Below are 59,724 nucleotides of genomic sequence, written 5' to 3'. Positions count from 1 at the left end.
GTTGATGAAGTAAAACATTAAATATATTGTCTTTGTACTGTTTTCAATTCAATATTTGTCAAAAAGGATTAGAAAGAACTAAGAAGCAAGGACAAGACTCCTACTTTCATTGTCTCTCCTGATGATACTTTTCAGTATCTGCCTGAGTAATTTTGATGAACACTGTGTGTATGAGACCTGTGGGCAAGATGATGAGTGGTTCTCTGGTGGTTTCCATAAATACTGAGCAACTTAAACAGTGACCTTTATACTAAATGCCTGCACATCAGCTATGTGCATTTCCAGAGGGATACACATTATCTTTTCATAACTATTTTCTCTTCACTAATGTTCTGACCGTTTTTCTTATAGAAAAGATGCAGAAAACGTCCTTAACTCAATATACCACCTTTTAACCAATTAAGCGCCTGCAACCATGTGGCCTCGGTTTGAATCCTGCGGGATGTCCCCTTCCTGTTTCTCCATTATTACATTTTCTCTTGTTAGATGAAAGATATGTCATACTAAAAAGACAGTGAATTCTCTCTTTTGTTGCGTCTGTGAACCATTTTAAACCAGAGAACATCTGCTGTCACTCTATCATACAGTGATAAACGGTTTCTAAATGTCTTGAGAGTTACATAATGCGTTGTCTGATGTCGTTTAGAGAATAAAGAATCATTACCTCTTGAACTTTTTGTCTTTATTTGAAGTTTTCAGCAGAAGAGAGGTGACATTATGAATTCAGGGCTGGAACATGTGACAAACATCCAAGCTGGGACAGTAACTTTATGCCAAACACATCCGTAACACACATTTGTGTAATGGTGGTGGTGCCAACGTCATGGTGAGGTTAATCTTATTTACACTGACATCAACTGAATTCATATGCCACTTGGACAGGGAGTCTTCCTCAATAGCGCTCTGGTGGCCGTAGGCGTCAAGCAATCAATGGAGACCAAAAAAAAAAAAGAATAGCCAAATCTCATGAGCAGCCTCACCGGAGCGTCGCCACGGTCAAGTACCACCGGAAGGAGCTGCGTATACGTGTGTGCATGGGCGTGCTTTGTGTTGCAGCACATTTGTGATCCACACACAGCTGAGTGCAGCCGGAAGCTGTGTGCTCGGGTGCCTGGTGTGGGAGTTGGGTTATTGAAACGAGAAAACCCTGCAGCCTGAAAGACTCAGAGATCAGCTATTCTCGCCTGAGCGGTGATGTGTCAGAATGTAAGAGGCGTCAGTGATCAAAAAATGAGCGCCGCCCACAACTTCAGGGCCTGGCCGTAGTGTACGTCGAACGGTGTGTTTATATAATTTGATGTTTATGCAATGAAAAGGACTGGACTGTGCTGAGGTGGATGGCAGCGGTGCAGTGGTAGTTGAGGGGGTGGGTATGGTGTGCACCCACCTTGCTTTAATTACCATATTTCAGAGGAAATTAGACTGTTGGAGGCAGCATAGTATATATATTTAGAGTATATTCTAAACATTTAGAGAAAGAGATGGGGTGTGTTTTTATACTCTGACAAAGCAGAAAAAGTGCTGACAGTCTGAATTTTGCTTTGTTTTAACCCTGTCGGTGCCTAAAAAGGACCCACACAGGGCCGACAGCACGCAAGCAGAGCAGGATTCACTGTTAGTTTTCCTGTTGTTCTCGAAAACCTTATTTTGATAATCTTCTTGTTTTCACTTTAATTTAAGGATTACTTTGTGTTATGGGTTGAGTAACTTGTTCAACCCCGTGGGTTTGCAAAATCATTTCAAAATCATTGTCATCAAGACTGTTTTTCCTAATTCCTGAAAAAAAAGTTAATGTAACCACATGCAATTAATGCAGTCCCTGTAAATAAATAAAATCCTGTAAATTACCACCTTGCCCTTCCTGCCTGCTGGGTTGGATAGTGTACTCACTACGGCTGAGAGTCAATAACTATGTTTATACATTTACTCAAAGCCAGGTACACTTTAATGGCTTACAAATATACGGTTATGACCAGGTATAATTACCTGTGACCAACAGTCTGGTATGAATTACCTAATGCAGTTTGAGAGTGTGTTCACCTCTGACAACACTTGATTAATCCTGCCTTAAACTGCATTACCACACGCCAATAACACAACTTTAACACAAACACACACAAAAAAGCTGCACTAATCAATATATTTGATTTTAATAACTTCCCAAATGCCTGCGTAATAAGAAAGGGCCCACTGGAAGTTTGTAGCACCCGAGAGCTTTGATAAGCTCACTAAGTGCCACTTGCCCTGAGGCAGATAAAGGCCAGCCAAAGTCAGCGACTGTGAACCAAGTGGAGCATTTAGCAACTAAAAAGTAATGTTTTTCTCAGGAGTTGGTGGAAACCAAAATGATCATTCATTATATTATCTAAATAAATAAAAATAGTCAGGTGAGCACAAATATGACTTTAAATGATTGCAAATTTGCAAAGATAAAGATATAAGAGGTCATAGGACACGTGTGATGTGTTTTCAAGTGGCCAGATACATTAATGCAGCTTTAAGCCAACATGTTCACTGTCAAGAATGACCTATATCAGGCCTAATTTAAAGATGCGTCCAAACACTGCAATTGGATTTCCGCACAGCGCTGAAATAAATGGCAACATAAGGCAGGGAGGGAAAAACACTAATGGTCAGTAATGTGTTACAGTAAATAACCTTAATATGCAAAAACAATGATACAATATGCAATCCTATGTCTCAACGCCATTCTTTATAACACCATCATCTGTCCAACAATAAAATCTTTTTTTCCTATCAGATGTGTTGAAATCCTGAATTCTACCAGCAACTCAGTGCTTCATGACATCATTTACAGCATAAAACTTTACAAACACAAACTAAACCAGCTCAGAGGCTTACACTCTTACAAACTCTTCATTTTTAAGTCACTGAGACCAACTTAGAGGCACACACAATCACATTCCGGGGGGAAACCTTACACCTTCCCTGTCCCAGCTCTCCAACAAAAACACTCGCCGCTTCTGGCTGTAGCTGAAAAGAAAGAACTCGACGAGCGACGAGCCAGCCAATCAGAATCTCCGGAGATTTCGATTTTTCGACTCCTCCACCTCGATTGGTGCGCGGCGCCCCCTGAGGCACCCGCCCCCGTACAGCGATTGGCCAGTTTTCCCGGCTCTATGGAAGTCATTTGAATACGCCTCGCTTTGAGGCTCATCACAGCGCCGCTGGTTCAAATTGACTCAACTATCAGGAGCGGAGTACAATGGAGGAGAGCACAGTGCAGACACACTGCTGAAAGACTTAGCCGATGTCAGCGTTTCACACCGTGCAGCTTTAACCGGATCGGAGATTACGCATAGTTTGGGATAGTCTCACTTCTTTTCTTTTTTTTCCGATTGTTTCGGCCAGTGGAAGAGATTGCATTCGGGCACCGATCTGCATCACATAAGAAGTAAGTTGTTCAGGGTGTGGGTGATGGGGTTATTTATAGGCACAGTAAACTATATTCTTTTGGAAATAAGCTATTTTTCTGGTAACGTCAAGTAGAGACGTTTAATAGCATGGCGATAACATATTTTACCTCACATGATTAACGTTAAAACTATCTCTGTGTGGTTTCATCTAATTGCATATAGGTATTGAACATGCATAATTTTCCTAAAAAAAAACTTTATACAAAAAAAAGCATAATTCAAAAGCTTTTTTAAGTCTGCTGATATTTGAAAGATAAAAAAAACACTGTCCTCCCTGGTGTCTGCGTTCCTCCTCCTCCCTTACATTTGTTGTTGTTATTGTTCACCACCCATGTGAGTTTATAATTAGGCCGGCTGTCAGACACAAACAAACCTTACTCACCAGCACCTGTGATGGGACTGTGGTCACACAGCATGGCGTTTTCACAGTCAGCTTCTACTTTTACTGTGTTATGACTCAGTTAGAAGCCCATAATGTGGACCAGGCATGGTGGGCTGGTTTGTGTATGCGCGTGTGTGTGTGAGAGAGAGAATAACAGATTGTGTATGTGTCTGTAGGGAAAAGAAAAAAGAGGGAGAGAAAGTGTGTGTACTTCTGGCCAAACAGACTTAAAACAGCTTTAGTCCCCCCACACCTCTCTATATAGACCAATGGGCTCTTAACTCACTCAAATGAACGCCTCAATTCTCCCTGACTTTGCAAGCTTATGTGACAGGCTCCTTAAATAAAACTCAAATTAAACAGTTTAATAATTAACACCGAGGCAGTCTGGGGAGCACAGGAAAGATTCTGGGTTTCAGCTGGTCTAAAAACAATCAAGTACGGTTGTTTTCCAACTTTAAATCTTAATATAAGATGTCCCTCTTGTGCTGTGAGGCAGCGGTTTGTGGGATCTGTAGGCTTGTAGACAGCGAAAATGTGTCTGTGTGTGAGAGAGCTTAGGTTTATTATATCCCAGCAGCAGAGATAATGGGTCTTTATCCTTTCTGACTCTAGGTTAATACTGTACTAGCCTACCAGATCATACAAGAGATAGGTGTGTGAGCGTGCGCTCGCGTGGCTCATGCACATATGACCCTGTGGGCGTGTGCGTAGAGCCTACACACAAAGACGTGAATGCTCGAATGCAGTGTGTGTGTGGGAATAAAAGATGAAAAACAGGACCAGCAGTGGGTGAATTGTACTCCACGTATCTCTCCAGCCAATCTGAGCGTGGTGTCTGTATCCGGCTCTGTTTGCCTGTCTATCAGATTTCGTTGCAGGTGCAGCCTTTTAAACCGGTCAGCGGGGCCCAGCGTCTGGTGTTTTGACAGCGGCTGCAGGCCTCGTCTGACCCCGCACGCTTACTCGAGCGTGAGCTGGGCGGTTTGTTTGAGATCTGCACTGCTTCCTACTCTTAGCTGGGTTCGTTCGGTCAGGTGATGTGACGTTGGAAGCCTAGCAGCTATGGAGTCTCAGGCCTCAAACTTGAGACCTGTGGTCCAGATTATGGGTGTTGGATTGGACAGCCAGCTAGAACAATAGCATTCTGACTAATACTTGCATTCAGCAACCATTTCATCTTAAAATGTCAGAAGAAGCACATTTGAGGAGTTGGAACTGAGTAATGTTTGGTTTGATTTTTGCTTGGATTGAGATTTATTTTCTGTCAGATTTGTTGGCTTGTTGGCTTCTGTTGGACCCCAGAACGCAACGTATCCCACGATAGAATGAGAGACACATTCAGGGACTTTCCCGTACACAACATTTTAAGGCTCCGTGATCAAATTCTATTACACTCCCCAAAACCTGTCAATTTCTGTAATAATGAAAAAGGGTGTTGCACCTCTGCCAACTATAATGTCAACAAGCATTATCAGTGCGAGGTGGTGTCAGGTGAAAAGTAACATAGCAGGACAGTGACACACTAGCTAATTAGAAGTATGAAGGTGTGGTGAGTTAGTCAGGTCTGTTAGTATTTGAAGGTTTCAACAGGCCACTTCGGAGGATCTTCATAAATTAAAACCAGACTGTCCTCGCTCCATTAATTGCGGCATCATATATTCATCTTAGTCAGCCTAAATGGCATTCTGAAGTGAAGTATAATCACTTCTCCTCTCACAGGAAGTAACAAATCAAAGTTTGGGAGTGAAGTCTTCTGAACAGCAGTGAGCAAAGCTCTCCATCCAGAGAAAAATGAACTGACTAACATGAGATCTCTGCCCTCCCTGTCTTTGTTTTTCTCCACTGAGCTGCTCTTCCAGGGTTTCTGTGTATGGTAATGTGCTGTTTGAAGGGTTGACTCCTGTATGTGTCTTAGTGTGCAGCTCTGACAAAACTGCAAGTAAGTGATGCGAGCACGTCCTGTGCTTTAAACCCACTTTATTGTCACAAATAAGGCTGACTGTGAAGGATTTCTCTCGCACTCCTGACCTGCTGCAACTTATTAGTGTCGAAGTACACGAGGTGCAAAGTATAACAAAGATAGCACTGCATTACGTTGGCCTTTTACTACTCTGATAAATCGTTTTACAGGTCCTGTTATCAGGTGTTTTGCTCTCACACCATGCGGTCACGTTGTGTTAACCTACTTGCTGAACCTTACACAAGTTAGTCCATTAAAAGCGCCTTGGCGTCCCTATTGTTAACAAAGATTTTGGAGCTCAATTGGAATTGCTTTTTAGTAAACCGGTCTGCATGCACAGAATATCCCAAAATTAGCCAGTAATTTAGACGACTTCGTAGTGCTTCGCATCTACGTGAGATAAATTCACTGCAACAAGACTTGAAAGATGCTATAATGTTGATTTTTTTCTGGTTACTACTCCTGTTTAATTTGATTAGATGTCTGAAAAAGCAGGAGCCTTGCAAACAGATCTTCTCTTGTTCCTCTCAGCTCCTGCTGTGGTGGAGCATCAGGGGGTTTCAGCACGAACTATTATTGGGTTAGTGCGTACGTAGATGCTGACTGGGGTCACCTGGCTTTGAATAATGACAATTAAGACTAGCCACGTTAGCTTTAGAGTGCCTAGACGTGACAGTGCATGATTATACTGTTATGTTATGTTTTACAATGTGCTGAGCTTGTATTCCCCCTCATAATAAATGAGAGCTGACCTTCAGGCCCTTGAGCCACGTGCGATTATATCTGCTTATGTCAATATATGAGTTTCGATATGCTCCTTTGCCGAAGCCATCAAGACGCGTTCCTGTACCTTTATTGCACATGGCAAATAACAGTGGCGGCTTTATGGCGCATTGCCTCACATTAGATGATGCCTGTCAAGGTGTAATAAGAGTTCACACCTTATAGAAGAATGAGAAAGTCTGCATTACTGGTTTGACTGATGTGAAAATGATCCCAGCCTCGGTTTGCAGAAAGGCAGGGCGTCGCACGGCCCGACGGTGGCAAGCAGAGTGTGTGAAAGCTGCTGTGTGTGTCTGATCTGCTGTGATCTGCTCTGATCTCTTCCTGGGGGTCTTTGTGTGGCTGTTAATGCCATGACAGGATAGATAATACCTCTATTGTTGAAGACCTCCCCCTCGTTCTCCCCCACCCATTATAACAGGCCCTAGCGTAGCAGGGTGTACCTTTTCAAAACCACATTATGTGATTTAGAAAAAAAATAGTCTGCCTATGGTTGAAAAATTGAGGTTTTCAGCTCTGGAACCAACTTGAGTGAAGTTAGTCTTAAACCAGCTGTGCTTCTGTTAATCTGCAGGGATCCAAGAAGGAAGCGGATCCAACTGCAAAACAAATGGATGACATTAACACTTCCCACTATTCAATTTATTCTCATCAGGTCCAAAAATCCCCGAAAAATGTCTTCAAACATTTGTAAAACACCAAAACTAAAGTGAGACAAAAGGCTGCATTCATGTACAGTAGGATATTTGACGGCTGTCACATTCACTGACACAGTCAAATCTCGTTGTCTCTTTGAAGCAGTTTGTTCAGATTTCACTGGTTCTATCAAACATTCAATTACTTTTAACCTTTTGATGAACTGGGTTATGACATTCAGGCACCGCACACAGTCTGTGCCATTTGTCAGCACAGAAGACATTGTCTGTTGTGCCACATTACAAAACTGATGCCAGATAAAAGGAAAACCAAAAGCACACATGAAACAGTATTCTTGTGGTTTTGTTGGTACGGCATTCGAACGAATCTTTACATTTCTGCCTTTTCCTGTATTTTCATCCCCACATCAAACCCCTTCGTGAGGCTGCGATTTTTCAAAGTTTACAAACAAGAGAATTTAAACAATGCTCTCAATATGAAATTATGCTTCCAACGCCATCATTAAGTCGTCCGTAGAGAGTCCAACCTATGATTTAGAGCGAGCAAAATTTCAGTGCTGTGGCACGGCAGCCGCAAACGAGCCAAAGGGTCAACTTTTCAGGAAGTCAGTCTGGAAAAAACGAGATCGGTTTTAAAATTTTGAGACGTGTTTTCCATTTGAGTGAGGTCACCGTTCAATACAAACACGAGCTTGGAGAAAAAAAAAAAACGGCATCCAAACTTGACCACCAGAGCTGCGCTGTTCCAGATTACATATAGTAACTTTAGGAAGGTAAAGCCACTGTAATCTTTTAACCCAGTTAGAAGGAAAACAGCAGGCAGAGATCACAGAGTTCAGAAGACGGGCTGGCACTGGACCGGCTTACACTGGCATGACGCCAGGCGCTGTGGTATACGAGAGTGTATGTGTGTGTGTGTGTGTGTGTGTGTGTGTGTATGCTCGAACCATCATTTGTTTATGTGTGACATGTGTGTGTGTTTGGATTACACCGGCATGGGGCTAGGCGCCATGGTGGACAAGGGTGTGTGTATGTGTGTGTAAGATGTTGGCTCAGGCAGACACTCCTCTGTCGGCGCTGTGACGGACAAACAAAAGTCTGCTGGATTCCTGCGGGGTTTTGCTTTCTGGCACAGTTTATGTGCATGTGTATACGTCGCTGTGTGGGGTACGTGTGTGTGTGTGTGTGTGTGTGGCTTGATTTACCCTGGCATGTGGTTCCTAGACAGACAACAGTAGCAGGATAAAGATGGCTCCAGAGTTAAAGCGCGCCTTGGTGGTGATCTGGGATCAGCTTACCTACCTCAGATCCAATTATCTACACCATTACGGCAAAAAAAATCATTGCTGTTTTCAGATCCATCCATCTGTTGGCCTATTTTTTTTCCTTATGCAGCCATGACGCCAAAAAGTTAGCTAACGCAAGAGACAAAGCAGGCAGCCGGAAAGAACTGGGTTTTAAGTCGATTTGTAATTTTTTTTTACCAACAAACAACCTTTAGAAAGTGGATTTCACAATCTTTCAGCAGTTCAAAGTCAAAACAGTAAACAGAGGAGGGGTAAAATTATGTGATTAAGTATAATTACTTTCACAGACACGTCTAAGTCTCCGCTTTGCATGATAGAGTTGCTCAAACAGATATTTTCACAACATGTGAACGCAACAAAAACACTCCCTGGGAGCGATGGAGGGGGTTGTGTCGTAGTATAACAGCAGGAAAAATACAGCAGACGTGTGCTGACTGTTGCAGCTCAATCAGCAGAGTCATTTATTATCACGTGCCGGTCCCTGCTTCTTCACTGTGTGGATTGCTGCTTTTAAATGAAATGAATAAATGTGGGATTTAGACTGACAAAAACAAAAAAAAAGCGAGGAAGGAATTGATTCATTCAGGGCACAGTCATACGTCGTCATTCACACCTTATGAAGGGTTGTACTATGAGACAATATGAGTCTACACTTGCTTGGTTGTGATACTTTTCTGTTTTTGTTAGGTCAGTGGTTCTGAGAGGGGTTGCAAGATAAATCTGAGGTGTCATGAGATGATTATCGGGATAGAAACGAATTAAAAAGATATTATGCCTTACAACACAAAGTATATTTGTTGCACAATATAATTATAGTATATAGTAGTATAATAGTTTATTCTTCAGGCTACCAAAAGTTATATACATTATATACTAACCTATAATCACTCATAAGCTAGTGTATACTGTACTGTATTAAACTATGCGAGGGGTCACAAGTATTACAGCCCACTCCTAACCTCCTCCTCCTGTCTCTTCTACAGGTCATCATGCCCCCCACAACCCCGTATGCCGGAAAGTTCAACTCTTACAGCAACAACAACAGCCACCCACAGCCTCACAGTCCGTACCGCAGCGGCACCGCGCCGAAGCCCGCGAAGGAGAACGTCTACAACGGCGCCTACTCTTCCTCGGAAAACCCGTACGACATACCGCAGCCGCACAGCTCGTACCGCAGCTCCTCCGTCTCCTCTGCCACCGCCAAGGAGCACCACTACAAGAGCAGCTGCGCGGTGTCGGAGAACCCGTACTCCCCGCCGCCGCCCCACAGCCCGCGTCAGCACAGCACCTCCTGCCCTGGACGCGCGTACCGTCACACCAGCAGCAGCAGCGGCAGCGAGCAGTCGTGTCGCAACAACTCGGCGAAAGGCCGACTTTACGGACACGCCATCACCGCTAGCTATGGGGAGATGTGTTACCATGACAACAGTTTGGTTTCAGCATCCCTCGAGGCGCTGATCCAGCACCTGGTTCCCACGGTCGACTACTACCCCGATGTGAGGAACCGCCTCTGAATGTTTTGTTGTAGTGGTGGTCAGCAGACTGCCCGTGTCGTCCTTTCTCGCCCTCTGATGTTTTGTTTCCTCATCAACAGAGGTCGTACGTGTTCACCTTCCTGCTGAGTTCACGCCTCTTCCTCCACCCGTACGAGCTCATGACCAGGGTTTGTCACCTGTGTGTGGAGCAGCAGCGGTCTGGAGACGCCCTGCTGGATAAGGTGGGCGGATTACACACACACACAGATCCACACACTTGTGTACACATACACGCAGGTCTAATTATTGCTCTCCATTTCACTCTCACCCACCCACACACACACACAAAAACCTCTACAAAAATTCTTTTTTGGGAGAAAATATTTATCGACTATTTCATAAGCAAAGAAATTCCAGACAAGACAGAGAGCGTTCAAGTCGACACGAGGGAAATAAAAATGAAGGGAGCACATTTCATGGGAACAATAAAGCAAACAAATGAACAAATAACAGCAGCATATTTCCTCAGAAAGACAGACCACGGTGGCGACTCTTGTGCTCTTTGTAATGTCTACTTCGGTGACACTCGGCGTCATGTCTTTTAGATCCGTTTCCGCGAGGTGGCACCAAAGCTGGTGCAGCTGCTGACCGAGTGGACGGAGACGTTTCCGTATGACTTCCGGGACGAGAGGATGATGCGTTGCCTCAAGGACATGACGCACCATGTGGCCAGAGGCGATGAGGTTGGTGTCAGCTCTACTCTGTTCGTACATTTTAAAACTGTTTTGAACAAAGGACACGTGAGCGATAGAATGATTTCTGTTGGCCTCCGACATCTAGCACACCGCCTTGCCGGACTCATGATGAGTAACACATCTTGGGCCGCTGGAATGATAAAGGAGGCAAAACTAGCCCAAAGCTAACAGCAGTTAGCACGCCCACGTCCTAGCCAAACATGGCTGCCTTAGCTCGGCCGGGACTGTAAGCAGTCGAAGTCAGCCCGACTCAGCTAGCTACCAGGCTAACCTCGCAACCATCATTTAACTTTTTTTTAGCCGTGCTAGTGGCACAGTGTTTCATCATGGTCATAATGCTAATTTGTGTACTCTATTAACATGTACTTTGGTTAATGACCAAATCCCTGGAAAACGAATGACATTCCCATTAGCAAATGATAGCATGCTAACACTGTAAACATTACACTCATGCTCGTGTTAGCATTTAGCTCTAAGCAGCCTCGCAGGGCTGCTAGCACGGCTGCAGACTTGTTTATGGCTTCAGTCGGGGCAAATGTGAATGTGAGTCTGTAGTTAGAGCTGATAAATGAAGGAAACCTGCAGGAAATTTGTTGTGATTCCTCGGGTCAAGTGAGAGTTTCATGTTCCTGTTTTGTCACGTGTGGTGACTTGCGTCGTGTGTGTGTGTCACGCCTCCAGTACTCTTGGCGAGCCATGCAGCAGATGACCCAGCGGCTGATCAAGCGTCTGTCTGCCCTCGGCCAGTACGAGGAGGCCGTGGCTGCGCTCAACGCCGTGGCGATGGAGCGTCCCGCGTCCCTGAAGAGCAAACAGGCCTCGGGTCAGCGAAGCGACGTGATGAGCGTGTGTGACGACCCGTTCATCCTCGCCCAGCAGCTCACGCACATCGAATTGGTAGGAAGTTAGTAGGGCTAAGATTTGGGACAAGTCTCCCGTGTAACCCTCTGTTGTCATTTTTATGCCTTGACACGTGATAACTACTTTACAGGCCTTTTTCACACATCTAAATATTGCAAAAGTATTATTTGGTGGTGTAAAACAGTGTTCAAGATCAGTCTTAATAAAAATATTAAACTGCTATGTTGCCTTCCTTTCTTTCTGTGTTCTGTGTGTGTTGAGTTTTTGTTTTACGACTGTTGTTTCTTGGTTTTATTGTCTCGCCATAAACCCACTTTGTGTGGTCCGTTTTGCGGCAGCGGCGATGATACAGAAAGTTTATGAATTATTGTCTTTGAGTCATGTGCTGTTTTTTCTGGCAGTCCTAGTTTTAAGAGCACATCTTGACAGTGTGTTTTCTTTTTGTTTTTGTAGTGACCTTGTATTCTAGTTACAGCTCTCTCTTTGTCCTGCAGCATCTCCTCTCTCACTTCTTGATCGTCTTCGTCTTATATATCACCGTCATCGTTGCCCTGACAGATTTCTCTCCCTGTTCTCTGCCTTTCAGGACAGGCTGAGTTTTATCGGTCCTGAGGAGTTCATCCAGACTTTCGCCATGAAGGATCCTCTGGAGAACCATAAGGTACAACTGAGTTTGAATGAATGCCATGTACAAGCTCTCTCTCACCGCTTGCAACACTCCCCTTTGCGTTATTCTGATCGCAACCCTGTGAGGTAGTTAGTCATTAAACATTATCATAAACTCTCAACTAGATAACGTGTTTTTAGCTTGCTGTTTCCTTCCAGTATTTTATGTTGCTGATTAAAAGGATTTGTAAATGATTAAAGCAGTCTTTCTACTACATGATTCAGTGATCCGATGAGATGAACTAATTCCATTCAGAAGTGGCAGATTGATGGATCTAACAGCTACCGCTTGCGGCACAGATTTTTTTCTGTGTGAAGACCGTTTAAGAATACATCATTTATAATTATCAGCATCAAAGGAATGACACAGAAAAGCCTCAGATTGTAGTCATTTTTAACTCATTCCTTATTATTTTGATTTCAAGTGCCTTCATTTTGGATCTGCTTTGAGTGCAATTTGCGGTCTGCTTCAGTTCAAGTTAATTTGCTTTAGAAACCACATGAAAAATCCAACTGGGAGATTTTGTGCCGCTCTTTTTTTTTTTTTTTTTTTTTTGGATTTGGTTTTTGAAAATGCATCAAACACAGTATGAAAGAGCCATTCTGCATATGTCTAAGTGTATCTGAAGGGCTCTTTCCCTCCTAAGTGGCCCTGTGAGTCAGCTGAAGGGTCGTTTTCAATCAGCGCCGCTGAGAACAAGCTTTCAGCCGCTGTTTGTGACCGCGCTGCGTCTCGGCCCTCACCGGTGCTACGCCACTTATATAAGATCCACTTTGTGTAAAAGAGCGGTTGAGTCAGCGTAAGGGGTCCTGAAGTGTAGAGGGGAAGTTTGGAGTGGAGTGGGCTGCCGGTGTTGTGTAAGCATTTAATAGAACCATGAATCTCTGGGATTACATCATCACAGCCAAGTCAAGGTTATTTATACAGCACTTTTACAACGTTTATTTATATCAAAAAAAGTGCCCCGGCAAACAGGTTCACCACTGCGTGTCTCACAGTAAACCAAAAGCAGATGTAAATGAGATGGAAATAACAACAGACACGTCACAGGCGCCACTGTGCAGGTCCACAGGTTGTGTGGGTGTGAAAGCTGTCAAGATCCATTTGCAAGGGAAATTACAGAGTAGCTATAGTCTATTTCCTTATATTTCTTTTTTTAAATCAAATTAATTATTGAATCTTCCCTATAATTCAAATTATGTTGATTGCAATGTGTCCAAAATGCCCTTAAAGATAATCATAAGAGGCCTTAACTAAAGGTCCCTTAGATTAGATAAGACTTTATTGATCTCACAATGGAGAAATTCACTGTTACAGAAGCTCTTCAGAACACACAAGGGGCAGGTGGGGGGTTGCAAACAGCAAATGGAGGTGCAAATAAGAACAATCGGAAGAACAAGAACAAGGTGCAAATAAGAACAAACGGAGCAAAAAAATGACAACTGTAGCAAAAAATGACAACTGTAGAACAATAAAGGTGCAAAGAAAGGTGCAAATAAGAACAAACTGAGCAATGAATTACAACTCTAAAAGTTTAAAGTGTAATCTGTCCTATTTATTACACATACATTTGTGTATTCAGACATTTAAAAAAAAAAGGACTAATGTTGAATGCAAATCTTGGCGTTGCCCCCAAGTCCTACTTCCCATATTCCCTTGATTCTGTATTTCTTTTCCGAGTGGTCCACTTTATGCTAAAACTATGAAATAGTGAGAGAAACATGATCCAGAAATACTTATAAAACACTAAAAATAGCATCTTTTCACTCTGTGGACTTGCATGTGTGTTGATCACGTCATCTCCCTCCGTTTGTTTGTTAGGGTTTCTTCCGGAAGCGTAAAACCAGTAACCTGGAGGCCTACGTCAGCTGGTTCAACAGACTGAGTTACCTGGTGGCCACTGAGATCTGCATGGTATGTTTAAAGGGACAGTTCAGAAGTGTTTAAGTGTTTTACACACATCAGAGCTCTTGTTGTACATTGGCAGTTTCCAGTTTTAGGTCTATCCAGCCATTTATATATGACAGACTGTCAAAATTTTCTCAAACGTCTCCTGCAGCTTCAACAATATTTGGTTTCTACTTGCATGCTCATTATGCTCTGAAAACATGCATTTCTCAGAAATAATTAATGTGAATGATTCTTTGATTCACTTCCTGTTGCATTCTCTCATTACAGCCAGTGAAGAAGAAACACCGAGCACGGATCATAGAGTTCTTCATTGATGTGGCTCAGGAGTGTTTCAACATTGGCAACTTCAACTCCCTCATGGCCATCATCAGTGAGTGTTGGACAGAAAAACATACAGAAACTGGCTTTTCATCAACAGACAATTAAAAGCCACCCACATGCTGCTTGAGTGACGGGTGATTTCTGGGGAATGAAGTGCAGAATCACCACGGTGCTTAAACCTGTGTCAGCACACACTGGAAAAAGTAGAAATCCTGCAGAAGCTCACGCAGATCACCCACTGCTGAAGGCGCTTGATATTTCTGAAATGATTTTAATGGCTTGCACTTAAATCAGTAATTAACATTCTTCTTAAGTTCAGAAACCACTTTGCGACTGCTTGTTTTTGAAATAAGGGACACAGTTAAAATGTAGTTTTCACTGTTTCTTTGTCCAATAGGCAATAATCAAGTTCAATAAAATCAACAATCAGTGCCAGCTGGAGTTTAGGCTAACGCTAAGCAGTTCAAGGAAGCTCAAACTGAGTTAGTGGAGGCTTGAAGCTGTCCAGCCTGCTCATTTTCTTCACACTTCCTCTGTACTTTCAGCTGGAATGAACATGAGTCCTGTTGCCAGGCTGAAGAAAACCTGGAGTAAAGTCAACACTGACAAGTTTGAAATCCTGGAGGTGAGAAAACCTGCACACATTGCTGATTCGTGTATTGATGTGCACCAGTGGATTGAAGAGTTTATGTTGCGATGTGCATGCATGTCTTCGGGTTTGATCAATATCTGCTCTGTCTGACCTCACTCAGCACCAGATGGACCCATCCAGTAACTTCAGCAACTACCGCACTGCGCTGCGTGGCGCCACCCAGAGGTCTGAGACTGCACACAGCAGCCAGGAGAAGGTAAGAGAGCCCACTCTTGTGGAAAAAAACCCCCAAATGTCCCAAATGCAAAATGTCAATACAGTCGCCTCTTTCCTCCAGATTGTGATCCCTTTCTTCAGTCTCCTCATTAAAGACATCTACTTCCTGAATGAAGGCTGTGCCAGCAGGCTGTCCAACGGACACATCAACTTTGAGGTCAGTCCACAAGTGAAGAGAATGAATCAGACTGGGGTCTTTGCCTTTGACTGGATTGTTGTTTTGAATACTAAAAGCTGTGTTGTAAACTCATTTGAACACTGTAAGAACTGATCATTTCCTGTGAGATTATGTAACACTACACACTGATGGTCCAGGCTTCCACGTGTGATGTAATTACTCCGCCTTGTGGCTGACACGAGCATTACAGCGTGAAGACCTCCTGAGAGCCATACGCATTTAGTTAAACTGATGTCATAAAGTCTGTTGTTACTGTGTCTCAACAGAAACTGTGGGAGCTTGCAAAGCAGGTGAGCGAGTTCCTGGTTTGGCGTCAGGTGATTTGTCCGTTTGACAGAGACCGCCGCATCCTCCAGTACCTCGTCACCACACCGGTCTTCAGTGAAGACGGTCAGTATGCGATCTTCCATGCTTTTATTCAAGTGTATATAAATCACACAGCTTAGGAGAAAATTACAAATGATGTTCTCTGTACGATATTGTTTATTGTTTCAACTTTTTCACATGTGGCTGTGGGAGAGCAAATTAAACCCAGGCTTTGTATTGTTTTAACGCTGCAGAGCTACATCTGGCCTCTTATGAGAGTGAAGGACCTGAGAACAACATGGAGAAAGACAGCCGTCGGTCTCTCAGGTGAGCGTCCACACCTGAAACAATCAAACCACCTCAGCCGTATCGTATGATAAATCAATCAACACGACAACGCTCATTATCTGCGTTCTGTTTTGCAGATCTTCCCTCCTACATCGAGAGAATCGATCCTAAGAAAATGACAATCCCCCCCGCTCTACACACTGTAAATGAACCAGGTGTTTTACAGGTTCCTCAGTATTATCCTACGGACGCATTTTTAAATCCCCTTGGCCAAATGTTAGGTCTTAGACGAACACTGATGTGCAGGGCAACAAACACAGCTGGGCCTATATTCTCACGGATCAACAGAGGAATATATTACGATATTTGGGCTTTGAGCTCTCAAGGAGCATAAATGAATCATAAATCAGATATTGTACCAATCCTTGATGAAATCCATTCAGTGCCAAAGCACCTCAATGCTGCAGTTATCTCTACAACCCTCTGCCTTGCTAGCATTCGTGGACCCAAGAAGAGCTCAGATCACTGATCTGTGTCGTCATCTTCAACATCAGCTCTGTCCAAAAGGCACTTAGAGGATTTCAGACTGCAGAACGTGTATGGATTTTGGTTATATCTCCAGTGGACCTCCATCGTGGCGGCGCTGGCCTCATGCTATGGAAGCACGAAGGGCTCTGAATGAAACGGATATGAACCCGACTGGTCACATCGCAACATTAGCACTGCTTCTCTGCTGGACTCTATCAAAAAGCACAGAGAGAGAGAGGAGAGATCCGCTTTGAAAGGAAGAGTTGATTATCATTGATTTGTATTATAAATAGTGGGCTAACAACTGCTTTTAGAAGTGGCGTGGTCTGCGTTGTTGTCTTGTTGAGTGCATGATTTTAATGAGAACACCTTGGCAGCAGCTGCACCATGTCCACTCCTATTTCACAGCCATTCGAGCCTTTTATCTAATTTAAACACATAATGCAAGTCAATGCATCTGCTACATATCTCCAAAGCTGCTCTACTCATACTGTTTTCAGCAATCATGCTATTTGGTTCTCAACGTTTTGTGAGGTGTGCACTTTGACTGCGTATTGGTGATGCAAAATTGTGCTAATCATGCAAGTTAAATCAAATGCACTTCAGTGGGTTCTCGTGTATTGTATCATAGGACTTGTGACTCCTATTTTAAGGCGTCTTTCTATACAGTATTACATTGTATTTTGTATCAGAAGGTTAAAAAAATGTTTTTTTCTTTATGTACTTTCTCTGAAGTTTCACCGTGAGCTTGTTGCTGGTTGGCTGGCTCTGCGCTGGTAAGCTATCTTGTTAATACAACACCAGTTTGTGTATGACAAAGAAGTGTTTAGAGTGTGAATGAAGCACAAACTGATGTGTGTGTGCGTGTGCAGCATAGATGCAAACAGGATCGCGATCCTCCTCTTCATCTCCTCTGATGTTGTGAGCGTGATGTGGTCCTTTGAAGTCTGCCTGTGAGTGAACATGATGCTATTTTTATCTTTTAAAGAAGCTCATTTTGTGGTTCATTTTATAAGTGTTTTCTCATGTATGCTTTTTTTCCCAATCTTTTTTGTGTATCATTTGTGTTACCGGTCAGGGTACTTTTACTGAAGGTCTTTGTGAAAAGAGAATTATATTTTTTCTTTCAAATAAACACAATAAGTGAATAATACGTCCTTTGGTTTGGGTGATGTTTCTCAAAATGCAAAAACAACACCAGAATATAAGTAAAAGACATTTATTTACAATACACATTGAATCCTAAGGTTTATCTCTTGAGTGTACACGTCAGTCATCTTTGGCCAAAAAACTGGAATAAAGTGAAAAGTGTTGATCCTCATGTTTGAACATCAGTGACTCTGAACTCTGGTGAAGTTAATGCAGCGGCCCTGGAGACAAAAGACAAACATATGATATGTAAAACAACACAAGTGATGCATGTTATGTGTTCAGTCTGAATCTCTCTATCTGAATTAGCATAGATGCAACCCATCATGGTCCATTACCTATAAAGCGACAGCCTTTAAAACAAGCAAAATGTGGCATCTTCTACATGTGAAGGAGCCTGTTGTAGTTTAAGCATCACACCAACGTTGGGCCAATTTCTCATTGTGAAAGAAGACGCTGCCAAAATGAGTCTTTCCTTAAACTTTTTGGACCCTGTGAGGCCATCGAGAATATTTCAACACTTGACCACAGTCTGGAGATGCTGCGTCCTCCAAAGTTGCCTCAGAATCTGCTCGACATATATCTCCAAAATGTTGGCTTTTAATTACAGCTCGGCTCAGCTCGATCACACAGACGGACGAAATAAGAAGATAAATCATCAAAATCAGGTCAGTAAATATTGTATGAAGTACATAATGCGAAATCACTGGAGGGCCTGCAGCTTGTTTGATGACGCACTTAACAAGTGTTGGTATTTAGACTGTTATTTATAACAAGTGAGTTGACGCAGTGAGCTGTTACTTGTCTGTTGGGTAGATACTTAGGGGGGGAAATCGGGCTGTATTATTTTCCGTTATTATCTAATCAAGATCAAATCATGTGGGGGGATCCATTTTCTAGTCAAATAAATTTTTCCTTGATGGCTGCAGACAGTCTAAATGGAAGTCATGACAATCAAAGTATTCTTAATTGATTAGCAGCAGCGTTTACTTGTTTTTCGGGGAAATACTGCAGGTGTTTCTTACCTTGTCCTGAGATGTCGGTCTCATGATTGCCACTCTGTCGTACTGTCTCCTCAGTAAGGCCAGCAGGGCATCAAAACGCCCCTGAGGGTCGAATCAGGTCAATTCAAACGGAAACAGAAGATTAAATGAGTGTGTGTGTGTGTGTGTGTGTGTGTGTGTGTGTGCGAAGGAACAGCAGTGGAAAGTTAAGAATCAGATATTTAAGCCTTAACACAGCGAATATCTACCAGCTCAGTGCAGCCTCGCACATTGTGTACAGCAATGGTTAATGAGGCTGTTGTCTCACCTTGATTGGAGTGTACCATTTGGACTGTGACGGGGGGCTGTAGACCGGTGGGGGTCGTGGTGGGGGTCGGGGTATGATGGGTTCCTCCACCTCCTCAGGCATAGTGATGACAGCATCTTTGGTTTTCTCTAGCCGTGACCCTTCCTCTGTGGACCCCTTCTGCCCCCAGCGCACCTACGGACCATAGGTGAACGGCTGCATTTATATACCAATGAGCATGTTCATCAACACTTAGTCATTAAAGTGTTGAAGTTGAATACTTCAAAGTGAGAAAACTATGGATTTTGTATGTGATTATTGCGTCTGTATTCTGTTTACCTCCATGCGTTTGATTCCTCCAGGACCTCTGCCTCCGTAGTACGAAGCATCCACTGTAGGCCACCTGTGTTTGGGTGAAGGAGCTTCCTCTGGATCCTTGAAAACGACACAAGTTAACTTTTCCTTTTTAAATGATAACACAAATTTCATACTGTTACTATCCAGAATGGAAATAATGGATCATTTCAACACTTCTATTAAGTGTTTTAGTAGCAATAAAAATATTTTCATTAAAACGAGAGTAAGGTTGAAGGGGGCATGTTTACACGCGTGTCTGTGTGATTGACAGGTGGTGCAGCCAATCAGACACAGCCGTGGTTAGTTAGATACTTATTGTGCCGTGCACACGCAAGCGCCTAGCTCAAACAGATTTATAAGACACTGTAAATACAGTAAAACATTCATCAGACCAGAACTTCACCTCATACATGTAACATTGCTTCGCAAACAAACAAAGAACGTTGTTTTCCTGAAGCTCTACAAATCAAATCAGCCACAAAAAAGATTTCCTTCCTAAAAAACACAACCCAGCTTTTTTAATAATTATCCAACCTCAGAAATGCAGGACATTTTACTAAAAACCCAGATGATGATTCTCATGAAGGTGTTCTTTGTAGCTGGAGTTTTGACCTCTTCAGACTTTCTTCCCTTTCGTCGTGCATCTGCAATAGTCAGTGCAGTCAGTGCAAAAATGGCAACATCTGGTAAAACCCAAATGTCCGCCTTGAACTGGCCCTTCAGGAACCCACTGGTGAGGTAAGAGAAATATATTTGTCAGCAGTCTGTGGTCTACTCACAATGACAGGAGGTGGAGGCGGCGGGCGAGAGGGGGGTGGGTCTCTGATCACCTGTAAGAAACAACATGACTAAGTAAGAAACACTTAACATTGTCTATGGATGAAATAAATAAGAGCGTTACTAAAGGAACGCTGGCCGACCTGCAAAACTAACACTTAAGTTGCTTCCGTAAATAACAATAGCGCTGAATTATGACTCACGCTTCCGCACGCACATTCGCAGACTTGAAACTCACCACAGTGCAGCAGAGAGGCCAGAACCACCAGAGTAAAACCAGAGCCAGTAACAGCAACAGGGCCAGCAGCAACCAGAGCACCCAGGTCCCATCTGACTGCAATAAACACGCACTCATCACCTACACGCCTTATACCATACACCTGCAGATGTGTGCTTATGTCTGTTATCATTACACTAGCAAATACCACTGAGCCGTACGTGTACTGACTCTGATTTTAAAGCTCTCCTCTTCAGCTATAACAGGAGGTATGATGGGTAAATGTTGACTGCTTTGCTGTTTAAGACTAACATGTAGAATAGCCTGTATCCATATTGTAGTGATGCTGTTGTAACTACTGGCAACCTATCGTGACAGCATCATATCACGAGTTAGTATTTATTCCTGACTCTAGTATGAGTGGGGTAAATCCACAGATCTCCGTCGGGCCTCTCTTTCATGGTGCTGCGTGACTGCTACTCACACACGTCGTGGCGTAGATGGTGATGGGACTGGAGATGTAGGACTGCCCGTTGTTGAGGCTGACCAGCACTTCCATTGACCTGCAGTCATTAGACAGAATCGCTGAAAACGACATCAGAAGAAGAGAAGGAGAGAGTTCCTGCGCACCGATGAACAGCGGTGTGAAGTTCACTGAACCTGGTGAACTGTCAGTCAACAGCACTGCTTTATAGCTGTGTGTCTCGGCAACCTTGTCAATTTCCCCGTCAACCTTCCAGCATCATTAGTGCCAAGAACATTGACTCATAAAAGGAAGCCATTGCCATTCATACTCTTATCGTTTTGGAGGCAGGTTTCCTCGTTTGCCATCAGAGTTCACAGTCAAATATTGCTTGCTTCCAACATTTGAGGGCTGAGATTGTTTCAGCTCTGTCCCTGAGAAACTACACGAGCTGTGCACGAGTGTTTCAGCGAGGAGGGAGTGTTACAGAGTGGGCGAGACATGATGGAAAGTGAGAGGTGACTCGGGACAGATAGAGGGAGGGAGACACAGACGCTGTTTGAAGTGGGTGCAGCTAAATCAGCGTTGGCTCGCTCTCTAAATGCCACAGAGATATTCTGGTCGGACTGGCTTCGGTTCATCCGACACGTCGAGCCGATCGCAGATATTTCTACTGTAAACACTGCTCTGGTCTCTCTCCCCCGGTGCACAAACAACACATTTCTGGGCCGGGCCTGTATTTGCACAGGCCCGGCGTTGTGATTCCACACAGCGAGACGCGCTGACAGATTTAAACTGATAAAATGGGAATGTGCAAGTATCATTTTACTTCGAGAAAAGGCAGAATTCCTTTTACATCATTGCAAAGGAGGCTTTTAAGATCAGCTTAATCAGCTTTGTGAAATGCTGCCACACCTTAGTGCTGTCCTGATGTGACACCACCGCTTGGCCGATGATGCACTTTATTTGTGAGCCTGCGTTGAGCCGGTGCTGTCAGAGAAATGCCAATGTAGTGATGTTATAAAATGATGTCATGCTGAATTGCTTTCCAGAACTTTTTTTTCCCCCTCCTTTATAAAAATTCAGGTTTCTTTTTTCGATTTATGGTTAACACAGGCTCAGGATTAGCTTGACATAGAGCGCAGAGCATCACAGCCTTTGGTGCTAATATCTATTAATCTCAAGGGTTTTGTTCCACAACAAAGAAACTAGAACAAGGACAAAAAAAAAAAACATGTGACTATGTGACCACACATAATGAGAGCCTCAGTCACTATTTTCAGTGTTCAAACACCAGTGTGGTTTCTCAGCTGTAGATTAAGAAATTCTTGTGGCTGCTGTTTACTTTGTGGGTAACTCTAACTATACATCATTAACTTTAAATAACAATGGCCAGAATGCTGTAATGTGACTATGCAAAAATATAATTCTAATGACATTTTTTATTACAGTTCAAGGGGTTTTTTTTTGCCTTTAAGAAGAGACCTTTTTGTTTTTTTACTTGCAGATAGTTTACAGTTTCACACAGGGTTACAAACAGTCTGTGTGTGTGCTTCACTTACTGTCCGACCTCGTGCAGAACAGGAGCTGGACACAGCAGATGGCCGTCCGCGACCACTGTCGGCTTCTGGTCTGAGAGGAAACAGACAAACTCTGAGGCCCTGCTTCTGCCTACAAAGGCTTTCTTGCAAAAGCATTACAACAAATCAACTGCAATTACTGCCCTGCGGTTGTATGTCTCCACCAACCAATCAAGTTGCAGTTTGCATCCACGTCTGTGAATGAAAGTTAGCACTATATTGACTGATTGATGATATATGATTCTTATATGATTCTAGTGAATAATTTCCTGTGAGAAACATGTTGCCTTCACTTAGAGACAATTTTTCAAGAGGAGCACAGAGGACTGATAGAGAGCTTTATCACATGGTGCAACAACAATCACCTGAAGCTCAATATCAGCTAAACCAATGAGCTTGTGGTGATCTATAATACTTAAAATATGGATGTTGCTGCAAAGAAGCTACAAATTGATTGTGACTTGCTAAAAGAAATGATACATATGTTGCTCTAACTTTTAACAGCAGGTCCTGGATGAGCGTACAGTCAGCGTCACTGCATCAGCACAGAAGAAAATTTGTCAACATCAAAGTCAGATGAAAATTCAAAGCAACAGCAAAAGAAAGAATGACAGGAATTCCAGCAGAGCAGATACAAACAAGCCGGCAAGAAGAAGAAGCCAAAGATGAAACACAGTTATGTGTTATCCCTTCATGTCCTCTCAGTGACACCCCTCCCCCCCTCCCTTCGATCTGTTAATAGATTAATGAGAGAGTGATGCACAGATCTCCTCCCTCTGCTCAGCCTCATAATGTCTCCTCTGTTCTTCCAGCTGAAGTCAATAAAAAGCAGCCACTGTTTGTTTCCGGACGTCATGACTGTGACTTTCCACCGCAGCACAGAGATCTGCACACAGGATCGCACTTCACTTCATACATGATGCTATCCTGCAGCCCCACGTGGGCGCGCGCTTTAGGCACAATTGACAAGTAAACTTTTAACATTGCCTCATTCCACATAGGTGCAACTCGGCCTGTTGCGCGTCAGCTGACATGTCATGAGCGTGTTGTGTTGTGGACTGACCGTATGTGTTTTGATTGACAGTGAGGGAGCAGAGGATGTTGTCTGTCCTCCTGGATCCGCTGAAGCCCCTGCCCCTCAGCACCACATTGAAAGACTCTGCGGAGCATCAGTCGCATCATTACAGAACCGTGACATTGTGCTTGGATTGCAGCAAGCAGAAACAGCAACCATCAAACAGAAAATGTGGCAACTGAGCATGAGGTTTCATCCTCTGGGGATCCTGAACTGCTCTACAAAATGTCACGGCAATGCAACCAGCAACGTAACTTACCGTTCACGCAAACACTTGATGGCTCTATTGTGAATACGTCTGCGCATGACTGCTTCAGGATCTGTGTGGAGAAACATATAACAGCTCAGGCCGTACGTCTGTGCGCACACGGCGTAACGCCGCTCTCACACTGTGTGCCACTGTTTCTGTTTCTGTGACCTCACCGAGCTGACGATGTCCTTGAGGGCGTGAAACCCGGACAGCACCGGGAAGACCTGTTCCGTGCCGTCTGCTATTTCAGCGAGCTGTGACGAAAGTGAAAAGATTTATCAGTTTTACTCCCCTTTGGAGCCATTTCATCTCTCATGCAAGAAGAACTTTAGATTTCTGTGTTCACACTTCTTGCCGACTCTCTAGGAGGTCTTCCGCTTGTTTCGGGTCATTGCCTCAGCAGCGTTTTGGGAGGAAAAGTCGGTTTACAGGAGATGAAAGCTCTGGACAGCTGGCTGAAGCTTTCATCTCCCGCTTTAATGGTAACAGAGCAGGAAGCTGGCCTGGCATTATCTAATTAGGGAGTGATGTAATTATTTCCTCCGTCGGACTGAGAAATGCACTCAGTCAGTAACCGGCCAAAAGAACCCGTTGACTCTCCCGGTCATGATTTATACAGTTTTGAAGCCATGCAGTTATGCTTATTCATACTTATTATGCAGCTCAACACTGTCACTATAATGTGATTAGGGATGCTGTAACAGCAAACTAAACAACACTAATGCATGAATGATTCAGGGCAGGGGGTTGAGCTGCAATAGCTGCCACTTTAAATGAAATATTGTATTATTATATATCTCAGCAAATGTAATTACAGTTTTTGTGCTGCACTGTTAATTTTATTAAGAATAACTTATGACCTGGTGTTGACGGTGGAAAAAATCACATATCACAGCGTCATTACACACTGCAGACCAGTGGCTGCTTTCCACCTCTGTATTTCTTACAGCCAGCACAGTCAGCAGAAGACATTTGGGTTCATTCTTATTTGCATGAAAAACAACTCTGAGGACACATTAGGTTTCATCCTCACTGAGTTCACTGTTTTTATTACCAACACAATGCTCCTTTTCAATAACCCGATACCTGCGCAGGAAGGAGTCAAAGACTCTCAGAGGAAATGGTAACTCAAAACAAAATGCATTCCCTTGTTTTACATAAACCAAACGCAGCATAAACTACAAACTGTGAATCCCTGCCAGCTGCTCGCTGTTCTGTCCTGGGAGGTTCCAGTTGAGCTCAAACAGACTAACCAAGCAGGTCAAGGTGAGTTAATGAATCTGGGCCAAAAACAGCAGCCTATTGAAGCTCTGACCACAAGCTAACACACACTGAAACACACACACAGAAAGGCAAATAAAACCTCAGTGTTTTTACAACCAACAGAATCAGTAACAGAGAGGTGTTCTTTCTCACAGGCCAACATGTGAAAGTCAAGACAGCAGAGCAAAAAAAAAGAAAATCCTCCTACCTGTTTGTGGTCAAAGTCCATGACCCCGACACAGTACACTCTGGCTCCGAACCCTCTGGCTTTGTCCGCCTGGGAGGCACAACACACAGTCCTGAGTCAAGACCTGCTTTGACTGATGTACAACAAACTCATGTCGATGTTATCAGATAATAAGTCACCCATAAAAGATCATATGATCTCGTTACAGTCAGTACAATTTATCGGACATCCTACAAAACACACTATCAGGTTTTAGACTGATGAATGTTTTTGCTTCTTCCGAGTGGCAACTGGTACAATTCATGTCGCATGATACAAATATGAGCGTGCAGACCCTTGAAACTGTTACATGAGTTGCTTTATTTGTCCCCTAAGGGAAGCTGGCTGTGCAGCAGTGAAAGAAGAGATAAAAAAACAACAACAAATGCACATGCACACATCCTAAAAATACAAAAAAAGGAGGGAACAGAGCTCATCAACAACAAACCCACAAACCAAATAAAACAGCGGAACGTGAAATTTACAAACTTATTTTAAGTCTCTTCAAGTTCTTTTTGTGCTGCGCTGCTTGAAAACTTCTGCTATATCAAGGAAAATGATCCTCCTGAGCATTATTCTTCATCCAACCATGTCAGCAATATCATTTTTGCCGCTTGCATAAGATTAATCCTCAGTAAAGTGTGTGTGAGTGTGTGTTTGATACCTCCTGCACACTCAGTTCATAAGGGTACACCTCCAGTTTGCCGTCAGTCAGAACGATAATGATGCTGGATGATGGTGAAGTTTGCGTTTTCATCTGCGCTGACACCTGAGGAGTAAGTCAGTTGAGGGTCTTCAGCCCAAACTGTACAACTCAGCACAGCTCACACACGTACACACACGTGGAACTTGACATTTGTGTCAACGTATTATCTATTTTATTAGTTTAATATAAGAATAAGCCAGTGTACAGTATAAGAGAATGGACCAATATATATATAGTGATTTTAGGTTAACAGACTCTACTCTGACAATTAGAAATCATCATTATTCTAACAATCAAGTGGCCATCTGTGTACAGAACATGGTTCCTGGCAGGCAGTAACGCTGTTAGATGAGCGTACCTACCGCTTTCATGCCTTCATGCATGTATGTCTCACCAGCAGGTCTGATTTGGCTCAGCTTCTTCAGACCCTCGTCTATCTTAGACCTGCGCAGCCAGATCACAAAACACGGGCGCCACAGTGTAAATACAGACTGATAAGAGCCCTGTGGGATCTGGTTATTGGTGTTGTGATGTTGCTTATCAGTAGTAGAAGGTACCTGTCTCCAGTTAGTGGCAGTATTACGACTGCTTTGGCTGAAAAGACAATGTAGGAAACCTTCATCCTGGGACTGAAACACACAAACACACAACACACACAGAAAGCTTGTGAATCTACAAATCTACACAAGTCATAAATCAGAAACTGTTTTTTATCTTTTACAAGGTGGCTTTGAAACTTAAATTCTATTCTGTTTGACTTCAATATATATAATATAAAATATATATGACACTAACATATACCATAACTTTCACTCAGTCACACCCTCTGAGCTGCACACCGCGAGGAACTGAGCCCCTCACCCCCGTCAGTGCTCCACCATCCAGGCTGTGAAGGAGGACAGGACTGTCTGTTGTGGTCAGCACCACCTTCAACAGCTGGTTTGATGTTTTGCTCTCATATTTAGCAACCCACTATTAAAACCTAAAGATATCACACACACACACTCACACACACCGTCTGCACCATTACCCAGAGGGGTTCTGGAGCAGTTGGTGGCCTCGTATGATGTCCGCTGCCCAAAATAGACATGGCCTACTTTTCTACTCACTACTACTGTTTGTACTGCAATTTAAAATACCTATAACAGCTCCTCACTCTTTAAATAGCCTTGTTTTTCATTAGTTTAGTTTCTGCTAGTTTAATTTTAATATGCTTAGTTGTCTGTTAAGCACTTTTTCACTTTGTTTTGAACTCTGCTATATAAAGCTGTACATTATTCCACACTTTCTGAGGTTAAGAGAGGAACAATCATCAAAAAACTGAAAAGCACACGACAGAAACTTTGTACTAACCTGACAAACCTGCTGGTGAGCTGCTCCACAAATCCATAGATCTCATCCCAGTGTCCCGACACGCTGCCTGACCTGCAAAAACAGGCAGCACCACAGGGATAAATCACACTCATCCAAACATGAAATACCAGATACAACCGAACACCAACACGGATTTTAACACCAGGACAACACAACCAGATAAAAACAAGGGAAGGTCCATCAGTCACTTAAACCAAACTTCATTTGAATAACGTGCATTTTCTGCATGCGTTTTGAGGCTGCACTGACTGCGGTTCACTGGGAAGTAATACAATAATAAATAAAATAATACAAATATAATAAATCAATAAATGCGAACAAAAATACAAGTTCAAATGGTAGAAATGCCTTTAATATTTATGAAGAAATCCAGGACTTGATCAGCTTCCTGAAACATCCATGGGGCTCACTTGTTCAGGTCCATCCCAACAGAAAAACATCATGCATGCATAACAACAGAACAAACATAGTTGCATAGAATAAAGATACTTCATGTGTTCTTGTTGAAAAGCCTGTTCAGGACTTGGTTTGTTCACCCTGAGAGGAACACCCTTAACACTGATGATCAGACAGGAAAGATTCACATAAACTCTGCAGAGACGCAGCAGAGGGACGCGGAGAACTGAACACAGCCTTACATGGAGAGGACAGAGTCAAGACTGTGCCTGCACTTACAATAAATATATTGAATGAGTATACTCTGCCCCTGCTGGCTGCTTCACTCCCTCAAACACACACACTCATGCAGACATTGCCTCACCTGTCTAACACAAAATAAACATCAAACGCTCCATCACAAGACGCGTCGTCACCCTCGTGCAGCGACGAGCTCACGCAAACACCGAGGAAAAGGAGGATTCTGCAACATATCCACATCCGATCCATAATCCGCCCGTTTCATATCAGCAGCGACGGTGTGAGTCCTTCATCATCATCATCATCGTCCTCACGGGATCAGGCCGGGGTTCACATGCTGGCTCGGTCTGACCGCGCGCTGCTCATGAAATGAACGGGGCAGGGCGCTCAGCTGCAGCCCACCGCTGTCACAACAGCTGCTGCAGCAGGAACAGCGACAACTTCCCTCAGCAGTCTTCAAATTAAACTGGACACAGCAACTTACAAAATACCCCCACTAATGCCCTATTACTGCTGTAATAAACTCACAAATATATATATATATATATATAAAAATCAGTCATTTCTCCCGCTTTAATTTTTTATGTGTTTCATGTAGAATAGCTTTGATATGTGTAGATTTATTTCTACTTATATGTTTAATAATTGGCTTATGTCACTGCAAATTAAAACGCAGTGCTATAATTGCGCCAGAATGAGCCTCTTTAGTGTTTTTGATATCGATATCTACATTTTCTATTTATTTTATCGGTGTGTTTTTCATTTATAATTGAATATCTACATATGTTCAATAAGTCACCCTCAACATTTACACAATCAAAATAAAAACAGCTGTTGAAATAGTGCATAAGCATGCAGAGGGATAAAACAAGATAATATTAGAAAAGGCATACAGATCCTAATGCCACAATGCCAGGGTCTATATAAATTTAACTAAATTGCAATAATAATAATAATTATTATTATTATTATAGAAGAAGGAGGAGGAGAAGGGGAAGTAATAAACAAAATATATATAAAACGTGTATTTGCTATTTCAAAAGCTTTTTAGAACTATGGACATCTTCAGGCAAATATATATAGCAAATACACATTACAGATACATATAATATATGTTATGTTGCAAAATGTACATTAAGTACAATAAGAGATAATGTGTGGAGAAAAAATCTTCATAACATTTTATTGAGTCTGATTTTATCCCCATGTGCTTTGTCTGACTCCATAATGTTTTTATTTTGAAGGCAAAGTCATTTATCTTCCTGTGTTGCCTCTAACTGGACACAGCTGACATACACAGACACTGACTGGGATAACAGAAAAGCAAAGAATGACAGACTGATGGTTCAGATGACTTTATAGAACTAATAAAGAAAATATTTCCTTGTATTTTAAAATAGATGTGAAGGAAATTATTCCCTCTTCTGAAACAATGAATATATCATTTTACTATTTCAAATATGTTTTATAAGCTTGCTGTTTCAAGATTTAATGAAAGTTTGCCTCTCAGTAAATGAACAGTCCATTACTGGCTTATTCCAGTGCATTCCTCACTGATGCATAAATCACCCTCCCAATAATGTACTATATGCCTGATGTTTTTTTTTTTTCCTGTCCCGGACAAACAAGTGCATCGTGTTCCTGCAAATCAACTGCAGATGGAAAGCAGTATCGAATACACCAACACAACGGCCTTGGTATGTCAGAGGGATTTGTTTGCCGTGCATGAGTCTTGTCCAAAATGTGACTCCCCAACAGCTGAAATTAAACCAACTCCTTTGTCTAGTGAGAAAAGACTGACTCTGACTCTTTCTTGCATGTCTTGTCAACAACTGGATCTGATGATGCCTTCAAAAGCACACTTTGTCATGGCATGAGCTTAAACCTTTACACGAATATCATGCATCTAATCTACGATGCTCAGCACATTCCAGGAAGTGTGGTGCTGTAATTATACATTTCATTGTGTTTGCAGGGATGCAATGCACCGACTAAATGTGGCTTCCCAGTAGGTTTAATTTCAGCTTTTAAGTAGGATAAAGTCATGACAGTAAACAACTCCAATAAGAACATACCAAAGTCATTGTGTCAACAATTGGCATCTCATGTGTGCTAGCCAGGGGTCTCCCCTTGGATATTTCATGGGTGGCTGTAATGCATTATATGATCTGTACTTTATTTTTGGGTGTAGTCGTTGGATGAGGAGACAGGGATTCTTGTTGCACGTCCTCTCCAATTGTTGCTCTTTCGTCTGTACAGTAATAAAGGAAAAAATAATGTTTAATGTTTAAAACAACTAAAGGGTGAAAAGTGGAAAGAATGACCACCAAGTCATCATTTTAACAGTTTGAAGGAAGTGATGACTATGACTATGAAATGACTAAAATGTTAATGTAAGAGGTGGATGCAACCTCTTCAAACCAGCTGTCTTGCCGATGTTCTTGGAACGTGTTGATAAAGAATGTATAATGTCAAGCGATGTGGACTAAAATTGTTTTCCCTACTTTAAAGCCTCTTAAAGTAGAAATATAAGGAAACTGGTTGATTCAACCTCAGTTTAAAATAGGAAAAGTTGGCTGTCGGAGCTGCAGATGGATGGTTATGCCAGACTGGTCGTTTCTTCCAGGCTAAAGAGACTGATGGCAGAAAGGACCAGGATCACCAGATTATCTGCTTTGACCCCAGCTGAAAAACTAAACAGAACCAAAAGCCTTGTGTTTCTTCATACCACTGCGGACAAAGTTTGAACAGAGTGTGACCGCAGTCAATCCCTCCATCAAAACCAAAACAGACGAAATTATGTGGGGTGTGGTCACAAGTCCGTCTTATTAAATGAAAACACTTATAATGTCAGTAAACAATGTGCATTGTAATTAAACTGTCACCATAAGCAAGGGCGTGATTGTCATTTCAGCTGTGGTGGCGATATCTACTGGGAGCTGCTCAAACCACTAGGCTACGATAAGCACCACTTTAGAATGTGTAGTTCTTATATTCAGAGGACAGACTTAATTCTGAACCTTTGAGAAATCAAATTAATAGAGGATTTAAGAGATATTTTGCAGGAAAGTTCAGAATCTTTTGTTTTCGAATAGCAACAAATACAATCCTCCACACTCCACACCAGCTGGTGGCAGTAGCGTGCCGCTTCGTCGTAGTTTACTATCAACGTTAAAGGGAAAAAGATAGATGGGCTACAGTTAACCAGTGGCGGAGGATGTGACTTTCTTTTTTTTTACTAAAATGTGATTTTTTTTAACGCAATGCTGGCTCGGTAGCCATCAAGATATGGCTAAATTGCCCGAAAGAGGATATCGACAGTCGGGCTGCGACTAATGGTGAGCGCTGTAAACCTGTTTTAAATCAGTTTAGCTGGCTAAAAACAATGCCTGCTAGCAAAGGTTACATTACACCGGAATTTAGCCTCCTAGCATGGCTTGAGAATAACAAAACGGCCTGACACACAGGATGAAGATGTCAGTGACGTTATTTGAAATAATTTATCCATAAGTGAAAGAGATGGCGACAAATGCTGCCAAGAGGATGAAGCAGTCGATAAACATAACCAAGGTTATCTTAACCTAGCTTACTTGTAAGCACACTGATACTCGTTAAATGGGGCTAGTGGTGGAAAGTAACTAAGTAACGTTAGTTACTAGTGAGTATTTCTATTTTGTGCTACTTTATACCTCAACTGCATTTTGTAAGCCATCATTGTACTTTTTACTCCACATTATTTATTTGATTACAATAGTTACTAGTTACCCTGTCAGATTATTTATATAAAATATAAATAAACTAAGAAATTATAATATATTATTATGGAGTCTTATCAACTCTGGTGGTTTTGTCAGAAACACCACGTTCACCTTGTTTTTTGGTTGAATCTCTATCCTGTCACTTGAAAAAACAGTTACAGCTACTTCCTGTCACTTTACCGTCCTGTCATTTACTAACTAGTGGTTTCTCTTGTCCTTTCTCCAAACTCAGCCTTTACCTCCCCAGCTTGCCTTGTACCCAAGGAGCAGAGGACAAGATGCTGCTCAAGATGCCCCAGAAGCTGCTGAAGACTGCCCACTACATCGAGCTGGGCAGCTACCAGCACTGGCCAGTGCTGATACCCCAGAGGATAAGACTGTACACCTATGAACAAATCCCCCTCTTTCTCAAGGAAAATCCCTACATCACAGATGGCTACAGGGCTCACCTGCCCTCCAAACTCTGCCTGAGGAGGTGAGAGTCACATTTAAGACTTGTGTTCTAGTCACGTTCCCTTTTCTACATATTTGAATGAACGTGTTAATGATTATGGAAAACATCCTGCATGTTATAGCATGTGAACATTGCTTACATGTGTGATAGTTTGTATACAAACTGGCCTTGTGGTACATCTTTGCATCTTCTTATCTGTTGCAGTATTTTTATTCTGTCCAATGAGACAGTGAATATCTGGAGCCACCTTCTTGGTTTCCTGCTCTTCTTCTCTCTGGGGGTTAACGACCTCTCCTCAGTACTGCCAGCCTCTGGAGCGAACAGAGAGGACTACGTCATCTATGCTATAGGACTGTTCTGCTTCCAGGTAATCCTTATTTGGCTGTGTGGATGCTGTGAGAGAGACAAAAGCTGACAATACAGAAGTTCTTGTATCCTCATACAGACCTTGCTGTGTTGTTTTGACATGAAACTGAATGTAAAGATGTTAAGCAAGAGTAATGCTGCTGTTTTGGATTTTCACAGTCATACAATGTGCCCCAAGCTTAATAAAATAAGTTTTCCTTTGTCTTCCCAGCATTCATACTCACAGAAAGAATGTGCATGATGTACAAGCATGTCTGTAATTTTACTACTTTGACAGAAATTACTCTTGGCTTTTTCATTTTTTCCAGCTGTTTTTTAAGGTATACTATGCAGGATTTTCCTTAAAAACAATGTATAGATTCATTCAAAAGTTAATCCCTCTCAATCATCACTTACAACCCACTAGAAATGTGTGGTGGTGTATTTATCTTCAGAGACCCTCCCTTCTGCCTGTATTTTCTTATTTTGCTGTGCTCTGGACATTTCTTGCCTGCAACCATTGGGCAATGGATGTGTAGCACCCAGCCAAAAACAGCGTGCAGATGAGGTTGGGTGGTGAGCTAACGTTGCTATTGGTTTGATGACTGCTACCTTTAACTCAACAGATATTTAGGCATTGTAATTGCATTATTATCATGACATGTATCTATTGCATACTACTACAGTATGCCTATTAGCCAGCTGGACTGAAGACGGCTAAAATGCTGGCTAATTAGAGCCAGTAATCCAACTATTAGTGTAGCTGTTCATATACACAAACAATTCCATTAACACACAATAAACACATAATTTCATCAAATATTGCAAGATACTTCTTCACTTCACTTTTTCCTGATTTTAGGTTGCCAACTTCACGCCTACCTACAGGAACTACAGATGAAAACTAGCCTCTTGGCTAAGTCTGGCATATTTACAGTAGCATTATTAATATGCACTGTTCCTGAAAAATAAACTAAATAAAAACTAAAAAGTGTGAGTCGCTTATGCAGGTATGTGATGCTGCAGGTTGCACACAGAACTGTGTGTGATCTGGCAGCTCTGGTTAGGGGTCAGGGGCATGTGCTTCTGGTGGCGATAAGACTTGGAGGAGGGGTTTGAATGTTAGGTTTACAAACAGGAATGGAAAATTCCTCCATAGTATACCTTGAAGTATGAGTTTATTATGAACATCTGAGTATTTGTACTGTATAAAAAAATATATGTTTAATAATGTGTCCTGTTTTCTGGTATAAAGTTAAAGAAACTGATTCATAAAGGTTTCACATTTCCTGCCACAGGTGCAATCAGTTCACCTCTACCTACCCAGGTGTGTAAGCTGTGTATTGTTGTAACTGTTGTCAAGGAGGCACTTATTAAGAGCTACAATAGGAATGGTAGTATAGTTCAGAGTCCCTATTGGCAATGTAGTGACGGTGTTACTTGTTTGCGTGATAGCTGTGAACGCTTCGTATTTTAGGTTGTGTAGCAGATTCGGAGCTTGTTGATGTAATGAAAGGTAAGTTAGTGTGGTAGTGTAGTATATGTCACCCCTTTCTCTGTCCACAGAAGTGTATGTTAAGGTAAAACAAAGCAAAGATTTCCTTAATGAAACCAATAATGTCATCCATTAAAAAGCTTGAAACATAAATAATCACAAATAATAATCACAATATCTTTTGTGTTTTCATCCCAGGTGTGCATGTTGTGCTCTGTGGGGTATCATCTGTTCTCGTGCCACCGTTCAGAGAAGACTTGCCGCCGCTGGCTGGCATTGGACTACGCAGGCATCTCTGTTGGCATCCTTGGCTGCTATGTGCCTGGGATCTTCTACGCTTTCTACTGTAATGCTGTAAGTTTGAACACACAACATGGCGATTTGCATCACAGTGCAAACCTGAAGTTGGAAAAGAGATCTGATCCCAAATTTCCACCATTATATTATTTTTCTTAAGATATTATAGTAATGATGAAAGTGATGCTCCAGCTCTGACTAGACTGTATCTAATCAGTTACTCTTCCGTCTTGCAGTTTTGGCGACAGGTCTACCTGCTGACAGTCCTGTCGCTCATCCTGGCCGTCTTCTGTGCTCAGGTCCACCCTCATTACCTCAGCAACGACTGGCGACGGATACGGATGACGATCTTCTGCTGTGTGGCTGGCATCAGTGTGGTCCCTGCGTGCCACTGGGTCTGGCTCAATGGAGGGTTCACCTCCGATGTTGTACAGGTGAGGAAATACAGAAATATATATATTTAAAAAAAAAAAAAAAAGCAAAATGAAAGCATGCTTATGTCTGCTCACATTTGCATTTTTATATCTCTGTATACACTATTTTTCAGCTTAGTTATGAGAAATATTCCTCAACAGGTCATGAATCTCAGCACTTTATTCTCCTGACTGCTAATGTCTAGTCATATAAGCTTTGGTTTTGTTGTACTTGCAGCTGTTCCTGCCTCGTGTGTTGGTGATGTACCTGATAGCTGGATCTGCCTTCCTGTTCTACGTCACCAAGATCCCTGAACGCTATTTCCCTGGTGAGTCCTTCTGCTCTGTTTCTGTGTGTGTAAAGACACTGAGGTAAGCAGCTGTAGTGTTAAACCAATGAGACACGTCTTTTGCTTTGTCACTGTTAGCTTAGCTTCAGTTGAATGTTTATGATGGGCTCAAGCCCATGCTGCCTGAAGCAAAGTCACATGGTCTCTTAAACCCCACTCCTCTGTCCTCAGTAGCTGCAGTTTAAACTGTGTCTGTAGTGTAAAAATCTGTGGAAATAGCCTTCACAACACCACTAGAGGTCATCATATCTGAGGTTTCTTCTTCTGTAGACATTGTCTAACAAATGTAAAAAGTAGACTTAAAATCCTTGATCTTATGAAGGCAACACTTCAATAAGTGTCAAAATAATGTAACTGTGTTATTACATTGAAACGGTGTTACATCTACCTCAATCCACTTTTGAATCAGTGGATTAACAAATGCAGAGTACCTGACGCAAGAAAGTGTGTCAGTAATTTTGAATTGTTCAGTCAACTTTGTTCTTTATTGGATCCCCAGTTGCGTCCACAAAGTGGTCGCTCATCTTCCTGGTGTCCTCATTGGCAAAAATGACAAATTAAAACTGCACTGTTAAAGTGTCCCAAAATCAAAATCAGGACACTGGGCAGTGTGATATAAGAAAGAAGGAAAGACTGATATATGACGTGTAGCTCTTATACTGGGCATTTAACTTTTAACAGATATACAGGTAACAGTTGACGAAACAATCTTCTCTCGGCATCCATTTAGTTGATGTTCTGGAGCTACTGCATGATCTTCATCAGCAGATCAGCAGGACAGTTTCATGGTGTTATAGATGTTCAAATTTCCTTTTTTTCTGAGCACTTAAAGGACCTCTCCCTTCAAGGATGGACTCTGGTCTTTGTGATTTCCTCCTTAAACATATTTTCATTCTCGTACACTGTGAAGAAAGTATGAGACTGAACGAAAACAACACATACACTATTTAGAGCATCTTCTTCCTCTCTTCTCCTAGGCCAGCTGAACTACCTAGGCGCCAGCCACCAGGTGTGGCACATACTGGTGGTGGTGATGTTTTACTGGTGGCATCAGACAGCTGTGCACATCATGCAGTTCAGACACAGCCAGGCCTGCCCCACCCGGACCATCAGCAGCTAAGTTAGACTCATCAAATAATGTGACGGGAAGGCAATCAGTTGCAGGCCAAATAATTGACAGTAGATATCAGTTACACTCACTACGTTTCTATTTAAACACTTCTTGCCAGTTAGTAGCCAGGAGAGGTTGCCACCCAAAGGTTTTTCAACTACTAACCACCAGCAGCTCCTAACTGTTAGCTGCTCAGGTGTAAAAGTGAGAGTCCAATCGTAGCTATTAGCTTTCACTGAGCCATCGGTTGCTGTCTGGCTGCTGGTACCCTGGCCAGCTGTTAAAGGCCAGTATCTTCTCTAAAGCTGCTTTCACACATACAGTTTAGTGGGGCCATGTGTGAAAGAGGTTTAATTCTACTGTCTCTAACAGTAGGTATTAGTTAAGAGTATTTAGGAGCAACTGAAAAGCTTAAATTCTCTTAACAAAAGCTAAATTGATGTCAAAATTAGTGTACCCGCACCCCACTGATCCCCCTGATGGCCATCACATAATCATTAAGATCAATGCATCAAACAGGAATCTCTGTTAAATTGTAGAAACAGACTAAGGTTTCTTGTTTTTAATCAGTGATCATGTTATATCATGGCTGGTTTAGATTGTGATTTTGTCCTTGTACAGAAGTATTGAGTGCTGTCTATACAGATTCTTCTACAGATCAACCAAAATAGCCTGTGTGAACAATGAGTTTTGCATCTAATTTTGTTTTATGTATCAGTTCCTACAAGATTAGTTTGTAGGAAATGTCTTGATGAAAGCACAGAGGAAAAAAAAAGAAGAAGCATGACAAATGGAAAACTGAATTGTCTGTGTCTGGGACAAACAATGTCTCAGCACCTCCAGTATTTTTAGCTTTTGAACAAATAGTAAAAGGTCAGTCAATGATCAAACTGCAGTACGTAAGGTGCAGAACTGAAAAGAAAAAATGGTGGGAATTTCTATTTAGGCCATAGGGCATTGTTTTCTTAGCACTGCTTGATTTGTGTCTCTTCTTCTTTTGTATGTACTGTAAGTCTTTGGAACAAATAAGGTGTCAGTTTTTGAAAAAAAAGCATTAATATCACTTTACAGTGGCTGAAGTCAGTAGGTGGTGGGCTGCACATGGAATGTACTTCTAGCCTGTAGAAAACCCTGATTCAAAAAAAGTTGAGCGTGTGTAAAACATAAATAAAACACAATCATTTGCTAATCCTTTTTGACAAATATTCAATTAAAATCAATACAAAGACAATATATTTAATGTTTTTCCTCATCAACTTCATTGATTTTTGTAAATATCTGCTTATTCTGAATTTGATGCAGCAACACATTTCTAACCAGTTGGGACAGGAGCAACAAAAGACTGGGAAAGTTGTGGAACGCTCCAAAAACACCTGTTTGGATCATTCCACAGGTAAACAGGTTGATTGGTAACAGGTGATAGTATCATGATTGGGTATGAAAGGAGCATCCTGGAAAGTCTCAGTCGTTCACAAGCATGGATGAAGTGAGGTTCACCACTTTGTCAACACATGATTGTATGAAGGTTGTTACTACATGGGCTCAGGAACACTTTGTAGAACAGTTGTGAGGCAACACAGTTCATGTGCAAGTAATTGCATTCTGTTTTTATTTATGTTTTATACAATGTCCCAGAAAATCATCATCAGGGTTGCACTACATTGTTGAGGCCATGCCAACATGCAGTGTTCATACAGGGGTGGTTCATCCAAATCAAAACAGAAATATTTTCACTTACCTTGCACATAGTTTTGATTTTATGTGCTAGTTTTTGGAGCTCATAGCATTGAAAAGCAACATAAAAAAAAACGATTCTAACTTTTTAAGGACTACTATATGTCTTCGGTAGAAAGTGGTTCAAAAACCTGGGCAAATAAAACCAAAACTATCTGCACTCCGCACGGCTGGACGTCACCGGGCGAAGATATAAAACACTTCAGATCTCACTGACCATATCAGCCATCATGGTCGTCACTTATCAGCTGAAGTGGTTGTCAGATGTCACCTCTATCATCATGTCGCACGATATAATGTGTAGAGCAAGTTGTGGATATTATAACAGGCTGCTCCAGGCTGCAGAGCTGAACGGTGCTGAAAGAAGAGACTTTATTTTGCCTTTCTGAGTTTGTGTTTTTATTCTTGAACATGAACTCCGATCATCATCAACTGCTTGAACTTGTTTTTTTCAGTGATCTCATTCAATGATTGTTTTATCCTGTGTTTGGGTTTTTCTGAATATCATTTGTATGATAAAGCATTGGCACTGACCTACAAGATGTATAATATTTATTACAGTGCCTGTGTGAAAATATATTTTTAAAGGAATAAAGAATGCTGGAAAAAAATGTTGCTCAGTCTTTGTTTTTGGACAGCTCAGAATTACTCCTCGTAGTACCGTCATTGTCATTGCTGAGGAAACAGCGTGCGCTTGTTTCTGTTGTTCAAATTATTGAACAATAGAGGGCAGTATTGATCCAAAAGTTTCCCATTTACATCAGAGAGTGGAAAAGTGCGGGTGAACATTTTCTGCTTTTTGGCCTATTGCTGTTTCTCTCAGTAAGTGTGTCTCTTCAAAACAGGAACCATGTTGTTTTGTTTTTTTTAAACCCCATTTGACCAATTCAGTCACCTGTTGTGTTCTGTGGAGGTGAGTGACTGGTTTTCTGTTCGCCCAGTGTCAAGTGATTCTCTCAGTTATGATGACTCAGTAGGTCAAAGGTCAAATCACATGCGCACGCTGGTCTCAGCTGCCTAAAATACACGGTGAACCCTCGTCTGTGTAACTTTTCCAATGTGCACAAAGACTGTCACAATCTCTGCAAGAAACAAGGCAAAGGTGTTTTTCTTCATGTTGTTTTTTAATCTCTGTCTCATTTCAATGCTGTCATCCAGAATGACTGCTGACCTTGTAAATATAATGATTATGTTAGAAAATGACATACCATCTCTAAATCACCTCACCCAGTGATGAATATTTATGCATAAGGTGTCTGACACAGTAATGATGGGGAGTCATCCTGAGATAACAGCTGGTTTTGAGCTGATGTTCACTGGGTTTCCAAGGAAATTTCAGTACGGAGGAAAAACAAAGATCAATACATGCATGGATTTTTTTTGTGATAACCAGGAAGGAGACTATTGGAGCTGACATACTGACCATCTTTGACTACAAAAGCATAACATGAAAATTCTACATCTGGAACTGTTCAGAACATGTTCTGAAGTTCTGTGGCAATATTTCGAGAAGCATAAAGATTTGGTGCTGCGCCATGTAAAACACAAGCTATCTCAAATAAAATCATGACATTATTAAAGCAATAATTCAGCATTTTGAGGAATAAACTTCACGGTCCAGCAGCCAGTTAGCTTAGCTTAAATAAAGACTGGAAACGACAACAGCTATCCTGGATCTGTCCACCTACCAGCACCTCTGACTCTGACTTTGCACAAAAATTAAAGTGAGAAACGGACAATTCGCATTTTTGTAGGGTGTGCAAGAAATTACTGCTCTATGTAACCCTGTTGTAAAAGAGAAAACTGCCATTTTTTCCATTCTGTTTTTGTGCGGATGGAACAGACAAGATGTAAGATGTTAATTAATGAGCTGCAGCGCTGCTCCGACAGCAGGCAGATTTTGTTAGATTCAGACGGAGCCAGTTTTGGTTTACGTCAAAGTGAAACAGCACTTTCGTGGTGCTGGAGTGGAGGTTTGGTAGAAACGGCCGGGGAACATCTGTGGCTGATCTTTTGAGTCATGCACGATGTGGAAGTGACAATTACATTCAGAGAGGAAGGAATCGCACCTCAAAATGTGGAAATTATATAATTATTGCTCTGCATGGCATGATCCCTTAATTTACTGGTGCATGATGAGGCTGTGCACCTCTCACTAGCAGCTTTTGTTCTAAGCTAAGCTAGATAGTTGCTGACTGCAGTAGACATGTAAGTGGTATCAGTCTTCTCATTTAACTGTCCACCAGAATGCGGGTAAGCATATTTGTGGCACCTCAGGTAAAGAAATCTTAACATTTTGAACCTCAGGTTGGTGACGCCGAGGTCTGTCTGTTGTTGAGTTAGTGCTTGTCGTATGAAATCTGTTGAACCTGCAGAGATTTTATTTTGGTTTGGTTTGGTGTCCATAGAAATCTGTCCAAGCTTTAAGTGAATTAATTTAAATGAATGACTTACTTGTAAGTGTGTAATCTGTTATCTTTATCATGTTACCTGTGTCAGTTAACGCCTCAGTTTCAGGCTGTGTCTTTCTGTTGCACGAATGAAATGAGCCATGAATCATATGGTTGTGACACATGCTGACTTTTCACTTTCATACATGTAAACATATTTAATCATTGACAATCTTTGTGCAGGCAAACAGCTAACTCATAATATGTTTACAGTTAATAAGTACATTTTGACCCCTGAAAATATACCTGAATGTGTAACTATGCCATGAATAATTACATGGACTATATGTTTCTGTCTTCCTGCTGTTGGTGGGGTCAGTCACATGGAATGGTGTAGCAGTGCTATCATGTAGGATGACTCTGGCCACTACAAGTCATCCTTCAGTGTTATAAGTATGATGATTATGTTAGCAAATAACAGCCTTGGGTATATTACCTCATGGAGTAATGGATAGTTGTGAGGAGCCTGACACAGCAGCACAGCCTGTAAAAGCCTCTCAGGTCGTCTGCACTAATCATCACTTTGGAACAGCCAACTTTCATTTGGAGGACTTTTCATTTAAACGATGTAGTTGAGTTGAAGATAAGTGCTACTATCTTTTATACTTTCATATTTAAAAGGTGCAACTTTTTTAGAGTTTTTGCATTTTAAGTTGCCTTAAAATCAAAACAGTAAGCTTACTAATATAAGAATATCGACTAGTGCAGCTTTAATATTCCTTTCTTTGCCAAAATAATATGGTGAAATAACATTTGTCATGAACAGATATCCCCTTGATATCATGAAAGTCTGTTGCTAATGGCAATAATTCAGTCACAGACACAAGCACTTCACTAAAAACAGTCAGTTTAATTCAAGTATTGAACATTAAGGCAGTGTTTGTATACGAGTGTTGAATGTCAACACTAAGGAATCAAAGTCAAACAGACTTCCCCTAAACTGTGACGTAATCACTATCATGATTGGACGTGGAAAAAAGTTTGATGACAAAATAATTTTATGAAAATATAAAATCATGATTTTCTAGATTCACGAACAAAGAATGTCGACAATCTTATTGCAATGCCAGTTCTTTCTGACAGGAACATGTTCACATGAAAGCACAGATTCCTTTTTGATGTTAGGCTGCTTTAAAGAAATTGTTATTGTTTTAATTCGGGGATGAAAGACATGAGGAAGAAAAGTGATAAAACGGGGAAAAAAAAACCTGCTCTCAAGCAAGTCACAAGAGGCATTTTGACAAAATACGTGGCATCGCCTGTTGCCGTCAGTTCACTCAGAAACAAATATACATTTGAGAAGCACCGTTTGATGGCTAGCTTTCATCCAGCACCTGAGAACACGTCTCAGATGTGTGGAAATGTTTTATTTGGATGAGAACAGATCATAGTGTTCTTGTTGGCTGACCAGAAAGCCCTGGTTTGAAGTAGGTGGTCTCTCATGCGAAGCTTCTGTTCCCGCCACGGATGACTGCTTCTTCTTTAAGTCAGGAAGAAGTGAACTGGCCTTTTAGAAATTACCCTGAGGCCCACGGTAACAGTTGGTGCCTCGGGAAATACTGCTGATAGTGGCTGAATCGTCATATCTGAACTCTGGACTCCTGGATTGGGGCCATTATGCACTTTGGCCAAAGGCATGAAGTCGTATAAAAAGTTAAAACAGCTTTATAGTGACACAACTGTGCCATCTGAAAAGCACAGACCATCAGCAACTGAAAACAACTAACCTGCAAACTGAAGAAAACAAATTTGTGACTCTGAACGTTCATACAAAACAGCTGTAAAATAAAACACTACGTGAGGAAGCATGTACAGATTAAATGTCAGTTACAGTACAGTACAGTCGACCTCATTATTTTGATATCACTGACGCTATGGATCATGGGCAGTCCCTGGCAAGTCCTCAGACACACACTTCATCTGTGAGTCCCAGCATTCAGATCAGTGATTAAGAATAAGTACAAGACAATTTGTTCTGTTTTTCTTCTTCTTTCCTACTACCTGTGTCCAGCCAGGAAGTTGTTGTTGTTGAATGTGGAAAGTATGACGAGAAAGTAAATGACAGGTGGTAATAGAAGTGACCACAACTGGCACATTACATTACAGATTAAATGGCTCTAACAAAAGGTCATTTCCATGAGACTGACATCCGCTGCCTGCTCTTTCGCCCTCCTTAATATTTTCTCTTTCAATCTCTTCAAGAGCAAGCAACTGGTGGCATGGCGCCACTGGGAGTCCCGCCTCCCAGCTGCGTGTTTTTGACCACCTGTGGCTTATCTGGGTTGCCTACGTGCCTCCTCTGCCCCCGGCTGACATGGTTGAAGAACTCATGTTAGCTTTAGCAAAATCATAAGCCATATCGGCACAATAACGTAAGGATGACACTGTTGCTGTTCTTGCTATGTTGTTTTCTTGCTAGTTATAAAGAAAAACTGATGTTGAAATATCAGTTTATTTGGATAAAAACTAGTTCTCTAATATAATGTTGGAATGAGATGTTCAGGGATGCTTATCCAGGCCTGGTGGAGTTAGGCAGTGTATACGGTGAAAGAGGCCTCTGCAGCTTCTGTTCCCATAAAAGAGTGGCATAGAAGGAGCCTTGGAAGGCACTGTGAGCAGTGTATCCTGGTTGTTGTAGGATTTTCCCTGTTTTTTTTCTCCAGTCAAAGGGCCCCAGTTTAAAAAATGTACCTTCCTACTACATAGTTTTATGGAATAGCCATCTTATTTCATGTAGCGTGGTTATTTAAGGGCACTAATCATCAAATCGTTAATTGGTAGGACAATCTTGGATCATCTTGCTACCCCCATATTTCCTTGTACAAAGCTTTCCAATAGGCAACCTCACAACTACCTACTGCTGTATTGTTTACAAATGGCAAGACAGCATACCTGAATCCACTTTTAGGTATACTAAAGAACGGAGAAGTAGAATATGTATGCGACAACGTCTTCTTCTTCCCTCTGCTCTACACCACAGAGTCTTCTGACCTGCTTTCTGTGGCTGCGAACGTGCTGTCGGCGTGAAGAACTGCCGCATGAACTGTATGAAACAGCAGGCTGCTCATGTCTTTGTCATCCTTCCCAAAGAATTGTCCTTTCTGCAGGACATCAATGATTGAGGTGTTGCAGTTGGCAAGGAGCACGCTCACCCTGATCTCCTTATATTCCTTGACCAGCCCTTTGAATGTGGCCATGCCTGTCGAGTCTATGAAGGGGATGGCAGAGCAGTCTAAAACTATCGTGTGGAAATCCAGTTCTCTTTGGACGAGTCCAACGACGACCTCTCCGTTGTTTTTCTCGCCGTTTGCCTTGGCCTGTTTTGAGGACATCTCTTTGGCCTTCTTCTCTGCCTTTCTCCTTTTAGTCATCTCCAGGAAAGGTTCAACTCCCACAGCTTTGTAGAGGGATCTGAGGAATGAGTCTTTGTTGGCGTAGTAAAGAGGAGCCTGGAAGCGGAAGACCTGAACCCGAGGTGGTGGCATGAGGTCCTTGTACTCGTCCATATCCTCATAAAGATCAGTGCCACTGGCCCGGCCCAGGAGAGAGACCTGACGTCAGATTAGATGAGATTACTCAAGGCCAATTTTTATCTTTGAATAAATATTTAATACCAGCAAGTCATAGCTTTATCAGCATCGAGTCCAGTACTCACCTTAGGGTTCTGGGTCTTATAGATGACGCACATCATGGAAAAAACTATTCCGACCAGGAGGCCCATCTCCACACTGATCAGAGCCGTGGCTGACATGGTGAGCAGCCACACGATGGCGTCATTCCGGCTGGCGCGCCACTTACCCGGGACTTCCTTGAATTTTCTTAGTGCACCCCGAAGGCTGACAATAATGATGCAGGCAAGAACACACTTCTGGAGATCGTGGAAGAAAGGTGCGAAGAAGAGGAGGACTAGAAGGACAACCAGGGCACTGATCAAACTCGATACCTGATGGAGGAGAAACGGTGACAAAGATCTCTTGAAAACCTAAAATCTATAGTGGATTACATAATTTTGCAGCAGAGGGTAGTTCAAATGTCACATTAATGCATGAAAGAAAGCATGCAATGTGAATTCTTAATGACTGACTGGACCTTTCATGAAAGAAATAGGTTTGACCAAGTGTGAAATTCACCTGTGTCTGGCAACCTGTTGAGTCCTTCACCATGGTTTTTGCCAGTGCTGCACTGGTGGTGAAAGAGTGGAAGAAGGAGGGGATGATGTTGCAGAAGCCGATGGCCAACATCTCCTGGTTAGGACGAACCGTGTAGCCGTTCTTCTTAGCAAACATCTCGGACAGCGACACTGTGAAGGCAAAACTTCAAGACAAAGTGAAATTCTGTTTACCAATTGAGGCTCATAAAAGCATGTGAAGAGCCTGTTAGAACTGATATAAACATACATTTAATGTGATCATGATGCCATGTCTAAGCCACTTGATGTGTGCTTACCATAATTCAAATGCACCACCTTCTTTTTTTAAAGAATGTAAATAATAGAGGACGAAATGTCCGTAGATGTTTGTATTTTGAAAGTGCAATCGGATCTCAATTAGGGCAGATATCCCTGCCAGACGGTAATCTAGCTAACAATTGCATGTGTAACAGCGCACAGATAAGAAACACACATTGATGCCAAGTAAATTTGTTGTACATTTACCTAATGACTGCCAGAGGAATGGCATCCAGTGCCACCCGTGCCATCAGACCAGAGCTGGGCACCTGGGGAGGAATGAACCCTGTGGGGATGTGGCCAGAAACACTGGAGCTGTATCGGCTGTTCAGCTCCCCAAAGTGGCTGGCAAGTGTAGCTCCAACCACTACTATCAGCTCAGTGGGCAGAGGGATCTTTAGACGATCCTTGTAGCGGTCCTGGATCTCCTTCCCTGCCACTGTGATTAAAAATTCAGTCATGAGTTATTCTTCATTGAAGAAATTTAAAATTTGAATTTGGTCTTTGTGAAAAAACTTATGATATTGCTTTTTTATGCTTTCGAAAACAACATTCTGGGAAATGTAGTATAATATTCATTAAAGCAGAAGCAGTTTCCTGATGGGGAGTATGTAAAAAGTCTTTACCTAACACAGAGATACAGATGGCACTAGTGATGAGGTCGCACGGGTTGGTCTTATGAATATTGGCGAAGATGTTGATCCAGGTGACGACAGCTGTGCCGTAGCCCTGGTGACGAGGAATCTTTAGACCCAACAGGTATTTCGCCTGCACGGTCAGGATGGTGAAAGAGGCTCCAGTGGCAAAACCATCCAGCATAGGAGTCGAAAGGTATACAGAGACGAAGCCTAGCTGAAACACCGCCATCATTACCTGGTGAGGGGATAAGGAGAGGGAGGAGGAGAGGGAGAGGAAGAGGAAGAGGAAGGGAGTGATAGAAGATGGATGGGAATGAGATAATTAGTCACTTATCTACGAAGATATGTTGGCACACAATTTTGTGCAGTCATCCACGGTTTCCAGTTGATCTATCTTAATAACTTTGCTGAAACCCTAACCTCTCTGCCGTGAGGTTCACATTTTTGGTTCAGCGTGAAATTTCTCAACAACTATTGGATGGATTGCTATGAAATTTGCATTCACGTTCCCACGTGATGAAATGTAGAACTAGTGATCCCCTGACTTTTTTAGCTCATCCAGGAGGTAAAAACTTTGCATTGCCTGTGGCCAAAGTTCTGCAATAAATACCCATTAGTGCAACCTGTACTTGGCTTTAAGTGCTAATTGGCAAATGTAGCATGCTAAAATGCTAAACTAAGATAGTGAGCACGGTAAACATTATACCTACAAAAATGAACATGTTAACTTGGTCACTGTGACCAGTCATAGCGCTTCACTGGCCGCTAGCATGGCTGTTGTTTTTTTGAATATTACAGCCGGTGTAACTAATGTTGCACATTTTTTGTTCAAAATCACCGCCAATATCTGCAGTACTGTGTGTAAAGTCACCAATGTACATGTGCACATGAGGATTTTCATGTGTGCACTAAACAACATGAGAACCCACCCTAAAAACAATGCTCCATAGCGCTGCTAGTGGGCAAAAACTGTACAGGGTGCCTTTAATGTAGCTTTACAGTGTTCCGTCTCATGTATTAGAGCTTTGGGACAATTAGGTCAGAATGCAGCTATTCCTTTACCTGATAGATGCCAGCCAGAAATGTAAGTGCAGTAGCGATGCTGATGGAGTAACACTCCTTCCCGCACTGCAGACCCATTAGCTCCACGGTGTGAAGTTTACCAGCTGTGAGGTTGGTGCCCAGGGTGGCATTCAACACATCAAGCCCAGACGTTGTGGAGTCCTCATTGAGGTCGAAACCTGCCAGGAATAATTCCTTATCCACCACCTGCAGGCAGGTAGAAACCACCAGCAACAAATCTTAATGAATCCGTTATAAGACCTACAAAATATAACTGTAATTTATTTCACTCTTCAATGGCAATAAGTGATACATTTAATTAATCTTTGTGCTTTTGATTTACGTGGACCCAAATGGCATGATCATTGCGTGCCACTTGTGATGTCCTTACCTGTCCAACCATGAGGCTCATGAGACTGAAGATCCCCACAGAGACGTGTCTGGATGTTCCCATCAAGAAGTAGATGATGTTGGCATAAAATGAAGTGTATAAACCGTAGATGGGCTCCACTCCTGCCAGCAAGCAGTAGGCGATGGCCTGTGGTACCAAGATGATGCCGACGAGAACGCCCGACATCATGTCACCCCAGACATACTCTCTGAGCTTGTATTTAGGCAGCCAGCGCACCACAGGGAAGAAACCTGTCAGGGTGGATCGGACTCTGGGCACAGAACAGGCCACACTCTGCTTCAGCTTAGATTTGAGGACTGAAACTGTGGGCTGTCGCTGGCGAACCTGCCGCTCCAGGAGAGGGGGTGAGGCCGATGTGGTCTCTGTGACCTTAGTGACCTCCTCCATGGTCTTTGGGATGAAGAGGAGGCGGCACGGTAAGAGTAAGAGGGAGAGGGGAGGAGGTTGACGTGGTCAGCTGTGCTCCTTTTGAGATCATCATCAAGGGAAAATGAGGGAGGGAGAGAGAGGAGAGGGAGATACAGGACAGACAGGGAAACAGGAGCAGTCAGTATCAGTGGAGATGACTTCAGTCAGTAGATAAGATACTGTGTCTTTCTAACCGAGCATGTTTGTTGTGGTATGTCTGAATTCTGGGGCATTTACACATTTACTTTGTCAGAACAGTACTATCTGTAGTACTGAGCTGCAGTAAACTGCAGTTTGGATCACGTAATCAGAGAACAAACGGGCACCTACAGACGTCGACCCCAAACACAAGGGGTTGTGGTCTGGGTTTTAACATGTGAAAGTGGAGCAGAGTGTGACGGGAAGTCTTCTTGCAAACAAATGAAAGGTCTTCACTTTCACTTTCAACTGTTGATCAGTGGAATAGTGTGAAACCATGGACAACAGTGTGCATGGAGTGCAAATGCCAAAACATATACTTTCCCACCCAAAGAATTGCCTATAATTCACAGCTTGGACCAAGGCAAACAATACATATTGTTAATCTTTTATTGATTCTGAACCAGATTTTTAAGGAGTGAATATTGCTTCCTATAATGGTCTGCAGTTTTATGGTGAAAGCACAATTTCCCTTACAGACATCATTTGTTGACTGGTACATCATCATTTAAACATATGAATCAGCCCCTTGTGTTAATGTTCAGTCAGGATTATGAATGAAATGTTACGCTAAATGACGTATTTCCAAAGAGACCGAAAGTACAAATTCAACAGTTTACCCAAGACGCTGGTCTGTTAACCTTCAGTGAACCTTCAGCGAAAAGTTATGCAGCAATACAGACTGTACACTCTCTTCCTAGGTAAACAAACTGTTGGCCCGGAGTTAATTAGCTCATTTTCCAAGCGCACCAGTTAGTCAGTGACTAAGAAGTGCTGTTAAAACCTTTCAGTTAATCCTCCACACTTTCAAAGAACTGAGCTACTGTAATCACTTAGACTGTAAATATACAGTTCTTCATAAACATACAGTGTTGGATTATTATTGTCATTATGGCCCGTTCCATACACACTTATGATTAAATTAGATGTAAACACAGTAAGGATAACCGTATGCTTAAGGCAGTGGACTAAAAGCTTCCTTAGCTGTGTGCTGAAACCACTTGAAACTAAAAATAAGTCAACATTCACACAGAATACAAAGAGTGGTCTTGTGGGTGAAAGTCCTGTGTTTGTTTGATCCATCCATCCATCCATCTACCCCACCTTCCTCCAAACGTGGACGTTCTTCTCTATGCTAAGTCAACTGACTTCCTTCTTTGCTCCAGTCAATAGTACCAAGGTCAGTAGAGATTGCCGCCTAACAATAAACTAAAATATGAGTCGTAATATGCTGCTTGCACAAACAACCTATAAGTCTGTTTTTCAGGTGAGGGAGGGCTGGCTATTAACTGCTAACAACCTTAGCATACAATAGATGTCAGTCACAACAATCATTGACATAAAATCATAAAATCAGATATTTTTCTTCTTTAATAATGATCTTACAGCTTTACGTGATGGTCTGAATTCTGTTCCAGTCAGTTTCTACAGGGACTTACACCATAAAACTGTTCACTTGGTCTTTAAATGCCATAAATGAGACCACCTATAAATGAAAGCAAGAGATCAACACATTCATGACACTCAAGAATGCTAAATGAAAGCCTGTGATTGGCCGGTTGCAGAGGGTCTCTCTCACGAGGTTTGTTGTCTTCAGTAGCAGCTGCGTCTCAGCTGAGATAACCATGTCACAGAATCCATAAAACACTTAAATTGGCATGTTATCAGCCTCTGGCATCACGGCAACGCCGGTATGTGCTGTGATTTAAACTTCCTGTGGCAGCGCTGCCAACGACAGGGGGATGAAAAATGGAGGAATCAGTCTGTGTTTGCTTACATCAGATTTGTTGTTTTAATCAGAGTTTAGTCCCATAGTTTTTTTTCCCCTCCTTTGTTGATTTCTAGGCAGTCAACATAGAGCCCAGTTTGTGTTCATATGGGCCTTACAAATGCAACCTGACTTTTTTACAGATAAAAGACACAGGAGATAAATGATGAGTCTATGTAGCTTTGAGGTGCAACACATAAAGTTAAAGAACATCTTCAGAAAAAGGGCCCAGGAACACAATAACTACCTCAGACTACCGCCAAAACTGTCCACTTGAACAAGGTCTTCTTTCAAGTACAGGAACACATGTACCTGATGAACCGCTAACATGACAGGAGGCACGCTGAGGACCTGAAAGCTGAATTTACGTCAGTGTCAGCCCTCAACAGTGCTGAGAACAATCGATTAAAGCTGTTTCTGTGCACCATTTCTAATCAATGTTCTCCGTCTTTAATCATGTGATACAAAAGCACTCCACCACTGCTTAGAAATGACCTGATCGCTTCCTTTCAGGATGGACCTTGCCTTCCCTATACAGTTGAAATCTTTTCCATCCAGTCCTGTTAAAGGGTCAGTCTAAAGGGCCGAAAATAAGTAACTTCACAGCTAAAACAGGATCCTGTGGCAGAGAAGGCTCATCAAACAATAAAAAGGTGATATTTGGTGGTTTACAGAAACAATTTCAACTTTTTGTCCAGTCTATTGCCCTGAACTGGCCCAAAGGTTATTTTCCTTGATTTTGCCTTGCATGTACAAATCTAAAAAAAAATTCAAGATATAAGATAATCCATTTTTTTTAAATCCTGAATACTAATTTAATGACAAATATTGTGGCTTTTAAAAACCTTTCAGGGTCAGTCCACATGCTGTGTCTTCAAAGCCAGCGCTGAACTACTGAAGCCAGGTCTACTATCCCAAGTAGACTTTTAATTGTAAAACACAACAATAAAGATACATCATGACATAACCGTGAAAGCTGAGTCAACAAGAGCCCAGAACTCTTCTGACTTCAAGTTTGCTTTACAGCTGACACAACAGGGGCTGTCAAAAAGACGCAGATCATTGTTCAAACCTCCAACTTGCTCAACTTGCAGAGCCAACAGTCAAGAGATGGCAAATTTGACATGACGGAAAGAGGCAACATTCTCAGTCAATTCAGTTCAATTCAATTCAGTATTGCTCTGCACAGACTGAACATCCATTTTCAATCTGAATCAAAGCACCCAAAGCACAACTGTAAGATATTCTGTCATTCTTATATGTCCAAATGTGGTAAACACCGCACTCATGTGAAGGACAATAACTGATTGTTGATAAAAGTAGTGCAGCAGAAATGTTAATGGGGCTGCAGGTCTAATAAAGAGCCTCTGGTCACATTTTAACTATTCTTCAGATGTTTTCCAGTTGGAATAAAAACTCACTTTGCACCAACATCCAAGCCCAAATGATGAGAACACACGGTTCCAGTGAGTGATGTGTGAAAACATACTCACCTGCAGAGTAACTGCCACAGGGACAAACAGGACCACGAGTCTCTGATGTGTCGTATTTTTAATCGGCCTTCACTCTACTCACTCTCTGCCTGCCTGAGTGTGATCTCTGCTGGATAAATACTAAGATAAGAGCAGCCCTTTGCTCACCCTCACCCCTGTTCCCTATTGGCTTGATCAGCATGCGTGGGTGGGGCTTGCAATCATCTGCAGCAACTGAAAGACATTTGTATGTGTGTGTGTGTGTGTGTGTGAGAGAGAGAGAGAACTTGTATTACATGCATTGTGGGGACTCATATACCTTTTTGAGACAATACGCAGGTCCCCCCCATAACATAAATCATTCAATTTTGGGGTGGTTCAAGGTTAGTAGATTGAGTTAGGGTGAGAGTAATTCTCTAGAAGATAAATGTAAGTCAATGTTGTGTGTTAGATTAGATTGGATTAGATTACTGACATGGCGTCTTAAATGTGTTTACTCAGCCACATTGTGTGGTCTTAACCGCCTTCTTAGTCCCCATGACGTAAATCATTAATTTTTAGCGTGGTTCAAGGTTAGTAGATTAAATTAGGGTTAGACTATTTTTTTTAGGAAATTAATGTAAGTCAATGTTGTGTGAGTGTGAGTGTGTGTGTGTGTGTGTGTATTACTGATGTTGTGGGGACATAAATAAGTTTACTCAGCCACATTGTGGGGACTCAACCTCCTTCTTAGCCCCATAACGTAAATCATTCATTTTTAGCGTGGTTCAAGGTTAGGGTAAGGTTCAGTTATGAGGGGGTCAGAATACATCCCAAGAATATAGTTTGTAGTGCAGGGGCACAAATAAAATTTGATACAAACCTCCTTATGATAAACCATCTTATTAAATAATCACCATGTTACACAAATAGTGGATAGGGTTAAGGTTAGGGTAATTCTCTTGGAAATTAATGTCAATATAATGTGTGTGTGTTTGTGTGTGTGGATATGTTGTTGTTGTCGCATTGTGGCGAACTCACTGGCCTTCCGGGAACAAAATGCAAATCCCCATCATGTAAACCGTTGAATGTTAAGGTGAGGACTTGAGTTAAGGTAGGTTGGGGTAAATTTAGTTTTCGGTAAACATTCCAGTAAAGGGTTAGGATTAGGCAAATCGTGATTATGATTCGTGTAAGCCTCCAGGAAATTAACAAAACTTTATGTAATGTTCCCAAAAACTGATGGAATAATGACTGTGTGTGTGTGTGTGTGTGTGCAAGTGTGCATGTGTCTAGAAGAGTCAATAGGATTTACTAGGTTACTATGTTAATCAGCCCTGCTGGAGCTCGGGCCCTGCAGATAATAATGACTACAAAGTCATTTGTCTGCATGTCTTGCTGTTTAAATACACCCTGGAGAAAGAGTAGATTACACAGCAAACAGAAGATAAACTAGTTCAGGTGCAACAAGCAAATAAGTGTTGCTGTTATCTGTGTGAAGAGCGCGAGAAACAACCTATATCTGTCTTGAATCTACCTTCCATGTTGGACACGCACACACATGCAAGTTGAAAATAACATACAGGTAACATTACATCTGCTGGATATTTTAGATTGTTATTTATTAGTTTCTAAAAATAAAATCTGAGCTCATAATCAGCAACATTAGAGTCATGCACCTCTGACAGACTAATTTTTAAAGAAAAGGTATTGGAATTGAGAAAAGTTATCAATATTCTCACATGTAATCATTTAAAAGTGGTTTTGTATTGTCATTAAATGCTGTAAAGACAAGCAGAACAAAACTTAACTCACAGCTTCTTTTTCTCATTCAGATGATTAACAACTACTTCAACACATAATTGAACTCTTAGTTTTAAACAGGTGTACATGGTGCTCTTGCATAGATAAATGAATCTGGTCATTGCACATTCAATTAGTAGAAAATTAGGTCAAATTGACGGTACCTGTTTTGCACAGTGATTTGAATTTTTGCATCAGGTTTCCGTTTATTTTCTGACAATAAGAAAATCTCCTGGGCATAGGCTTGCACCTTGGTTGAGATCAGGTACGGTGAGTCTCATCTGTACATACAGTGGACAAAGTTCTCTTATTTTTTATGATACAGTGCAGCTCTAAGTTCAGACTGGTTCAAAAAGTCTGCATCTTTCAAATTGTTTTAAACGACCAAAAAAGAACAGCAACGCTGACAAACAGTGAGGGCATACATGATGAAAAAAAGTCTCTTTGTGTGGACTAAAAAGCTGGCTCATTGCTAGTGGAAAACAACTTACAGCAGCCTAAAATGACTTGGCATTAGTACAAATTATACGTGGTTTGGAGAGACTAGGATAAATGTGATGAACGCTGGTACAATCTGGCACTTTCAGTACGAAGTCTGAGCATTTGGGGGGGTGAGGAAGCTGTTACGTTTAGGCTTTGTTGAGGGCACGCTTGCTTCGAGTTGTTTAGCACAGGCACGCTTCAGTCTTTCCCATCAAATGTTCAAGCTGAACTGACCACACTGAATCACCATTGACCCTGAACGCATCAGTAGTTTTTAGCAGTGGAGATGGAGAGCCCTGTTCTCAGCTAAGCAGTGATTTCTTCTTCTCTAGTTAAAGGCTCCCTGAAACACTGTGAACACCTCTTAAACAATCACCACTACTTTCTTGAAACTTATAGGCTGCTGAGCTTATAAACAGAGCTTTTTATTGGCCTGTTTTGTGCTAAACTAAAAACAGCGTAACTGTGACAAATGCTGTCTGTTATGCTGTGTGTTTTAGTATTTTAACTCATATCATGGAGGGGCTATCATTCATCTCTTAGAGGATAATGCTGGCAATTTAATTTGAAAAAGACATAGGACTCAGATGTTTAGACTGAGTGTCCTTTTTGTTATTAGAAAATCATTATAATTCTTTAGAAATAGGGCTAAAACTCACTGTCTGAGACAAATGTCGGTCTGTTCACATGCAAGTGTGTGGGTGTGTCTCTGTGTGTATTATATACTTGACTGAATGGCATCATTGTCAGTGTGGAGACATGGCAGTTTACTTCTTTATGTTCTTCTAATACAGTCAGTCACAGCTGAGATTAGGGCCACATTTATAACACACCACGGAAACATCAAGGGAGAGGCAGCTTCATTTTGGTATATGTGTGTTTTCTGTGTGTGTGTGTGTGTGTGTGTGTGTGTATGTGTGATTGGCATGACATTATCCATGCACGGTCAGGTTGGAATGTCACTTCAAGCCGACAAATCCAGACATTTATAAGATGCTGGGAGTTTCCGCCGGTCTTGTCATCTTTGTTGACCCCTCACTGCAAAGCAAAAGCAGCACTCAACCTGAAAAGATTCTTGCACTGCCCCTTTAATTCCACCGGCAGCATCCGTCAGTCTGCATGCCAGCTTCATCACATCATGAGTTTTGGACCCTGTTTGTTTTTCTGGTAGGAGACAAGTATTACGAGGGAGGACTCACCCAGAGAAAAGGAGCAGCTCGAATGCAAGCAGGAGGCAACATCGGCCATACCTCCCTGGCTGGTACCTCCGCATCCGCCATCAGTCTGTTTTCTCTGCACCTCCGTCCACTCTGCTGCTCACGGGCTGCTCCTGGCTTCTTCCTGCTTCCTCCTGCAAGGCATGATGGGAGAAGCAGCCCCCGTCTCGTTCCCGTCCGCGGATTGTAACTGAGCAAAGGGGGAGGGGAGAGAGGAGAGGCGATGGAGGGAGGGAGGAGGGACTGCTGGCAGGGGATGGCGGTTACCATGGTGACTAAGCTCCTGCTGATGTGTGAGTGAGTGTGTGTGGATATATTGACATCCTCTCAAAAACCAGTGCTCCAGTCTTGCACATTAACTGACAGTAAAGGTGACATCACAAATTTGGGGTGTATACAGCAGGACTTTTCCCTTCTGCACAGCATTTGATGCATCTCGAGGTATCAGTGATATCTTTAGTAATACACTGTGTATCTATCTGTATGGTGGAGTACGACAAAACACGGTGCATTTATGATATCTAATCATGTTTCGTCTACTGTTGAAAAATGACAATTCCTACTACACGTTTATATGTTAATGCACCAAATCATCAACATAAGTCTGGTGATATTCTCTATTGTTCTACTCATCAACAAGTCTTATAAAAAAGCCAAGTACAACAAGTATTGTCTGTGTATCCACAGCATGATATAGCATATCTGTATTACATGATACCATCCAAAAACCCTTCAGTGAGTCCCGCTGTGGTCAGTGTGACTGACTGTGGTCTCACCATCCTGTTCCCAGAAATATTTACTAGAACTGTAATTTCATATAAATCCTCTCCTGAAAGTAGTCCCCAATAAATACACTGTTTTCTCCTGTCTGAGTTTACGTTTGCTAAAACCTACAGATTCAATTTAAAACAAATGTAGTAACAGAAGAAGCTTAATTCTGACACAGTTTCACCTTCTTCCATCATACTCATCAGTTCTTACATAAATGTCATCAACTGCTTCACTGTGGAGGTGAAATTCAGCTCCAGAGCCCTTCTCCCACCAACATTAATATTGATCGTGATCTGTAAAGAGTCTTTTACTGTATACAGTGTTTTATCAGTTCATCTCTGGCCTGATGTCTGTAGCTGTTTATTTTGCTCGTGTGCAGCTGTGCACCACTAGATGATAAAAAGGATTACGTTATACTGGAACATTAATGGACTAATCAAACCAAACTTATTAGCAGAACAGGCTCCACAGGTTTATTTGAATACACAAAGCAAGGACTTGATTTTCAGATTGTCAGCTGTCATTAAAGGATAACTTTCATTTTTTACAACCTGGACCTTATTTGTAGCATTAAATACGACCATTTACTCATCCAGACAACTTTGGTGGCATTTGGAGTCGTTTTGAAGAAATTAGCCCCAGAGGAGCGGCGCGTATATCCGTATAATGCGAGTACTCGGGGCATCCATGCGCAGCCTCTATAAACGCATAATCTGCGGCGAAACCCGTTCATATTCCAATATTTTGTTATGATATGCTGGTGCTATTCCCCTCTGAGCCCGTGGTGGCATGTTATCAACATCCAGTGTCTCTGGACAACTACCTCTGACGTGGATGATGTCATTACCGAACGCCGCGCGCTGCGAGCAGCCAACCACAACACGGCTGACTCTGCGGCGGTCGGCTACGAATGCACAATAACGAACTATAGCTGTGCCAAACTACAGCTAAACTAGCCGACCGCCGGCTCAGAGGGGAATAGCACCAGCATATCATAACAAAATATTGGAATATGAACGAGTTTCGCCGCAGATTATGCGTTATATAGAGGCTGCGCATGGGTGCCCCGAGTACTTGCATTATACGGATATACGCGCCGCTCCTCTGGGGCTAATTTCTTCAAAACGACTCCAAATGCCACCAAAGTTGTCTGGGTGAGTAAATGGTCGTATTTAATGCTACAAATAAGGTCTAGGTTGTAAAAAATGAAAGTTATCCTTTAAGAGCTGAGCAGGCGAGCTGGATTCAAGCAAATCAAATGGAAATCCATTAGCAGGAACTGAGCTGAATTCAGCAGCAGTACGATACGCACGCAACGGTCGAAGAGAAAGGTCAAGGTTTGAAAGTGACTTGAGTTATATAATCAAGTGGAATAAAACAACAGATAGGATTCCTTATCTTGTAAGATCGTAAGATAAGATAAGATACAATAAGATGGAGGTGAATTGTTGGAGGAAGTGGAGGCTTCCTTAGGCCAGCTTTGGACCGAGTTGAGAACTGGTTAAAACTTGAGATATACATCACTGACTTCCCAAAACTTCGCACCCATGCAGGCCTGTTTTTTGTCACTCTATAAACACACAGGTTCATTAAATCCTGCCTGCTGGTAATGTATTAACCTGTGATTTTTACTCAAAGCTCCAGCAAGCACAAATTCTGCAATAATACTACATGGACATAAGTGGTATTATGGTATATCACTCAACTTTGCATTTTCCCTCTGTTATACAATGTGTTTTATTGTCTTTCAGCTCATTGTTTGCATTGTCACAGCTCTTTTCAAAAAAGCAAAAGAAAACACACCTGCACAGCAGCAACCAGCAGACAGAAAACGATCGCTACGCATCAGATAGACACAAACACAACTCCAAATAAATGCTAATGTTGCTCCTGATTTGATTCGGGTAAGTTTTTTCTAATATATTTGCTATATAATTTTTGTAAGGTGATCATACGCACTCATGGAAGAATCTGCAGAAAACTTGGTTCCTATACAAATATTGATCAAACTTTCACACAAATCAAACAAGCCTGAAAATATGTTCACACTGACTCAACTATAAATCAAATAAAGTTGAAATTACCAGCAATTACAGATCTAAAACAATCCAGATATTTTTCTTAGGTTCAGAGTTAGACTTGATGACCCGGCACATGTTGTCACCTGAACTGTACATAACTATTGATTTAGCTTAAAAAGCTCTGACAGCTCAGGCTGGTTTTTGGTAACTGAGAGACGGTGGTTTCAAACATTTTTGGATCTTCAGATTTTTAAATATGCCTGTTGCACAAAAAGGACATTTTTTTGGATAACACTACGACCAAAATGCAAAAAACTTCCATGTTCTTGTGTGACCTTGAAGGTAGCCACTCTATGTTCAGTACCACATTTATCAACATGCATTTATACATTCAAATCAATTACACCAATGTTGAATGACAAAATGACTTCTTCGGGTAAAAACGGAAAGGGTTGGTAGCAGGTTTGTAGGCCTAGCAGCATCTGTGAGTGTAACAGGTGTTGAGCTATTAAAGAAGACAATGTGTGTAACGTGCCATAAATGTCGGGGAGGGCCTTTAAATCCAAAATGACACCCTGATAACCTCATGACATGCCACCATTTAACCTTCTCCTCTCCTCCAACATTTCTCAAGGGTTACAAGGGTCCCACAGCAAACACTGAGGAAAAGAGTTTATTCATTCTACTTATTAACTCCTTGAGTTGAGAAACTGCATCCCTGTAAGGAACGTAAATGTTTAAGGAAGATTAGCAGCAACAGGGGACAAGTCATGCATGCGAAATATCTTCTGTCAAGTTGCTGCTCACACGGAAACCTCTGAGAAAATTAACATCTTGCTTAAATGTTTGAGTTAGGTTAGGTATAAAAAGCATCCTGACTGAAAACATTACAAATGGACATGGCATTGCACAGACAGGAGGGCTCTGTATTAAAACCGCCCAGAACATCAGGTGCCTACGCAGAGACCAAAGGATACTAAAAGACAATACCCGTCCCAGCCACAGCCTGCTCACCCTGCTGCCGCCTGGCAAGCAGTACAGAAGTATCTGCAGCTGTACCACCAGACTGTAGAGCAGCATCTTTTCTCATCTCATCCTCCACACGCGACCATGAATATTTGTTTTTGTTGGGACTACAGCCTGCATTGTGCTGTATGGCCCTGCGTTGCAGAACGATTGATAAATGAACCTTGAACGCTGAAAACCAGCATCCTGTTGACTCAGCTGAGCAAATCAGTGAGGTGAAAGAGCCAAAGTTTCTCACCCTGAAACTCGCAGGCTCTTTAAAACATACCAGTCACCTCTCTCAGAACGTGACCCCGTGGCACATTCAAGGTGCAAGGATGAGTTTCTTGTGAGTTTGCATTAATATTCTCCTGCGGAGTGTTCCAGGAAGGCATAGCCTAGTACATTTGTTGCACAACATCCTCCCTGAGTACATAGAGTGATAATTATGTTTTAGTTAAAAAGTCACCGGCAGCATGAAAAAACGGTAACTTGTGCTGTTTCCGAATCAAGCATTAAAGTATCAACTTGTAACAGGATGTTTATAATTTAGTGATCAGACCTCTATTTGCAGGTCAGTGTGCATGTGGACTAGTCATTTACATGACCTTAAACCAGGAATCTGTGAGCACTGATGGATGTCAACGAGCACAGCAATGCTCTCCACTGATATGTGTACAGAGGTTCATTAAATATATATCTGGTACTATGCTATAAAGCTGCAGTTCAAGTTTTCAACAAGAAAATGATTCAGTGGGGAAAACACAGAGGATAAAATCAGCAATAAAAGCAACACATAAATGACTGTTTAGGTTTTGTTCTAGCAGAATGTGTTACAACTTTAATAGTACAGTTGTTTAACAGGATTTTCTTCACCAAACCACGATAGCATGATATAATTTAATTCAGCCATCATTAATTTCTTCACATCGAAATGTGTTTGGACCTTTTGTCCCACAGTATAAGTCTGAACACAGTCTGAACACATCAGCAGAGGATTTAAACGGCAACGGCCAAGTTTAGCTGCTTGTGTTGCAGCCACATCTAGTGGTGGTGGTGAGAGGAGCAGGGAGGATGTCAGAGCCGACGTTACAGCAGCTGATTCTTTCCTCTGCAGCCTGACAGCTGAAACACATACACACGCACTCATCTTCAGTGCTGGGTGCTAATTGCATTATTTCTTTATGTAAAAACTGTTTTGATTCTCAAAGATTGTGACTGTCAGGATGGCACCACGGTATTTACAAGCCAGGTGTGAGTCTCAGTGCTCATTCCTTATGATTGTGTTGGCTTTGCTGTGTCTTGCTGTGTTATTTTCTAAAACAAAATAGACATAAAATCTCTTTGTAGCTACAAGTTGCCTTTTTCATTTTTCACTTCACCCACCAGGTTCGTAGCTCAGTTAAAACTCACCTGTACAGGCTTTTTTAAAATCTCTTTTTGTTCTTCATTCTATGGTCTTTCATGTATGGCTGTGTGTTGTGGAGATGCTTTGTATCAGTTCACCGACAACATCATATGCTGGTTTCACAAACATCAATGTATTTTTGTTGTGTAGCTGGTTCTGAGTAGCTTATAGGCAAA

At 41.9% G+C, this 59,724-nt stretch overlaps 4 protein-coding genes across 4 annotated transcripts; 2 read left to right on the top strand and 2 right to left on the bottom strand.

Annotated features, from left to right (window-relative positions):
- The first annotated feature begins 3,210 nt into the window (after positions 1 to 3,210).
- On the top strand, positions 3,211 to 17,839 carry LOC121622837 (ras-GEF domain-containing family member 1B-B-like). Its single transcript, XM_041959850.1, has 14 exons — positions 3,211 to 3,415; positions 9,512 to 10,024; positions 10,123 to 10,245; positions 10,609 to 10,746; positions 11,440 to 11,655; positions 12,206 to 12,280; positions 14,108 to 14,200; positions 14,465 to 14,567; positions 15,064 to 15,143; positions 15,271 to 15,366; positions 15,448 to 15,543; positions 15,831 to 15,954; positions 16,125 to 16,197; positions 16,296 to 17,839. Exons 2-14 carry the CDS (start codon positions 9,518 to 9,520, stop codon positions 16,327 to 16,329), a joined length of 1,758 nt encoding a protein of 585 aa, XP_041815784.1. The 5' UTR covers positions 3,211 to 3,415; positions 9,512 to 9,517; the 3' UTR covers positions 16,330 to 17,839.
- A 61-nt stretch (positions 17,840 to 17,900) lies between these two features.
- Positions 17,901 to 28,369, bottom strand: LOC121623089 (anthrax toxin receptor 2-like). Its single transcript, XM_041960230.1, has 17 exons — positions 28,174 to 28,369; positions 27,393 to 27,464; positions 26,597 to 26,668; positions 26,402 to 26,483; positions 25,998 to 26,102; positions 25,316 to 25,384; positions 24,018 to 24,098; positions 23,854 to 23,914; positions 23,583 to 23,678; positions 22,502 to 22,571; positions 20,961 to 21,039; positions 20,498 to 20,593; positions 20,262 to 20,312; positions 19,465 to 19,560; positions 19,147 to 19,320; positions 18,861 to 18,941; positions 17,901 to 18,056 (listed from the first exon to the last, which is right to left on the bottom strand). The coding sequence occupies exons 1-17, from the start codon at positions 28,296 to 28,298 to the stop codon at positions 18,018 to 18,020; spliced, it is 1,449 nt and encodes a 482-aa protein (XP_041816164.1). The 5' UTR covers positions 28,299 to 28,369; the 3' UTR covers positions 17,901 to 18,017.
- Positions 28,370 to 31,261: 2,892 nt separating this feature from the next.
- On the top strand, positions 31,262 to 37,527 carry LOC121623169 (progestin and adipoQ receptor family member 3-like). The gene is made up of 7 exons (XM_041960360.1): positions 31,262 to 31,387; positions 32,040 to 32,282; positions 32,466 to 32,628; positions 34,300 to 34,455; positions 34,635 to 34,832; positions 35,050 to 35,140; positions 36,139 to 37,527. The coding sequence occupies exons 2-7, from the start codon at positions 32,086 to 32,088 to the stop codon at positions 36,279 to 36,281; spliced, it is 948 nt and encodes a 315-aa protein (XP_041816294.1). The 5' UTR covers positions 31,262 to 31,387; positions 32,040 to 32,085; the 3' UTR covers positions 36,282 to 37,527.
- A 5,898-nt stretch (positions 37,528 to 43,425) lies between these two features.
- Positions 43,426 to 54,374, bottom strand: slc26a1 (solute carrier family 26 member 1). The gene is given in 9 exon segments (XM_041960649.1): positions 43,426 to 44,007; positions 44,112 to 44,399; positions 44,587 to 44,770; positions 45,111 to 45,342; positions 45,530 to 45,776; positions 46,604 to 46,810; positions 46,995 to 47,447; positions 47,449 to 47,480; positions 54,326 to 54,374. Coding segments are annotated over 9 exon segments (2,274 nt in total).
- Between the last annotated feature and the right edge of the window lie 5,350 nt (positions 54,375 to 59,724).

Source organism: Chelmon rostratus, chromosome 19 (genome assembly GCF_017976325.1).
Source record: "Chelmon rostratus isolate fCheRos1 chromosome 19, fCheRos1.pri, whole genome shotgun sequence".
Classification (NCBI taxonomy): domain Eukaryota; kingdom Metazoa; phylum Chordata; class Actinopteri; order Chaetodontiformes; family Chaetodontidae; genus Chelmon; species Chelmon rostratus.
This window is presented reverse-complemented; position numbering and strand designations above follow the sequence as displayed.

Coding starts and splice junctions, on each gene's coding strand:
- LOC121622837 (XM_041959850.1), top strand. CDS start 9,518: ATGCCCCCCACAACCCCGTATGCCGGAAAGTTCAACTCTTACAGCAAC. Junction 10,025..10,122: donor CGGTCGACTACTACCCCGAT/GTGAGGAACCGC, acceptor CCTCATCAACAG/AGGTCGTACGTGTTCACCTT. Junction 11,656..12,205: donor AGCTCACGCACATCGAATTG/GTAGGAAGTTAG, acceptor TCTGCCTTTCAG/GACAGGCTGAGTTTTATCGG.
- LOC121623089 (XM_041960230.1), bottom strand. CDS start 28,298: ATGGATCGGATGTGGATATGTTGCAGAATCCTCCTTTTCCTCGGTGTT. Junction 26,669..27,392: donor CTCACCAGCAGGTTTGTCAG/GTTAGTACAAAG, acceptor TGTGTGTTTCAG/TCCCAGGATGAAGGTTTCCT. Junction 25,385..25,997: donor ATGAACTGAGTGTGCAGGAG/GTATCAAACACA, acceptor TGTGCCTCCCAG/GCGGACAAAGCCAGAGGGTT.
- LOC121623169 (XM_041960360.1), top strand. CDS start 32,086: ATGCTGCTCAAGATGCCCCAGAAGCTGCTGAAGACTGCCCACTACATC. Junction 32,283..32,465: donor TCCAAACTCTGCCTGAGGAG/GTGAGAGTCACA, acceptor TATCTGTTGCAG/TATTTTTATTCTGTCCAATG. Junction 35,141..36,138: donor CCCTGAACGCTATTTCCCTG/GTGAGTCCTTCT, acceptor CTCTTCTCCTAG/GCCAGCTGAACTACCTAGGC.